Raw genomic sequence first — 60,948 nt, forward strand, 5'->3', positions numbered from 1 at the left:
ACTTGTTTTGTTTTTAACAAAGAAATCCCTTCATGATCATTTTAACATATTTTTCAATGAAAATGAGAATATTGATGCAAAAATGATAATTTCCTCAAATATCGTGAATCATATCGCATTTCAATATCAGTCAAAGTAATTGCAATTGGATATTTTTTCCAAATCGTTGAGCCCTAGTTGAAAGACATAAGGTAGAGTATGAGTGACGGAGTTTATACGACTAGTCTCACACCTCATCTCTTTAATCAGAGGGATATAAGTAAGTGACAATAACAACACACTCTTCTGTACACTGTTCTCTTGTGAACATCGAGGCAGACATTGTAGGAAACACACAATTCCCTTAAAAAAAAGATTTCCACATCTTTAAACTCCCTCATTGATCATTAAAAACCTTAAAATAGCAACACATGTGTGCTTCATCTCCTTCCAAATAAGCCATGCTGAAGTTGGCTCACGTGCATCTGTAGCAGTGATGAACGACATGCTGTGGTCGAGCAGGATCAGGCCTGTAGGTTTTCTTATTTATTTATTTTTATAAATCTAATAGTGGGGATAGCTGGTGTTCAAGACAAAAAAACAACACATCTTTGTGGATAGTAAAGTAAAAACTGAAAATGATCCATTTCTTCAAAGGCATAAACATGCGGTTACTTATTTTCTAGTTTGTGCAGTGCTGACATTATTGCTGTATGTAAACAAATCCTACTAAATGCAATTTTAATAATCACTTAGGGAAGCGAAACTCAAGGCAACCTGCAAAACAAAACGCCATGTTTCTTGCTTTATATAGTTGTATCTGGTTATTGCAGCTGGCTGTATGAGATAATACACTGCAGGTTGATGATCTGGGTTAAACCCACAGCAATGCAGGAAGTTAGTTGATATTTGGTATAAGGCTCTTTGTGTACATGAGGGGAATACAAATATTACAGTGAGACGCCTATATTTCTTTAGCTTTGTACAAATGCATTATACTATTCACTGATGGATCTGTTAACATGTCCTGCGAGGATTTTTGTTTCATATTCAGAAATACAGACAACATTCAAACCTTATAATATAAACAACATAGGCACACACACACACACGCAACGATTGTATTAATGTCACAAGAATTTTTAATTGATTTAGATTGTTTTACTTTTTTTTTGCCATGAGCTGTCACTAGATTTGTAAAATAAAGTCTGTTGGGGATCAAATACTGGTAACAAATTTTAGGATTTTTTGTTGTGTAATTGCTTCTGAGAGGTAAGTAGTCAATCATCATGGTTATATGATGTTATAAACTCCTAATTACTGATTTAACCTTCATTATAGAACACCCAGTCATATTTATTTTATTTATAGATTTGTTTTGTGTAGTACCGTCACTGTCTCTCAGTCTCATGTGCTCAGATTACCATGCACAGTCAAACCTGTTTCATTACTGTATAGGACATGCATTAATTTAGCAGGAAAAAAGCAAAGACGCCTCTATCTTCATCCTATTAAGAGTGAGCTTCTTTGAACACATCACTTAAATGTAATTTAGTGTTATATCTGAGAATTATTCAAAATCAACCATGATAAACAAAGCATACTTTCTCTATGAAATCCAATAAAAACGGAGTGCATGTCACAGGGTTCCTGACAGCCTTGACTTCAAAAGCATATGTTTGGAGATGAATGCAGGAATAAGGGGGTGGAGGGCATGATTAGCAGCCCACTTGGCTTCTCTCCCGGTCGTATGTGCTGTATATACATAGCATCAGTCACCTTCCCATCACCTAATTAACTCCTTCACCTTTACACAACAAAGTAGCATCTACTTCAAACTGCTCTGTCTGACTGATTTGACACAAATGCTTTATGAGTATTTTGAAATGAAAGGTGATTTTGAAGATGCAACACACAGTGCTAATAGCCATCAAATGCCTCAACGGCTATTTCTTTTTTAAGATGATTAAAGCTGCTGGTGGGTTTGGGAGGCTTACCTGACCCAAATGCTAGCAATTTTATTTTTGTGAAATGTACGCACACATGCACACACGGACAGGCACACGCACACACACGCACACACACACGCACACACACGCACACACAAAGCTTTGTCTTCACACTAGCATTCAGTCTCAGCCAGCAGCAGGTAAAACTTCTGCAAATTATAGCCCGAGGGCAGCCTTTGCTGCTCAGTGTCCGATGCTGTTTGATACTGTCTGCCTGGAGTTTGTGAAAATCCAAGTTTCTCTTATTGAAGGTTTTATTTTTTCATTATTTCATTTGTACTACCTGCTTTCCACAAGCATTAACATAAAACAATGATTCCTCCTGACAATTTACATGTGGTAGAATTTAACATTTGCTCAGCATTTTTGCAAACATTTAAATTTGTTTTGAAATACTTTATATTGCTACTGTAATATATATATACTATCATATATGAATTGACTACTTCAACTTGTATCAAGGCACAGGTAAATATAAAACAATATAACGTGGTATCTTCTGTTCAGCAGTGTCAACATAACACTTATATGGCCTCCCTGCAGAAGTACTCCAGGCACATCCAACTGGGAAGAGACCTCAGGGTGGACCCAGAACACACTGGAGGGATTATATATCCCATCTGGCTTCAGGATCACCCACGAGGAGATGGAGGATGCGGCTGGGCATCTGGGCTACCTTGCTTTAGCCTGCCACCACGCCGCAGACAAGTGAGCTAAATGGACGAATGAATATAAAGATGGATGGATACATAAAATATTAAGATAAATACATAAAATCAAAGTAACAACACATTTAAAACAAACATTTAATTGTTGCAATTAATCATTTAAGATGCTTAACCAATTGATGTGTGTTACTCAGCCGCAGACTGCTCTATCAGAGGTCACTGTCCAGCACAGCCTAAAGGAGTGCTGCTTCCAGAGGGGGCTCGCACCCACAGAGTGCAGCGCTAGGGTCAGATCGCTGGTTTCAGGTCAGTACATCAGAGCCCTGCGTTGACACTGAGCTGACAGAGGGTGTGAAAGTCTATATGTCTAGACTTTGCTTATGTTGAACAATTTAACAAAATAAACAATACATTTATCATATATCAAAGTTTTCAGCTAAACCTGGTCGTGGCTAAATACAAACTGCTACAGTGTCAAGTCTCTTTCATTTATATAGCCTAGAATCACACGTTTTTATCAAAGTTTGATGTAATGAGCACTGAATTAGGCATGATCCCACATGTTTATTCATGTAGCACAAATAATTAAGAGAGAGAGAGAGAGAGAGAAATGTATCAGTGGAGATAATAATACAGTAAGTAACAGACTTTCCTATGAGTTAGGAATTACTAATAAAAATAACTAAAATTAAATATATGCCTAGGGCCCCTGAAAAGGTCAGTGGTGGCCCTGAGCTACATACGTGATATCATGCTAACTCAGCACTGCAAAGATGCAAAAAAGACCGAGGCTAAAGCCTACAGGTCCCAGGCAAAAAAAGTTAGCATCCTCACTAGTTGATGAGTCGTATAAAAAGACAGGGAAGCAGCATTGCTATTGCAGTGTGGTGCTAACGGTTCAAGGGAGGGGAATCTGTACGACAGGATACAGACCCAACAATTGTTATCTATGCAAAAAGTGGTAGAAATAAGTGTTTTATTTACAATGCAAAGACAGTGCAGTTTGTGTGTGTGTGTGTACATACTGCATACATTACTTGTATTTGAACATGTCTGTGTGTTTTGTGTGTGCTGCTTGGGTAAGGGGTGGGGGGTCTGTGGGTTATGCTGGTGATCTAGAGCTGATTTCTTTCTCTAAGGTTGCAGGATCTGCTTGGCATGCTCTGCGTCTCCTTTCTCCCTGCTATAGGCTCTGCTGGCTATAGCTTGTGGCGCTCCCAGTGGAGTTAGCTCTTTCCACTAACAAAATGCAAAATACAAAATTAATAAAAACACCCTTTGAAACTGACAAATATGCCTCGGGCAAACTATCGGCCCGCCAGCTGCTTAAAATTTAATCAGTATTTTTTCTTTATTTATTTATTTTCCACGGCCATGCTCCTCTTTTTAATAACATGTTGCTGAGACTGTCTGTATACAAAGTTTTCGTCTGTCAAGAATTACATAGGGCCTGTCAGTTCATGGTCTCTCTCCCTCAGGGGGTTGCCAGAAAATAAACTAAGCAGATTTATTTTATCTTTTTACCATAGTCCTTGTTTTCTTCTAAACTGGGTTTCTCCTTGGACCTTGTGGCTCTCACGTTGACCTCCCCTCCTGCATGGGGCCATATGAGGACGTAGAGATCAACTCACGTGCACATTACTCAGATATGCTGGAATTCCCTTGCATTGTGTTTTAGCGGTGGACAAAGATGAACAGGGGTGACTAAAATGGTAAAATTGTTGATGTTGGAAAGCAACACTGAATTCCCTGATAGCTCTCCCATGCTGATATAATATTCATGCACTCATTTATAATTTAATTATATTAACACTGGGTTTCAGTGTGAGTGATGACAGACCGCCAAACCCTTATCTAAGTGTCAATCACGCTCTCCAGAATCCTACTGATGGCAGTAATAGAACAAAGAGATAATAGACAGAGAGCTAAAAGCTAGTAGCCACAATCTTATTGTCTCTTTCCAACGTTGCCAGTCATGAACCTGCTAGTCCTGTGCACTAGAGCTAATATAGAGTTGAGAGTGACACATTGACTTTTGTGAGCAGATTATTGTTTGTTTTTAAATTAGACGCATGTACGTGTACAAATTGGCGCAATCTACGTGTTGCTTGTGTGCATACTTTCGCCCCATTAATGCTCTCCGGTACTATCACTGGGAGTCTCCAAAATCAGAAATGTTCTAATTCTTCACGAAGGTGGCAGTGTTTTGTGGGTAGGAACAGAAGAGGAAACCAATCTCCATTTGTATTACTTATCAAACAAAACAAGCATGCTCCATTTGGCATGTTGTGTTGTATTGAGTGCTTTGTCTGAGGTTAGAAATAACTCATTTCTTTAAGGTTTTTTAAGGTTTTTAAAGGGAAACTCACTTATATTCATTTACTTTTGTGCGTCCCTGATTTGTTTTATAAACTAAACTAAGTGTGTGCCCTATAGGCCATATCCACATTCAGTCATTCACTTTACAGTATGTGTAGTAAGCACTGTGCCGCCAGACTCCATGTTTTAACCTTGCACTTTAAAGAATAATTAAAGTGTCATTATATTCTTTATACATTAATTCAGTCTGAGAAACGCTCGGGTGCCGCACGTTTTATTGACTATCCAATGATCTATACAATTGAACTTTCTTTTTTGCTTGAAAATAAAAAAATAAAGGAGACTTATATATTTCCATCAAAAGGATTAGGTTCTGATTACATTCAACATGTATTTAGCAAATACAATCTCTTTTCAAATCTATCATGAATTTCTAGATTTTTCTTCCAGTGTGCGTTCTTGAATTATACCCTGAAGGAGGCCAGTCTCTTGTTCTTACACATAAGTGAATCTGAATCTGAGATAAATTCCCCGTGGCAGGTTTTTCTCCTCTGTGTAAAAAAGCTTCCATTTTTGTGCTGCTTCCTCATTTTCTTACTTTCTTAGTTATTAATTGAGATCATGAGAGTCAACCCTTTCAGCAGAGGACTCGCTCAAGACAAGAAATGCTTGAACTTCTTTGCCATAAATATTAACAAGCAATATATTATGCATATTATTCTTTAAATACCATAGAAAATGTGTTTTTGTGACTAAATCTTAATTTTGCATATGCTTTTAAGTAATATACATTAAATAATAATTACCATTAAATTGATGGCAGAGGCAGCTTTGGTACTGTCAATCAAATTTGTGAAAACCCCCTCTGACACTTTCTGTCTCTCATCACTTCCAGCTGCCAAGCCATTATTGTTCACGCCAGCGTCTCAGAGTGCAGCAGAATCAGCACATACTGTACTCCAGCACTTTCCCATCTGTACACTTACTACAGGTCAAGCAGGTCATTAAGAGTACTGGATATATTTTTTAACCAAGAGGGATGAATTAATCTGAAGGCACTGCAATATTCACTATGTTGTCTCTGCATAGAAAGTGTACAAGGTGACAGGAAAAAGGTTGCAGAGCTTAGAATTTGAAACACTTCTTGAATGCTTGAATTTGAGCATTCAAGTGTAATCAACTTACGAAGTCTTCATTTGTACACACTAGTTACTGACATGACTAGGTTAAAGACGTCATTATGCATTAACTGAAGTGCTTGACGGATTGTGGAACAGCCTCTGAAAACACCTCTCTCCACACCTTTTCAACTTCCGAACTGAGGGTGATGCGTCCAACATTTTTTTGTAATTTTCCCAAACCGACAATCTAACAATCACACCCACTTCAAGCAATAATTGGCCAGCTGTGCAAAGGTGAGAGTATGCATGATTCTAACTTCTCTCTGCAGCTCGTTCTTCACACAGCTACCCCTGTAACCTTTTGTGTGCGCAATCAAGTGCAACGAATGCCTTCGAGGAGAGACTGTCCAACAGCGTCAACGCTTTTGCCTTACAACGCGGTCGGACGACACATTGTGCAAACTAGTTAATTTCTAGCATACTGCAGCCTTTATACTCTGGCAGTTTAACAACATATCTCCAGAAAATAGCATCAAAAAAAGAGACAGGCCCAGGGAAGATTACGGAATTGCCACCACACATCTCTCCCTGCTTAATTCTCCGATGCCCAGCAGAAACTCACCATGTCTCAATGGCAGGGGGGACCAGAGCTTCCCCTCCCCACTCCATTCTCCTTTACTTGAACAGAGGCATGGAAGTATTTCAAGGGACAGCGCCTTTGATGTGAGCAATTTATAAGGCTAATTATACAAATAGGATAATAACAATGGAGAATACAAGCTGCCTGTGTATTTACCCTCCCTGTGTTTACATCACAGACAGGTCCTTGAGCCATACACACACACACACACACACACACACACACACACACACACACACACACACACACACACACACACACACACACACACACACACACACACACACACACACACACACACTCAGACATCTGTAAAAACAGCTGGGGTAATTCTCAGTTGTTCATCATAATAACAACAAACAATGAAAAATGCCTGACATCAAAGAAGGATATGATTATGTATTTAATAATTCTATAAAGTTTTTAGAAAGAGGCAAAAGATTATTGATGCGCTGACTTCCTCCTGGAGTTAATTGATAGCACTACTGGATGAGTGTGCTACATAGCTGCAGGACAATACTTGTATTATCATGTGAGCCCCTCGCCCTTGGGTAACAGATCTTGTTGTTTGCATATTTATTGTATAATTGTGTATTCATGCCCTGCCTGTATCTTATCACCTAAATTGGCTCATGTGTCATTATTTCCTGTGTGGGTGGTTGATTGTGCTGTGGCAGTTCCAGGAACAGATCTCATGAAAAGTCTCTTGCTTTTTTAGAGAGGATTCAATTTTAAAAAAGGGCCTGAGATAACAAGCTTCTTTTCTCTGACATTTGTTTGAAATCGTGTACATGTCATAGAATACAAAACCTCAGATGTTCTTCAAAAAAGTCTGGACAACGGTTGTAAATTTTTCATTTGAAACACGGATTCTTTTTACCTGTTCAACTGAAAAAGAATGGGTATGGCTGAACGCATCTACCTTTCATCATGCAGCCTATGCAGCTATTAGGCGTGCCTTATCACCCCATGCATTAGAAGCACATTCAATTTGGAATCACTGCACTCTTCAGGTTCAAATAATGAGCATTTAATTATTGACAGGGGATGAATATTTAACAAAGACACTGGTGGTTCACTTGGTTGGCCTCATATGGAGTAGTATTAAGGAGGACATGAGGTCCCCATGACCCAGAAACCCACCCCCATTCTCAATGAATTCCCACCATTGCTTTTAGTGTCCCTAGCATGGCAGGGTACATGTGCAGGTCCACCCAAGCAGAAGTACTGCTGTAAGAATGCGCTTGGTGTGCAATGTAATCTGAAAGAGCATTATTTAAAACGTAATGATGAAAGAAATTAGCATTATTTAAGAACACCTCAAGATTAGCATGCATATATTTATCACTGTATACAACCTTATGCTAATCAGTAAAATGACGGCAGCTCATCAGTTAGGCTGGACAGGGAATGCACTCTGAGGTTAAGACCTCACGCAATGAAGGCAAGGTTGGCATTGGAGGAGCTCTACACTGCAGTGCAGTCTCCACTTGCACCCGTTTAAAGAAGTCAAACATTTGACAAAAGTAAATCAGTTAAATATAATTTCCCACTTTTAGTGAATTTGAGGGATTTCCTTCCTATTGCTTCATACTCAAAAAGTAAATATATGGATAGAAATGAGAACACTGAATATTCCACTACACAGATATACTGTATGGAGAAATATAGGAGCTACTTGCAAATCTATTATGAGCATAAGCACTCAGCTGACATTTGAGTTTATGTTAGAGGATGTTACTTCCTCTTTATTCTGAGGGGAAAATGCTGTTGATTTGCAAGAATGTGCCTTACCATAAGAACTATTTCCATCTAAATCAATGTGGTTTGAAGTTTGATGTTGGCTAGTCTGTTTTCCTTGGATACCACAAGATCTAATGGATGAGTCTTGTGAACTTGGCCTTTTAACTTAAATCCTGTCCGTCTATGGCAGACCGTTTTTTACTGGACATTGTGGGATCAGGTCCTCTGTACAATCAAACAGAAGACAGACTAACAGACAGACCGATAGAGAAAAGTGGCGGGAAATGGAAATAACAAGATCTACATCCACCCTCCAGGGAATGAAGCATTTAACTGTGTCAGTCACCCTTCCTTTTCTCAGCACACATCCCATCTACGTATCCTCCACTCTCTCTGCAGATGAGTGGCCCTTCAGATCGTATATGTTGTGAAATACAAAAGTGAACTCTAAGTGTCTCAGAAAACAGGATGACGACATAAAAAAAGCCAGACTACTTCTATGTTTTGTTTTTAAACTTTTCCTCTTTGTCTTCCCTCATCATCAGTTCATTTCATCTAACAAGACATTGTGGACTTAGGTCTTGTTTCAATAAGGTTTTGCATTATTTTAGTGTCAGAAAATGTTGATTCATTTATTTATACTTTATGTATTTATTCAACAGAGAATAAACCTCAGATACAGTGAAATAATGAAACTACATACAGAATATAAATAAAGTTCACTGTGAATAATTAATCACTAGGCTATATATATATATATATATATATATATATATATATATATATATATATATATATATATACGGTCCATAAATATTTGGACATTGACACAATGTTCATCATTTTGGCTCTGTACACGACCACAATGGACTTGGAATTACTTGGAACAATATGTGCTTTAAGTGCAGACTTTCAGCTTTAATTTGAGAGTATTTACATCCAAATCAGATGAATGGTGGAGGAACTACAACACATTTTATACGTGTATCCCTTTTAAGGGACCAAAAGTAATTGGACAAAGTAACATAATCATAAATTAAATTGTCACTTTTAATATTTGGTTGCAAATCCTTTGCAGTCAATGACAGCCTGAAGTGTGGAACCCATAGACATCACCAGACGCTGGGTTTGGTCCCTGGTGATGCTCTGTCTTCACTTCCTGCTTGTTCTTTGGGCAGTTTCCCTTCAGTTTTGTCTTCAGCAAGTGAAATGCTCAATTGGATTCAGGTCAGGTGACTGACTTGGCCATTGCAGAACATTCCACTTCTTTGCCTTAACAAACTCTTTGGTTGCTTTCGCAGTATGCTTTGGGTCATTGTCCATCCACACCGTGAAGCGCCGTCCAATGAGTTCTGAAGCATTTGGCTGAATATGAGCAGATAATATTGCCCGAAACACTTTAGAGTTCATCCTGCTGCTTTTGTCAGCAGTCACATCATCAATAAATACAAGGGAACCAGCTCCATTGGCAGCCATACATGCCCACGCCATAACACGACCACCACCATGCTTCACTGATGCGTTTTAGCAAACTCTAATCTGGTCTTCCTGTTTTTGAGGCTCACCAATGGTTTACATGGTGTGGAGAACCCTCTGTATTTACTCTGGTGAAGTCTTCTCTTGATTGTTGACTTTGACACAGATACACCCACTGTACCTCCTGGAGAGTTCTTGATCTGAACTGTTGTGAAGGGCTTTTTCTTCACCAGGAGAAGAATTCTTCTGTCATCCACCACAGTTGTCTTCCATGGTCTTCAAGATGTTTTGGTGTTGCTGAGCTCACCAGTGCATTCTTTCTTTTTAAGAATGTACCAAACAGTTGATTTGGCCACACCGAATGTTTTCGTTATTTCTCTGATGGGTTTGTTTTGATGGTTCAGCCTAATGATGGCTTGCTTCACTGATAGCGATAGCTCTTTAGACTTCATATTGAGAGTTGAGCTCAACAAATTCCGAAAGCAAATACCACACTTGAAATGAACTCTAGACCTTTTATCTGCTCCTTGTACATGAACTAACGAGGAAATAACACACACCTGGCCATGGAACAGCTGAACAGTTACTTTTGGTCTCTTAAAAAGGGGATACCACATATACAATGTGTTGTAATTCCTCCACCATTCATCTGATTTGGATGTGAATACTCTCAAATTAAAGCTGAAAGTCTGCACTTAAAGCACATATTGATTGTTTAATTCCAAGTCCATTGTGGTCGTGTACAGAGACAAAATGATGAACATTGTGTCAATGTCCAAATATTTATGGACCTAACTGTATATATATATATATTATATTTATATTTAAATTTAAAAACAGTATAAGCCAATTGTTTTAATGTGAAGAATAACATTATCTTGTTTTCTGTGCTCCACTGTATTGTACTAACATCTCATCCTATATCCCCAGACACCCTTACACATGTGAACATACTGCACGCATCAAGTGTCCTTATCTTAGCACATTCATATTATTAGACTTATGGCTGTTCAGCCCCTAATGACCATGTGATGAGCGGTGACTTTGGGGTTTTCACAATTCTTCCAGTCCAACATAGCTTTGCTAACTTTGTGCAAATGAGCTGGTATTTAAAATGACATTGCTTTTACAACAATGCTATGCATGTAAATCAGAGCCAGGCACATCCCTCTTCTCTATGCATGGCCTCACAGATCCAGCTGGGCTCGTTCTACTCCACTGTATATCTTCCACTCCAGATTCTGCACTGCAGCTGACCTACGCATACTGACATCTTAATTAAGTCTTTAGGATCCCGTTAAAGCCTTTTATTGGAGCAGAGACATATGGGTTTGCTCTGCAGTCAGGAAGGTCATCCTTTTGTTATAAGCAGCTAAATGGCAAAAAGCATATAGTATCCATTTTTGCAAGCTTTGGTGAACGTGTAGTAAACATGCAGTAAACATTCAGCTTCCTTCTCTGAATGATGAACTCTGAGCTTTTCTCCACCCCCTCCTTTATGGTTATGCTGTCTCTATGATGGTATAATGGTTAATTCATCCCAAACCTCACAAGCAAGCCCCCTGCAATGCTTCTGACAGCTGAGAAATGTCATTACAGGCCATAATGAAGAATGAAATCAGTTATACCATCGCCACACGCCCAAAATTTAATTAGCACCTCTGAAGGTCAGCTCAAATGGTTTCCTCGTGATGTTTTCATGTGAGCACAATGTTTTGTTGTAAATTTATTTCCACTTTGATTGTGCATGGGGAATATAGCACAACAAATACAAGTTGCCCCTGTGTAGAAACATATGGGAAATAAGTAATGTAATTTGTAACTGTATAACCTATGAATGCCCATCAACAACCAGCGACTGATAAGACATTGAGATTGAAATGAGGTGTGGAGAAAAAGGTAAATGCCATACCTTCACACAATGTACAATTAGAGCTCATACTCTGAGAGTCGTGAGACATAGCACTAAGTGTTGCATCAATTTGCAGATCATTTAGTCTTTTCACATGCAATTCGGCCTCTGATAAAACAGCAGGAATCAAAGCTGGTAAAGATGAAAATAGAGCATGACAGGAAAAAAAAGTCATGCAAATGACTTTTGTTATTGCACTGTGATTTTTATTTGAATTGTAAGTGATCATTCTGCCTTTTAGTTACAGCTGTCAGCCCTCATTAATGTGCATTATAAATTGCATCAAAGTGCATAAGGCTGTGTGTGATTAATTTATACAGCTCTTTACGTAGGAGGGAACTGTGCAGGTGGTGAGGAGCCTAATGACTTGGATTGGGTGGCACAGCTACAGCGAGTCCTCGCTCTCATACAGTATGTTGTGTGTCAGCTCTGGCATGTGTCTGTCACATCACCACTGCTTCAGAGGCCCTGAGGATGAAGATTACACGCTCATACCCATCGACTAACACAGTGTCCAAAACAACTCACAGAATCTCCTCTTTTCCATAATGGCAATCAGTTATGCCCTGATTAGATTCAATAAGTGATTTTAACCTCATGTCAATTCCAATCAACATATGTATCCACAATAAAGAGGATGTATTAAGCTGGAAAATGTTTTTTTATCATGTCATAATTACACATTTACATTGGCACTTTTTCACAGCTTTCCAATCATCAACACAACGTAGACATTGTTATTGTTATCAGTATTTAAATAAAGACTTTTGAACAAGGTGAAAAAATATTCACTCTACCACTATCGGTTTGTTAGGGGTATTGAAGTGCATTTCAATATACAGTAAAACAGTGAGCGGACTCCTGATCAAATGTATGGAATGTGAAGGATGCTGAGGTCCTTTCCATAAGGATACCCCTCTGGAGTCTGCTCACAAGTCAGCCCTTCTCTTCCTACTGAGACCGCACATGAAGCAGACAACACGTGTTAAAATGTCTGAAGTATTTATTTGTCACATTGTTTATCCCAATCTTCTGTTCTCAATCTAGCTGCTTTAAAGAAAACTTTTATTACTTTTATTTAATTCTCTCTCTCTGTCTCTCTGTCTCTCTCGCTCTGTCTCTCTCACACACAGACACTGACACACAGACACACACACACGCACGCCATTATTCTACCATTAAACTTGTGAATGTACTCTCAGAAGTTTTATGTGTTAAATATTTTCGTGGAGAGCATCAAGATGTTAATGACTCATACAGTACATCAGACATAAAACAAAATCAATGGGTAAGATTAATTAAAGGGCTTTTAAACACTCTCTGCCATACTCTCCCCTCTTATTCTCTCCTGCCAGCTTCGCCAGATGAGTGCCACGCTGTATTTAATACAGTTTTTGACATGTAGATGTGAAAGACAGGGAGGAAAGCAGGTCAAAAATAAAAAGGGACAATTTGAAACAGGTCTTTGTCAGAGGATTAGCTTTGAGATGCTTCTTTGAAGCCCTGGAAATTTGTAATAAAAAATGTAAGACACAAGCGAGCAGGATGAGAAGAGTTTTAAGGGGGTTAAGCACGGCGATTCATTTGACTCCGCATACATTAGGGGATGTTATTCAGAGGTTGTGCTGTGTGTTTTTGTAATTTTGGCTTTAATACATATTTTTGCTTTGATATACTGATTGTCCTGTGACAGGCTGGCACGATGGTAGAAGGGAGGGCGAGAGAGAAGGAACAGCCTCCTGGCTCTAATGAGAAGGTCAAAGCTCTCTAATCATCATAGGCAGCTCAGTAGCATCCTTCACAAGACCCCATGAACGCTCCAATTTCAGACAATACTCGGAAACAACTATCTTCAGTCACAAGCAAACATGGACATCGACAAACAAATTGACTCATTAACGAATGTATAAACCATTAAATATATATGCACATGTACTGTACACAGCTCAGTTCTCACACACAAATGTAAACACAAGGGTCACCCTGCAACAATCATTTCAAACACCTACTAACCAGCTATTAATGTTGTCGGTATCTGATAAGGCTTTGTCTACATGAGTAGTGCATGTAAAGCCAAAAGGCAAATAATTAGTAGGTATATGACCTACATCTATAAGACAAATTATGCATGAAAACTTAGTTTAAATGTATAGGATACAAAAAATAATTAGGCCTTTGAAACATTATTAAAGTAAAAAGAGAAGAATTGGTCAAAACATTTAGGTTTCATATATTTGTACTGTTTTTCTTTTGACTAAGCAGAACAGTTCATCATTTTGGTCTTTAAAAACGATTTAATTTAACGATTTTAAAATGATTTACTAGCGTAGTACTACAGTAGCGTGTTAGACTAGTGCCTGTACAAATGGGCAAATGTGATCTTAATTGTAGGTAGCATTAGATAAAGCTGATGTATGAAAGAATTCCAGGTCTTAAGGTACTAATACAATACAATATACAATACAATATAATAGTGTTAAAAAAGGATTATTTTCAAAGAGTTACTCTCCGTGTCACAACAAATCCAAACAATGGGAAGAAACATAATCATCTCACTCTCCAATGCATCTCTGTAAGAAAGCCATAACTTCCACAATTACCACTTTTAGACCAAACAGGGCAAATACCCTCTGTAGAGGAATAAACTATACTGCAAACCCAAAGGGCTGAAACAGTACCTATATATATGAAGCAAATATGAATCTTAAATGTAGGCATTATGTTGTATTATGTACAGTATTATGTGCCATAGTATTATATAAATAAAAAAGAATACAAAAAGGATCAACTTTATCTTTTCCAGTTATAGGTTTTTGTTTAAATATGAGGCATTGTACAGCCTTGCATGTTTTTGTGGCAGTGAAAGATACTTATTATCACACATAAATGACGGGAAACTTAGAATGCAAGATTGATTATTAATGACGTGTTTGACACAAAACTAAATGTACGTAATGTGCTCAGAGCTGAGAGGAGAAAACATGCTGTTGTTTTGACTGATTCGACAGAAAGATGGGTGGTCACAGGGTTGCTCATGCAAAAGGATAATAAATGAAAAAAATAAGCAGAAAATAAATAGCATATGGATTTGTGCTCAACTATCCAGTGGCTCCCCACTAAATTGCCTGTGAATTAATCTAATTAAGAAACCCACAGTATGACTCAGTGTGCTGTCACTGAAGCTAAAACATCTTCCACAGTTTGTAGCAAGAGTCTTGAGAAATAAGATTAGTAAAAAGTTTTGAAATTTTGGAAGACATAGGCAATGAATTAAAAAAGAATGTCAAAGAGTAAACAAGTTTAATGATGAACAGATTATCAGCCAATTCAGAGGAATCTATTTAAGAATAGTAGTATTTAGATATCCATTGGCGTAATAGTAACAAATAGTAAGTGTTGAAATACTTTCATTGGTGGGTTGCGAAGTAATATCAATCTCTGACCCTTTTTTTAGGACATTTTACCAAACTCAAACACAACCTTACATCTTGTATCGTTGTGGCCAGCAGGAGAGCTTCAATTTGACATGTTCTGGATTACATAAGAGACTATTTTCAAACCATTTCAGACTAAAAACTTACAACCCATGGCTCAGAAGTACAACAATAATGTAAGACATCTCCACCAATTTTCCACTCTACTTCAGCTTGCTTTAACAAGTCCTTAAGGAGAGTACAGGAGAGTCTGGAGATAAAAAGCTTCTTTTCTTCCCCTGCTTCTGCCTCACTTCTCCTCCACCCTTATCAATCGACCGCGCATCCTGTGTGCTTGCGACCTCTAATGGATTTCACATGACAACAGGCCTGGCCCAAAGAAGAGCAGAGGCCCTCACTAACTTGACAACCATTAGCCTACGAGGAGGGGGGAGGGAGGGTCTCTCGGTGTCCTGTAACTGATGTGTCGTGCACTGAGCCATCTCCCTCGGGTCAGGCACGGATGTATCCACTCTGACAAGCGTCTCGCTCCTTTCTCTGTGTCCCGACGAGCCTATTATCATGAGGTCCTGTGAATGTTGTGCATTCTGGGAAGTGGCACATAAAAGAATGATCAGGCAAAGCTTTCAGACAGAAGTCATTCGCACAGGCAGGCTCTTTGTTGAACAAAATGGAAATGCGGCAACGAGAGGTGCACCTGTTGAGCGTCCTTGTGGAGACACAAGCACTCACACTTGGCATTACGCGTCTTATTATTTATATGGGGTTGTCAGCTAATAATGCATGGGTCTCTCACTGGACCACTTTCTGCCATCTTTGAAAGTCATGGCATGAGGCACCCATGGTTTCTGAGACATCAGGGCTCATCTCACCAGGGTGTTGTCTGAAGAAGTCATGCCCACTTATACTGATATAATGCATCTGTGTTGCTGTGTCTTCTTTATCTCTGTTCACTTATTTACTTCTTCTCTGTCTTCTCTTCTATTTCGGCTAAGTGCATCAGCCTATATGTCACTGTTGAGCTGATGATTTTACGATTTGGGAAACAAAGTATATTCAATGTATGAGTATATTCTCTCACAGGTCACTTCAAGTTTTTAGATCAGGCATTCTCTTATAAGCCCTGGTCAGCAACCACATCACGTACGACAACAACAACAACAGCAACAACAACAACAACAACAACAACAACACAAGCTCATCTTATCCTAACTTTGCCAAATACAACATATAACAAAGTCTACCTGTACCAATTTTTCAGTATTCCCATGTTTAATAGCTGTAAGCACTGAGATTGGCTTGAAAGAGTTAAGGTTATTGTTCGCTTATCGTGTAATAGGGACATTTTTTTATGCAAGAGCGAGCCCTGATTAGAGGGTGAGTTTTAATGACAATTAATTAGCCAACCTCTTTAGTCTTGGCGTAATGATCAAACGAGCTGTCTTTTGGTACCTGATACAATGATCCTCTCACTCTTGATATGATATTTTATTCCCCTGCAATTATGCAGCCCCCACTGCACCACATGTGTTTATTGCCTCAAGCACACATGTCAAATTAAAGAGCAGCTTATGCACCTGATATTCAATTATTGCCTGCTGCACCACCATGCACAATGGGAAAATGTCAAAGCCAGCAATCTACAGTACTTCAAGCCGCAATCGGTACGCTGCGATCACCGAGCACTCATGCATATACACAGACACACGGATAGGAATTTAAATATTGAATATGAATGGGAACATTTTCCAGATTGTCTATGCTCAGTTGGCTTTTTATACCTCCCTTTGTCAGTGCAAAGGGAATTTGGCATATGACAGTATCGCTTGCCAAGATGAAGAGTTTAAAGCTAATGTTTGCTTACAATGGGAAGAAAAAAAATGACAACAACAAAATCTTTAAAAAGATCATCAATTACCTTATGAGATTTAGTAAATTCATTTATTTTACACAGCTGCTACATTTTTACTGACTTTTAGTCTGCTTTCAGAATATTTTTTCAACAAGCATTAGTGGCAGGTTCATAAAGCAACAAGAATCTAATTTTCCATATCAGGGAAATTAGATGTTGCAGGCATTATTGAAGGACTCCATTAAAAGGATCCACCAGTCAGAGGTTCTTCATATATCTGTATGAAAGTAGCTGAAACGTGCAGGAGCACTTCAGTTATCTATAGGAGTTGAACTGAGAGCAGAGACATAAACACATTTTGAAAAGAATGAGAATGACTTAGCATGACTCCATGTGTTTATAATTGATGTTGTTGTGGTTTTCTATGGATAATTCAATTATTTCAAAAACCATGAAAGTTTAATTTTTCTTGAACTCGTCTTTTGAGATAATTTCTAGGTCTTTGTCTTCTCTGCAGTCCCTTGACACATTTATAGCTGTATGAAATGTGATTCTGATTATTCTTCTGCAGCTAACCCAGTGTTTACCTCATCTTTTATGCACTGAAATAGCTCCTTTTTAATTGACTTATTCTTCCCATTTATTCAAACACGATGCTGTGGTCATGCTCTAAGTGTTTAATTTTTCCGTTTCCTTCCTCTTCATTGCCAAATTTGGTTCTATTGATGTTAAAAATGTGTTGGTCTCCTAATTACACACTTCTTGAAAACAGATTGTCATCTTGGCAGTGTTTCCCCTTCATACTTTCTGGCTTATTTAATTTTTGTTTTGTCTCTGCTTTGTGCGCATCCAGCATTATCTTGTGCATCTGAGAATCTACAGTGAATGGTCCACTGGCACTGTTAGAAAACAAGACGAGAATGTGAAGGAACCTTTGGAAATAGATAGGTAGTATACACAGTATTTCTGAATTCATCAAATCGTGGACTTCATTATGAAAATAAACTACAGTTTTGTCTATTTCACATTTGCTTACTTAGCTATTAAAATGTTAAATAATGGGAGCACTGTAATTGTATTTAGCTTCCCGATGACTGTCATTGACATATGTGAAAGGCAAAGCAGGATGTGGCTGTTTTATGGAGGCAGTTGTTGTATGAATTCAGTTGATTAAAATATTAATTGCATAAGCTCTGATGAATTAGTGGGGTGACATTGCTGGAATGATTGACTTAACCCCTCATGTGTTCATGTCATATGTAATAAATCATAGACTAACACTGAAAAATGAAATAGGTCCATGTTCAGGTCCTGCCTTGTAAAGTTTGTTTGATTTACTGTATCAGACACCACAACTTCCTTTCTATTCACTGTTGGCTACAGTTGAGGGAGGGTGTGGATGAAGAGAACAGCAGAGAGGAACCTTTGATTCGGTGAGAAAATCAAAGTGTTCTTTTTCTTCTTTCTTTTTCGTTAACACCTACACATCATTGAGCCCATCTGAAATAGATAGCTAGGTTCTGTGACAGTTGCCATTCTGCTGCACTGTAATGACATGTACAATGAGGGTCTGAGTGGTTGTATGACAGACCAGCACAGCCCTGTAGTGGGAGACATCACTTAGCACGGGAGCACACACCACCCTGACTTGGAGCCCGCTGGCTGCTCTCCCTGGTCCCCTGTGGACGGTGAGTTAACTTACCACCTGCTCCGCTGTATGGTTTGTGACAAATGTTGATAGATGTTACAAGTTTAAAGAGATAATTGATTGTTTAGGCCAGGGAATCCCCATATGTGGTTTCATTTACGAACGGCCTGTTTTTCATTTGCCAATTTGCTATCATTTATTGTGGCCTTCACTGGTGTGTGTGTGTGTGTGTGTGTGTGTGTGTGTGTGTGTGTGTGTGTGTGTGTGTGTGTGTGTGCGTGCGTGCGTGCGTGCGTGCGTGCGTGCGTGTGTGTGTGTTACACATATATCACGTACTATAAATTAACTATTCTAGATTGACATTTCAAGAGTACAGAGTTTTTGTTCAGTCAGAGTAAAAGTGTGAGCGGTTAGTTTTATAGAAAACCTTATAACAGAAAATATGGCTGAGCAATATATTGATATGATATCAATATTGTGATATGACACATATCCTCTTAGACTTTGGATACCGTAATTTGGCATGTTGTCTTTCCCTGGTTTTAAAGACTACATTACAGTAAAGTGTCATTTTCTGAATTTACCAGAGTGTTCTAGCTGTTCTATTATTTGCCTTTATCTTTTACTTAGTCTTTAAATCCACACCACTGTTGATTTTTTTATCAAAAGATCTCATTGTGTAAATATTTTGTGAAAGCGGCAATAATCACCCCTACGATATCGTCTCAATATTGGCAAGAGGCGTTTGTTCAAACATATTCAGATTTTTGATTTTTCTCCATATCGCCCAGCCCTACCACAAAGAGATGACTGTGCCGTTTCTGACATTACACTCTGCAAGTCAGTAATTACTCTTTTACAAACATGCCCTGTGTACATAAAAGCTTTAACAGGGAGGAACCATGTGGCCGGCCCAAAGCCCCTCTATAGGGGAGCAGTGTTGCAGTGAGCACCTGTTCGGTAGATGCAGGGAAGGAATGTAGACTGGGGACGTTTCTTTCAGGGTGCCCCGGTTGCCAATATAACACAGATGTTGTAGTGTTGCTCCAAAACCACAATCACAACATATGGTAATTGCTGCAGAATTATTTTCTGGCCAGCTCTCTAACCAGGGGCTGATAAAATGGAGAAGTCAGCTACCGATGCTCTGCGGAATGAACACCTGCCAAATCTAACTACATGAGATGTGAGTCCTGTGAATGAAGGGCCACCAGGTAAAGCCATTAGGGCGCGTGATGGCCACAGCCATCTGAGAAGCCATGGGTGAATGAATCCACAGATGTTTCTCTCAACATTCTTCACAAAGTTGATTGTTTGTGATCCTTCGTGCGCTTGACCCGAATATCCTCCTGAGTCGGTGCGGTGGGGATTTTTAATTCACTGATACACGAGATTACAAATTTACCTGTGAGACGGGATTACTTTAATCAAAAATGATTCTTTCAGAATGCAGTTGGACAGATTTTTCTACATGTCTTGCGGTGGGAGGAAAGACGTTATCTGTGATGGACTGCCAAATGTTACAGCCAGTCATATTTGAGTTTTAATTGTATTACTTCTTGCAAACTAAATCATTTGTACTGTTTAAGATTATGGATTATACAAAAGAGTACTGTGGTATGATTTAAACTTAAATTCCTTTCAATTTACACACACTTTACACTTTGATTCACTAGAAGAAGACTTTGCAGAGATATTGCTCTTGGTCCAGTCATTTGAATCGCATCCTCTGCTTCTCCGAGAGTTTTCATTTATAAAGTATGCTAATTTGTAGTTTTATCAAAGCAGCTGACTAATAATACATTAAACATAAAAATCCACATGGTACTGTACTTAAATTCTATTGCAGGATAGTGGCAGCCGATCTAAAAGGTATGATTAACTCAGGGGTTTTTCCCTCTCGACCTCTCAGTGAAAATTGTCAGGTGGGAGATTTAATGTAAAATATACGTATGTCTATTTTATGCCCGCTGGAAGCAGGATGAGCTTAAGAGGTTTTGCTCTCTAAGCATCTCAATATCGTAACATTTCTTGTGACTGCCTTATACACCAAACTTCTCCAGACCTAATATGAGAAGAATCTGGAAAATTTAGCAAAACCTCATTGAGGTCTGCTGAAATACAAGAGAATGAGAAGCACAATTATGAGACAAAGTATGCGCTGACTAAACAGCATTTATCATAACTGTTTAGACACATAAATAAGTGTAATTATCTTTTGTATGATTATATATTTACATGTATGTGAATATATATTTAAAAACATAAAAAATAAAGAATACACACCAATTCCTCATATATTTCTTGATCTATTTCTGTATACCGGGACTTCTTGTCTGCAAAAGTGGCTGAATTTTTAAACCAAGTGTTGCCATGATAGAAATGTTCTTTCTAGACATGCCAATGTCTATATTCACTATGCTCTCTCATCGCAAACAAAATGTTGCGTCCCTGTCAAATTGACTCATTTACCAGTGTTGTTGAGGCACATCTAAAACATAGTTAGGGTTTTGTGAAGCATTCAGCAATATCCAGGAGCAGCGTTTTATCTCACTCCAAGGCGTGACTTACCAGTCACCCGGATATTCAATCACTGAGCTTTCTTAATTGTAAATGTTCAAATGTGGTTGTTTTGCTCTGGCTATTAGCTTTGCAGAGTGTGTGGAATGTGTTTCTGTTTCAGCACAGCTGAATTCAGCCATTATTCATCCATAGCCCAGAAGCAGCCGATGGGGGTGGTTAGAAAATGAGCTCTGTTCTCTGTTTCTCAAGTGAGTGTTTTTAGTCTAGCGTAAACACACATGAACACATGCTTTTATACACACATGCACTCACACATACCTAAAACACACTTGCGTACACAAAGAGACACTACGAACTACAGAGCCATCCAAGAAACTTGAGGATCAGAACAAATTAGAAATCAGACTTATTCTCTTCTGGGTTTTTGGCTCCACCATCTGGTCTTCACTGATAGTCTCAGTCCAACACTTGTACTAGTCGTAAAAACATTACAGCCGATGCCATACACAGAACTCAAGCAAATAATATATTCTAAATATACAACTCTGCACCTTACATTTTAGTTCTGATTATATAAACTAAATAAGTAACTAATTCAGCTTTAATTTCAATAATTAATTAACTTTTAAATGACTAAAATATGGCCCTGAAACATGCAAAACAAGATCTTCTTTTGAGACCTTACATGTAATAACCTGAATGACAATTGCCATGAAAATGCTAATTGCTAAATTACATTTTGCAGCCAAATCAGAAATTATTCTGGAATATTGTTTAGACCAGCATCTAATGAGTGTGGCATACATATGAGTGTGATGTTTGTTTTGTAATTTGCAATGAGGAGAAGAAAAGGAGCAGGGCTATGGCTTTGCATGGTTGTCTTCAGAAGACTAAGTTTATTGATTGGTGGAAATGAGATTGGTGAAGAGAGGTTTTTTGCTCCACAGGGGGTAGACTTGTAAAGGAAGGAGGGTGTCTCACTTAAAAAGATCTCATGTTATGGCAGCCTTTATTAAGACTCTTCATTTGCTTTTGAAGACAGGCTGGGGGGATCGGTCCTGGCAGGTTACAAACGTGTGGTGTCTCCATTGCTTATTCTCCTACTGACAACATCCTTTGAAAAGAAAATCTGTGTGTGTGTGTGTGTGTGTGTGTGTGTGTGTGTGTGTGTGTGTGTGTGTGTGTGTGACTTACAGGTAGGTGTGTGTTTTTGTTTATGAAACTGCCTCCTGAAGAGTCACTTTTATTAATTAATCTTTTGTATTTGTTGCAAGCCAAAACCATATAAAGACATCAATTGCCCATTTAAGGGATAATGTTTTTCAAAAGGAAATAACCAAATTATGCTTTTTCATTGTGTTGTTGTAGCCTATCAATATATTAACTGAAAAAAGAACCCTATTGCTACTTAAGCATTAACACAGTGTCAATCACTTTGATAGCGATACCACTGCCTTGTTTAAACAGGTCGGTGCAATAACAGTAAATTCTGAGTTCCTTTTCATACAAAGCAGGGTGAGATCGAGTCCCCAGTTTAGTTAGAGGACACGATGTTTGCGTGCATTGTCGGGGACACGGGCAGCCACTTTCCTAGTATCCTCCGCAACAATTAGTTTAGCTGCAAGGTTGTCAGCTGTGTGTCTGCTTGGCATATCCTCTGTCTGGGTCTCTGCCAGTGTATTGCATGCCGGCGGCCCGCTGTTTGTGTGTGCGACGGTAACGTTACGAAGTTAGCAGTAACGTTGCTGTGCAGTGTGTGTACAGTTTATTTGTCGGTGAAGTAATGCTACAACTACTCAGGACCCAAGTCAAGCCCCTGTGTCTTGCTTGCCACCTGATTAAAGTGAAGGGGGTTAGCCCCGAAGTTAGCAACAATAATAATAATAATAATAATAATAAATTGTATTTATAAAGCACTTTTCAAAGCTAAAAGCAATCTCAAGGCGTTAAAATGCAGGACAACAACAAGAACAACAGACATAAGATTTTACGGAAAGGCTTTTGTGAAAAAGGTTTTTAGGCTCTTCTTGAAGGAGTCGGTGGCTTGTGGAGCCCTCAGGTGTTCTGGGAGGGTATTCCACAGGTGAGGAGCGGCTGAGCAGAAGGCCCGATCGCCCATGGTGCGGAGCTTGGTCCTGGGGGGGTGGAGCAAAGCGGAGGTTGCGTGTGGAGGTTTGTTGCGTGTGGAGTTCCTTGAGGTACGGAGGAGCATTTCCATGTATGCACTGATGGGTGAGTAGGGAGATTTTGTATTCGATCCTGAATGCGACAGGAAGCCAGCGGAGTGAGTGGAGAATGAGTGTGATGTGGTTATATTTTCGCACCCTCATCAGGATCTTAGTGGCGCTGTTCTGGATATATTGGAGCTTTTTGAAGGCTCCCGCTTGGAATCCCGATGAGGAGAGCGTTGCAGTAGTCCAACCTTGAGGAGACAAAGGCGTGGACGAGTTGTTCGGCATCTGACAGGGAGAGTGTGGGGCGGAGCTTTGCAATGTTCCTGAGGTGGTAGAAGGAGGTCTTGCACAGATGTTTGATGTGTATGTCAAAGGTCAGATGAGGGTCAAATCTTACACCTAGGTTGGTGACTGATGGTGATAGGGGTATGTTTTGACCAGAGAAGGTGATGTGGGTTATGGGGGAAGACTGTACCTGGTGTGGAGTGCCAACTAAAATAGCCTCTGTTTTTGAGCTATTTAATTGAAGGAAATTTTCTTTCATCGAAGGCTTTATCTCCTCAAGGCAGGTGTTCAATGTTGATGATGATGATGATGATGATGATGATGATGATGAAGATGATGAAGATGTCGACAGTGGGGCTGCATGTGGCATCGGGTCGGTTTTTATATATAGCTGTGTGTCATCAGCGTAGCAATGGAATTGTATTCCATGCTGGCTGATGACACGGCCAAGTGGCAGAGTGTAGAGGGTGAACAGAGTGGGGCCAAGAACCGACCCTTGGGTGTAACCTGGGTGTAACAACAACTACGGATCAGGCTCATTTAAGGTGGACTGGACCAGATATTCTCATTTTCTATTTTGTATACTTTTTTTTTACCGTTTAATTGATAGCATTAAAAATCGGTCAAAATTGTTATTGTCGGATAACGGTTAAGCGATTAATATAAGCATCCCTACATTACATCGTATAAATGGGATTTTGAAGTGAAATTCAGCAAATTTCATTAGTTGATTCATAGAGATTACTCCGTTGAGATTTCAGAAAACAGGTCAAATTGAAAAGTTGGTTTGATGGCTCAGTTATTAGCGCCGTCTCCACATTCTCTGCCTTTCCGCTGGTACAAGTTGAGTGGTAGCTAGTCGATAGGTCTTAAAAATATATGTCTTCATCTATCGCTATGCTAAAAGGTTACAAAATCATATTGTGTAAGGCCAAGTCGGCACCTTTTCCCCCACATTTTGGCTTTCCATCTGCACTTGGACAACATTTAAAATGAAATGTGAAAATGCCTGCACTAGATGATGGTGCAACTTTGGCGTGGTGGCCATCGTCGGAACTGCAGGTCAAATGTTCACTTACATACCAACTTTCAAAGGATATGTCTGTAAAAACATTAATATGTTTTTATGAGCCTCACAGACATGCCATTGTGACTTTCATGAAAAGTATAGCTATAAAGTCCAATAAAAATCAAAGTCTGTAAAAGAATAAAGTAAATCTTAATCAAAGGAACATTTTTGCCAGATCCGTTGATCTCAATCTTTCCTGTTTTGACCCATAATGATCATATGAGCAGTCAAAATATACAGCATGCTATTAATAACCTTGTTTAATGCAACACCCTACTGTGGCATTTCTGTTCTTACATCGTATTTCACAAGCTTGTGCTGAACATGTGCCAAATTAAAATCACTTAAATGTCGTTACTCTAATTTTGATTTCAGCGTTTAATGAATCAAAACTAGTCATTCAGAATATTCAGTAATCATTTCAGTACATTGTTGAATAGAGCTGGACTGCGCGTGGATCTGTGCATGAGACGTGTCCGATAAAGCGTAAAAATAGACACAGACTTAAAAGGTGGGTTTATCTCGTAACCGCTAATGATGGGATGGTAACCATGTATTTGCTCGGCTGAAAGTCAGGCTTGTATGTTTTGAGGAGCATTCAAGCACTTCTTCCACAACACATTCTTCCTCTCACCACACCATGCTGCCGAGAAGTGGCAGAGAAGGTTGCCTTCCATTAGAGCAGCGTTGGGGAACTAACCATGCAGAAAGCAGCAGGTTTAAGGAAAACTTGTTTCTCTTTTTAAATGGATAGGCAGTAAACACTCTCCCTAGTGAATGCTTCCTCCTGAAAAAAAAGGATATTTGACATTATAGCAACTGACTAAGCCCAAATGAAGCCCTCAATGGCTGGGTCTCTGCCAGATACAGAGTTAAGTTTGTTCTTTTTGCAAAGATAAATAAACATGGAGAATCTTTTACATAGAAAATAACAGTTCAACTGCCCTCAACTCCTTGAAAACAAATAGAAAGAAGCCTTTCGTATGCAATGACCCATTTGATTTGGTTCATTTTAAATTATGTGGAAATTATTTAAATTGTATGTGCAGACACCATCGCATAACAGTACAATATGTGTGTCCTCATTCTTTAACTTCCTATGTGACTGGCACTCTACAAAACCACATCATTTTTTTAGAAAGATTTCACAGGATGGCCAGGGAACGCTTTTTTTTGTTTTTAGGATGTTGAGGTAAAAAGTGCACCATCTTCAGTATGCCTCTTACGGATGGCTGAGTTTATGTATTTCTGCCTGCCATGAGTAAGCTCACCACCCCAGTGCACGGTGGAAGGAGACTGCAAATGCACTTTATCTACTCAAAGGAAAAATTAGTCTCCACGCAAAAACAAAAATGTTGAAACTGTTGGACACTTATTCTAACATCATGCTTTAAAAGCATGTAGAAGTATACATCTTATGTACTGACGAAGGCATTTGGAGTTTTAACAAATGGATCAATTTGCTTAAATTGGCACAATGTAATTCGGCTTTCGATTTTCTGAGGCTGCAAATTACATTAAAAAGGTCACTTAATGCAAACAATTTCAACACAAAAACAAATGCGAGTAGCTTCCTGTGTTAGGCAATAGTGGCTGGTAAGCCGTGTAGCATGACACAGCAATACAAAGTACAATGTAGACCTTGTTTGCCGAGGTGTGTTCAAACTAAACACTAAATAAATTTTAGAACAGATGCAAAAGTCAAATTCAAAATGTTTTAAGAGGTGACGCCAAAGACAACAGCCTTCCCATTCTTTATATGGAGGTTTGAAATCTTCATATAATATCTTCTATTCTGTTTCGAGATATGGTGTGACATTGTGTGAGAAATGTGTTTGAACATGCTTTTCAAGTAGTTTCAGGAGACATTTCTTTAATGGCATCCATTGTACCAACTTTAGTGGTTTAAACATACAAGTAATAGGCAATTTGTTAAGCACATAATCTATCATTTCCCCCATTAACTGCACAGTTAAAAGGCTCTTTTGTCCAATTACACTGAAACAAGAGGATTATAATCAGTGCTAAGCTTTGTTGTTGATCTCCCTGATGGTAATGCCACGCCTTTGTAAAATACAAGTGCTTGAATTTAGATGTAAATCTAACCCTTTTTACAACACTTGTTTACCATTTGAAAAATGGTAATACAGCAGGGAGACACGTATTCAGAATGGTACAATAGTCAAGTAAAAATAAGTAGTTGACTTGCCTTTTATAATGCACATTATCCCAGGAGATTCTTCCCCAAATGAGTAAATAAATACCATTGTAATGCAGAACAAACCCACAACCCTGCCCCCGATTTGTGGCAAATCCCCTATTAGGAGTATAAATCTGCAAGGCTTTGTGGGTAATTAGCGAACATGCTCGGGAATGTTAGCAGGGCTTGGCAGGTGCGTTTGATCAGTGGCAAGAGGCAAAATCACTGTTGACAGAGAGAGATGGCAGGAGGATGGAGATAGGAGGGCAAGTGGGTGGGGGAGAGAGAAGCGAGAGGGCTGGGGGGCAGGTTTTACTAAACCACACTTTTTTTAATTTCACCACAGACACGCTCTACAAAGACAAGGCAGTGCCTTTATATGAGATTATTTACTGAACAAAAAGAAAATGAGTTTCTCAATTAGCTATTGACAAACGAAGCTGTCTGTGTTGTAATGTTCAGTTTGTGCAACACCACAAAGAAATGTTATATAAATAAATGGGTCAAATGAGTCTGATCTAAACCGAGCCAGGCGTCAGAACACAAAGCAGTAGTCTTTTTTCATAATGAGAACTTCTGGAAAGCCCTGTGAAAGCTATAAAAATACTTTTTAATATTAATGATCACCTCATCATTGAATTTTGTTCTGACCTAAGATTATAGTTTTACTAAATTGTAAAGGTGTATCAGATTAATACAATGCAAATAAAATGCCCTCTAATGACTACTCTTAAATACATCTTATGCTGCTGAATTATTAATATAATTGTGTGTGGGTTACCATGGATTCAATGAGGCCTAATTAGAGGAGAAACACTAAAGCTAATTTGCAGATGCCAGAAGCATAGTTTATATATAAGAGCTAATATTTGAAAGTCAAATTTCAGTTGAAAAAGCCTGTAATAACTGTTAATTAACTCTGGTTTTGTTTTTTTCTTTTTGACAAACTTGAATTGAGTACAATATTCACAGGGCTTCGCACTTCTGACCACAAAGATACATTTCAAAGCTTTTAATTATTCGTTTGATGTGGGTATTCTCTGTAGATTAGATATTATTTTAAGATCCCTTTGTTCAAAAATTCATTTTTATTATCGCTGCATGAAATGCATAGCAATTCCCCACATAACTAACCATTGGTGCAATTTACATCTTCGATCGAGTTCATATTCCTGATAATTTATACAGACTATGCACCTCCCCTGTGATCGCTTGCAGGGTTTGACTCTTCCGCAGCTCCCTTGCATTTACAGAATCAGCTTCATACTGATGAAAATGGAAAGTGAAACTTTAATGAACAGGATTTTTAATGAACAGGACTTGACTGTCACAATAATAAAGACTTTGAAACAACACCGAGGCCAGTTCAACAAGCAAGCCGACAGCAGCACCAGTGTAGTGACATCAAACCAATTAAGACTGACGATAAATATTAACAGGAGTGGGTATTAACAGAACATGACTGGGAAGCCGAGCTGTAAACAAGTGCCGGATGGCTGATCATTAAAACTGTGTCACACAGTGCTGCACAGCAATGGAGAGAAAGAGATTTTACCACTAGAAGTGAGCTTTCTTCAGAGCCGAATGACGCATCAAGTATTACCTCGTAAACAGAATAGAAACCTGGTTCATACGGTCGCTAGCTTACACCTAAGTCATGGCAATCTATAGGTAGGTAAGCATTTAGTAGTCTAGATAAATGAGTCTTTTGGGGGATTTTCACAATAGGAAGAAAGTATTTGTACTCGCTTTAATGTCCACAAGAAAACAAGGGTAAAATGGTTACAAAAAACACAAGTGTCAAAACTATAATGAGGATTTGTCCAAATGATCATGAAATTGTGGCAACTTCCCTAACATCACATTTATATATTTATATTAAGCTAACAATATATATATATATATATATATATATATATATATATATATATATATATATATATATATATATATATATATAACAAATGCATAGTGTGAATTTTGCAAAATGTAAGCAGGCCTAACAAAAGGCTTTATCAAGTTGCACTATGGGAGATAGGATGTGAAATTGAAGCATACTTGAGAGATAGTGAAGCTTTTTCAGGATCATATTAGTTTTATAGAATGAAACATACAAAAGTTTTATGAAAAAAAGATCTGAAATAGTAAAAATACTTTTTACTATCAAATGGCATGTTGGCCTATCATCCAATATTACATTACAGTTCATTTAACTGACGCTTTTATCTCCAATATCTCTATAACGCCAACATTACACTGACATTAAAGTGATGAGCACTGTCCCAATTCTTAACTGTGGACCATGGCAGTAGTATAAGTAAGGAATTCACGTTGTCCTGTAGGTATGTCTGACTCACTGGGTTGCAACTGATTAATTTGCATCTCATAGTCTTTAAAAACAGTAAAAGGCCATGTCAGACTCTCACCTCGTCCCAGGTACAATAGTGTGTGTTTTTCATTTGATTTGGCTTCAAAGAACAGTTAAAATAGCTGGACTGCCTATATAACAGACTAGAGTCACAATAACATAATATTCCTGCATTTGAACCAAAGTTAAGCTCACTTCCTTCAACTATACAAAGGCTGAAAATGGGAAACTTTGGAGTACTGGGTGAATGTCACAGTTGCTAATAAATAGGCAGGATTAACGCATACCTTTTAATATTTGCGCTGCTTAATGGGCTGACAGTGTTGAATTATCTATAGGTCTCAGTGATTCAAAAAGGACCATCAAACCCAAACTTGAGAGCAGTGTCTTGTAATTGAATAATACATTACATGTGGCAATTATTTCTGTTAGAAGCAGACTGAGAAATCAATAACCAAGGGATCAAATCAAGGACTGTGAAGCTCTTGTTTCTATTCCCCTTGTGACCAATTACATCACCACAGTTTAAACACCTGCAGTGTCACATCTCACTGTGACACTTTCTTGCACACTCTCGCACTCTCTCTGTGTCTCTCTCTCACACACAGACACACACACAGACAGACACACACACACACACACACACACACACACTGTTAGACAGATGCTGAAGACTTTAAGAAGAGAAAGATGCTTATATTAAGATCTCACTTAAATGCGTACTGATGGACTAACAACCGATTTCAACATTCTTGAAATCCCATCTAGAGGATTATTGCACTATTGTGTGCACATCAAGACATAATTGTAAATATGGAATGATTGGGGAGTAATGCATCTTTGTTGAGATAATATGCACTCATTGCACAGCCTGACCTGGAGTTATAAATTATGCACTAGTTTTTAGCTCCAGGCAGTATCCTCCCATGACATATGTGGTGCTGATTAAGAGAGAGTGAAATGGGTCCGTTTTAATGAACATATCCCATAACACAAAGGCATCGCTCCAGTATATCACATAGAACACACAGGTGACAATGAACTGACCACCTCATGGTCTATTGGTGAATACAATTTGCTTTTATCTGAAATATTCACAGCTCCTAAAAAGACTGATATCAGGTCTCATTAAATGTTGATGCTCTGGGTGAGTAAAGAGAATACTGGCTACATCAAAGGCCTTGTTATGTCCAGTGAATACTAACTAATCCTGAGCTTCTCTTCGGGAGCATCTAAAGCCTGTAAGACCAGCAGTGTCTCGTTCACTGCCGGGACCCTGCCTGGTCCTTGCACTTCTATATATATTACAAGGAAAATGAGGGAGAAAATTTGGTGAAGATGATGTTTTCCCTGTAATTATCTGCTCTAGCATGTGCAGCCTTGTGTTTCATCTGCCCTTTGTGATGCTCGGTGCACTGACATGCTTCCTCTCATCTGAGAATGGATCATCAAACCTGAAACGGTCAATACGGCACAATACACATGGGCTCACTCAAGCAATAATAGCCTGGAGTCAAAGGATACGTGTGCCACGGTTGATTGATGATTAGTCCCATTTGTATTATTGTTGTTAGTTTGAGAGAGCGAGAGAGTGTATGCATGCAAAAGAGAAACAGAAAAGAAATCCCAGACAAAGCAAGTCACTGCTTTTTAACTGGGATACCTTTTAGATTTACTTATTTCATTGCAACATTACTTGTCCAAAATTGTCTTTTATTATCATCAATAAAAAGGCAGTGAACTTTCAACATAAAACACAATTGAGACCATCAAAACATTTTTGGGGCAAAGATAATAATAGCACTCATTACAGAAAGTTGGTGCCCACTGTCACAACGGGGTAGGGAAAGCTACGGCGGGCACTCATGAACCTTGGCAAAGACAAACACAGCGTTCATGAAGTGCAGAGACACGTTACTCTGGTGCAGAGAAGCAGAGTGCAGTGCAAGTTTTACAGAAGGTTATAACATCCACAGGCTAGTTGAATGAAGACATGCACAACCAAAGGACTTAACATCAAAAGAACCTGTGTTTTCAGCTATTCTCTGTGGTGGGCTTGCTTTGCATATTTCATGGCAGTGGATTTCATATCTATGCCCACCTTTCTATTGATATGTGAAAAGCCTTTTCTGTCTTTCAATTAAAATGCCTTTTCTTGATAAATGTAATCGGACGTTTTGATTTGGAGTTCAATTTCAATTTTTTTTGTTCTTTTACTGTGGCAGGGGAGCCACGCTAACAAGTGGAAGCCTTCGCCCCTGTGCAGTTCTTCCCCTATAGTGAAGAGCAAGAATAAGAACACAACGTTTGTTTTTCTCAACATAAAAGCCTCCAAATGACCTATGGTTCCAGCCAGACCTTTTAAAAAAAAGAAATGCAGGACAATCAAAAGGACAAATGTGACGGGCCTCCTGTGTGAGGTACAAGATGAATGCGAAACAGCGCGTCGGTTCTGTGATGTCTTTGACCTGATAGTTCAAAGCTGCTTCTGGACTCTAGACCCCCGTTCAGTCTGTGAGCACCTCAGACAAAGGCTTTGTTCATAATAAAGTAAACCAACCACATTGTTCCTTTGAGCTGAACACAGGGAGGACATTTTCATCAATGTGCCTAAAAACAAAAAAAACATCACACATACAGACATCATTTTTAATATCTTGAAGAAATTCTCATTTTCAGTGATTTTAGGCCATGTGCCTGATGCTTTTCTTCCAATATTATACAATTCTACCCTTTCAAAAATCTTTTTCTGACACGTAAACTATTTTCCTTTAATACGTATTTCTTAATAATTATATATGATATTATTCTCACTAAGCCAACCTGGTCAATCACACTGTGGTACACAGGTTACCTATGCATTTTATTATACATACACTGTTCTCAACAAGTGCAGCCTTGTAACGCAGTGCATAATGCACCTCTGTTTCGCAGGGGCAGGTTATGTGGTGGCAAGGCACAAGGCCGTGGCTGTGGAGCTACAGGACGCCAACCCCCCCCCCCCCCACACACACACACACACACACACACACACCCTCCACCACTCTTGCTCTGGTGTCAGGAGGCATGGGGAAGTGCTCCAGCCTGCGGTCATAGTTAACCATTGCAAAGCAGCGAAGACCGGCTGCTATGGTGCCTCCATTCCTCCTGAGACACAAGGGTGAGCAGGGCTTTGAAGTTAAAAGTGTAGCTGGGAGACAATATGAGCAGCGTGTGAGCATCTATGTGTGGTGTGTGTGTGTGCTCGGTGATATGAGGGCAAAGGTGGAATGTGTGATGGTCTCCTAACTGTACAATAGTTTGTAAAAGAAATAATTCTCTGTGTAGGGTGACCACCATCAGGTTACCGTGAACAGCTACATGACAGGAATTTAACTGCAAAGGCTGCTTTATTACAGCTGCAACAATTAGTCGAAAAGTCAATTGACAGCAAAATGATCATCTGATAATCGAAAAGTCATTTTTCATGCAAAACTGGCAGAAAATGCTGTTTTCAGTCTTTTTTATATCATATTAAACTGAATATCTTTGGGGGGGTTTTGGACTAACAATGTCACTATTTTCTGACAACTATAGACCAAACAATTAATGGAGAAAATAAGTTGCAGATAAATTGATTATGTACAGAATTTTGGATAAAAGGTTATGTTTTAGTATTCTAAGAGGACCACTTAAGAATACAAGCCAGTAATTGCAAATGTTGTAATATATAAATTGTTGGATCATACATACATACAACAGCACTGCATATTGATTCACTCTTTGTGTTTATGTGTTTCAGAGTTAAACAGATTAATGGGAGGTCTGTACGCGTTATATGTTGAGGTATCATGATGATAATAGATGTCAATTTAGTAGAAACGTTTTCCAAAGGAGAGGAATGAGAAGAGAGGTAAGTGCACACTAAAAGTGTCCATTGCTACCATAATTTCATTTTTTTTTATCTCGGTTTATATTTCTTTACGTTATAGTAGCCACCAACAAAACGCTGCCTCATGTTCATGATTCAAACTGTTAACAGCATAATAATTCATCGAGCTATTTACAAGTCTGCAAATGATTTGCGATGACACAATTGTTTCTATGTTTCTTTAGTCTTGATTCTTCCAAATGTTCGAATGAAACTCTTCAAACAATTCAGTGTATAAAAGAGGTCAATACATTAAGATCAACTGTTAGCAGTTGTGCTGTAAGATTTACACAGCTTCTATGTGTGTGTGTATTATCAGAAGAAGCAAGACAAGAAGAATACCACGGCATTACAGCTATGGTCCCATGACACTGCCCTAATGAGAAGTGCAACAATTAGGACTGCATCTCGTGTGCGTCTCCTTCAGAGAATATCAGACAGGATATCTTTATCAAACATATATTTTATAAATCCCTCTGTCATTTACAATTAAACAGATCATCAACATGCATTCATACTGTATCTGAATAGGCCTGCTTTACATTTCAGAGTACACAGAGGGCATTCCTGTGCCTACAAAGGTGGCCTTCAGAGAGAACGAGAGAGAGAGAGAGAGAGAGAGAGAGAGAGAGAGAGAGAGAGAGAGAGAGAGAATCTTTGACAGAGCACAACGCAGGCCTTGCAAAGTCTGTTTAATGTTGTCTTAAGAAATATCTATTTCACACGGTAAATAAGCCCCAGTGACGACTGAAGTTTTGAAAAGTGACCAAAAAGGGCTGTGATGGCTTGCGTTTGATAACCAGGGTGTCGGGAAGGCTGCAGTGTGAAAGTGTCTTACTTATGATAGCATTTATAGATGTGATGATTTTCTTAAACTCAATAATTAATAGCACAGCTACAATTTGTTAATTCAATATTTAAAAAAGGACTTCTTGACATTATTCAGATTAATCTGTCAAAATCGCTCAAATAATTAGTGTAATAAAACTAAGGTGAGCGGTTAACACAATCGACAACCTGACTGCAAATAAGCGTTTTTGGGACATAGCACATGAAGATATTGAAGTATTGACAGACATAGACCAGCTCTAGAGTTATAGAAAAACCTGATCATTACAGACGCTATTTAGTGTTCAATATGTTCATCGTGGACACCGAGATATCATCAATTATCCTCGTCTCATACACAAATTAATTTAGTTATTGCCACACTTTAAACCGTACCATGAATTTTTCTCTTGCTGGCATAATTAGTTTGATAAGACGGTTTTACAACCAGAGAGGAAAGGCCTCTGCATAAATTATGTGCTGTATAAATCTGGCACAGAAGAAAAGAAAACAGCGAAACAGTTTTTTAATATACTTCATAAATATAAAAATGGATTAATTGAGAAGCAGAGATGTGTGGCTCTTTGCTGCCACCCTCAGGATCTGAAAAGACATTACACATTTTAGATTTAAAAAGGTAACTACTTTTTATAAATCAATAGAGCAATATGTTTTTAATGAAGTTAGTTTTCTTGGCATTTACAAATAATTTCCTTGGAAAGGTGTTTTATCAGTAGGATACATAATAAGCAGTTATTATTGGAGTAACATTTACTCTGGAAAAGTAGAAACCAGCTAGACTAGGAAAGGTTATTATAGAAAGCTATTATAAATCTTGAAGATCTTAGAAATCTCCATTAATGATATTAAAATCCTAATTTTTCCATTTCACAATTAAAAGCCATGCGGAAGGCTGTACAAGTGTGAGTGCGTGTCGTATGTGCTAGTGAAAGTTAGTGTGTATAAAGTAATTGCTCAGCCAAATATTGTTCATGAGTTAAAAGAAGCATCACTCTGCAACACCTCTGCACAATCACGGACGGAGTGTTTTTGTAGTTCCAACAACTCTAAAAAAGGAGTGATACATCTCATCAGCTGACGACGTCAATTCAGGGAGTAAAAAAAACTCTCAGTTAAAATGTTATTCATATCATATCAATAAACTAAGCAGATCAACTTTTGGTTCTGAATTAGGAAAGTCTAGTACGGAAACGTCATAAATAAAACATTTGTTGCAAGGGAGACGGTGTGCAGGAGCTTATTTGCAACTTTTGAGCTGCTCGTCCCTCTCCTACACACCTGTCTCATGAAATAGATGTGCGAAGTGTTTTGCTGCTCTGAATTCGGAATTAGGATCTTCAGTATTTTTGAGCAAGTACAACTTTTGGAAAATAAGGTGTGCTAAAGTCAGTAGGATGTGTTAATATATATTTATCAAAATTAGATATCTTCTGCTGCTATGTATATATTCATTTTTACCAATTGAGCATTTTTGTCATAAAAGCGTTTTTTGAGGATGAATTAAGTTCTACCTGACATCGGTTTCTGTCTCCTAAACCTACAGATGTATACAGTTATTTAAAATGTTAGTCACTTTCAAAAGTTGAAGACGAAACATGCAAAGGTTACCCAAGAGCTTTGAAGAGATTCAGAATAAAGAAGTAGATTTTGTCCTGGATTCAGACTGGATAAAATGCTAAAAAACACCCAACGCTAATGTCAAAGCCCAATAAAAATAATTAGTATTACTATTCTGTTTGAAAAGGGAGACATTCATGAAGCACAATACATCTCTGTCCCAAGTAGCCAACATCTTATGTTTCAAGATGCTTAAGTGATCTCCTAGTTTAGTCCTTTATCTCTATGATTAATGTTTTTAAAATAACTGTACCTCATCATTTCCAAAATTAAAATAAATGTAGGGTCACCAGTGCCCCTAAAAATAAACGTGAGGGCAGAGCCCTGATGGGGGTTATTTTTTTTCTCTTTGAATTTAATGCTATTCACAAAGTTCATCTTGAAATCTTGGAAATCCAAATGGAGGGTATCTAGATCAAATACAAAAGTTTCATTGCCACTGACATGTAAGAAGCCAAATTAAGCCTTGAAATTACATTAGATGAAACCCAGCAGACTCGGCCGCAGTGTTCACCGTAGCGCATTATGAATATAATATGAAAGTGTTGTATTATTAAAAAGGCTCTTCAAGCCGGCAGAATGTGTTTTTGGGAACTGAGAGCACTTATTGGTGAGTGTTCTGCAAACGTCGAGACCCTATTAGCATACAGCCTCGCTGACACAATTAACGCTTTAATTCAGCACAACATGTCATTGATGTGCTGTACGGCCAGATGAACTAGTGTTCCACAACAAAAAAGGATTATGTGAAAATGTTGAACAAAATTCAAATCAAATTTGTATTGGAGTAGATTAAGGCCGATGGATTTATATATTCTTTTGTCATATATTTTGTTTCTCACTAGACACCAGCCTTTATAAAACCCTTATGTGTGCAGTTCTCTAAGTTATAACTTGCAGTAAATTAGTCCGGACACACGATACAAAGTGTTTAATATGTTGAAAGGATCCTGATATCCAAAATGTTAGTGTGTATTTATATTTCAAATCAGATATGAGAACACTGAATACCTTGATTGTGGATTGAGTTTTTGAGAAACTATTTCACAGGAAATCTGCCTCTGAGCCAATGCATTAAAGTATATTAACCTCCACTGTGCTGGCAGCTCAACCTCCGTAACATTTTGTTTCATGTCGATAAGTATTTATGCAAATTACCATTCGCTATCTCTTAAGAATTCCTCATGCACAGATTTAGCCACATGGTGGCATTGCAGCGCAAAGAGAAGGAGATAGTGGCTTTTCATGCACTTACACCTTATTCTACAACATGTATGTATTCGGGCCACATAATGCCCCGGGGTTTAAAAATGCACTTCGATTCAGTTTTAAATGTAGAAATACTAAATATACAAGAAATGACATGGAAACATTTAAAAAGGCCACGTTCAGCCATTTCAAAATGTGTAGTGATAACACAGTTAACAGATTGCAGTGACTATCAGATATCAGTCATTTCAGTGTGTAGCTTTCAGGAGTAAATGTTGGTAACAGAGTGTCATACAGGACATATACATCTTAGATTTTCATAACTAGAGGAACATTAATGAGATGTGTTGTTTGGACATTTTGAAGATGTGTGAATCAAAAATAAAAGTGCATAAGCAAAGGTCAGCATCTGATACAAACATGTATTATACTGCTGCTTTTTCACCATAATCAACTTCCATCATCTTGCCGATGTTAAGTCAGGGATTCATGCAACTAAAAATATGGTCCCATATGTATATAAAAGATTTGTATAAAACAACCAGCCAGCAAGCACAAAAAAAGTCTGTGTTTCTGTGCGAAACAAGTAAAAAGTAAGACATTGCCACTCCGACTGATTCAGTTTGTCATCCAGATGGTGATGAGTCGAAAGTGACAGATGCTCATCCCCAGACGCTCAAGAGATCTGGCATCTCGAACAGCTCTTCGGAGGCTTTGAACTAACTCGAACACCCGCCCTCATCTCCTTCATTAGCTCTGTTTGAGAGTTTGCACATGGCTACTCACATCCAAGCGTAGCCCCATTCTCATCTGTCTAATCAACTGAGATATGTGTTGTCTGGTGACACTCAGGGGAGAGAGTTTAACATTTTAGACACACCCTTCTTTTGAACACGTTTCAACCTCCACAGACACTATCGGAGTTTGTTTTTCAAGATTTACAACTTGTTTTAGATTGCATTTTAAAAAGTATGGAATGGAGCATCTGGACAAGCCGGTACGACACGGCAAAGCACAAGGATGCTGTAATTTATGGATACAATGTAACGTCCTGCCAAAGCAGTAGATAATATTAGAAATGACCGCGAATCATCTAATCATTTCTAATTTGTGAACATATATATTTAATGAGACATTATTCAAAGGTTTTCTGAATCAGCTCTTTTGACTTTACTTGGCGAATATTTTCAGAAGAATTAAATGTTCAGACTAAGGCTGTGTAAATATTAAAGTAATTCATCAAATGTAGCACGTTATGTTTTCACATTATGTGAAATTGGAAAGAATATAATTTAATTATCATTATAATATAATTTATAGTAAAAAACAAATCTTGTTTTTTTTATTTTCTTGGGGGAGGACCCCCAAACAAAAAGGAAACAGGGGAAACCCTGAGTACAGTGGACAAGTGCACAGACAATCATTGCCAAAGGCTTACACTATTGAGAACGTTTATTTCTTTTAAACATGTTATTATGAGTTCCAACAAAAGGAAAACATCGATACTGCCGAGTGTACATAACTTCTGTAGCCTACACCACTCCTAACAAGTGACATTGTATTTAGGTGCCCCAACGCACCTTAAGGCCCTGTCACACATATCCGTATTGAACGCTGATGTTTTTTACCGGACGTACCCAACGTGTGCTTCATAAATTATGCAGACGTTACACATAAGTTATGTTACGTTAGACATACGTGAATACGGAATATGTACGTGAATACTTACCTACGTAAATATAGTACGTAAATACCTACGTGAATACTTACCTACGTAAATATAGTACGTAAATACAGTACGTGAATACTTACTTACGTAAATACCTATGTGAATACTTACCTACGTAAATATAGTACGTAAATACCTAGGTGAATACTTACCTACGTAAATATAGTACGTAAATACAGTACGTGAATACTTACCTACGTAAATATAGTATGTGAATACCTACGTGAATACTTACCTACGTAAATATAGTACGTAAATACCTACGTGAATACTTACCTACGTAAATACAGTACCTGAATACTTACCTACGTAAATATAGTACGTAAATACCTACGTGAATACTTACCTACGTAAATACAGTACCTGAATACTTACCTACGTAAATATAGTACGTAAATACCTACGTGAATACTTACCTACGTAAATACAGTACCTGAATACTTACCTACGTAAATATAGTACGTGAATACCTACGTGAATACCTACGTGAATACGGTAGAGGTACGTTAGATATAGGCTACGTCGGCTGACGGTGAACCCTACAGCCAACTTACGAGTGGATACCCTATTCCTACCCTATGTTAACATTATGCCTGACGACGGAGTTACTTATTAAAACGTGTTTCTACAGTACAGCTAGAGTTCAGCTAGCGTTTTGGGAGCGTATTGGGGTTTGAATATAGTAATTAGGGTCCCTGTGAGTAGCTCATCCTCACTTCTTCACAGCACGTCTTGATGCATACATCAACCCATCATCAGAGAGCATGGAGGATGCTGAGAGGCTGCGACAAGAGTACATTTTAGCCGTTCTCCAGCATCAGCATGACATGAACCAGATGGCACTTTTCCAGCTCCGTTGGCCAGACGCTCTGATACGTTTTGTATAAGTGATACGCTATCAATATGTTTGACATACATATAATAATGTGTTATGTATTCGTTATGTATACGTCAGCTACAACACCGCTGTGGAAATGTTGGACGTATTTGGACTCTGACAAGTTTTGAGCTACTTTTCATATACGCCGGCATGTTTCTGCCATACGGAACTGTGTGACAGGGCCTTTACCATTTTGCAGTATTTTGGTTGTATTTTCTCCAATTCATTCAATATCTAACAAAGACTAATGGCCACTTTGTACATTGCTTATAATTAAACAACTGTGTATTTGTGTTATGTTGTATTAATCCCTTGTTGCTGATATTAGAAGTTTAGAAAAAAGCATATTCTCCCTAAAGAGATACTAGAATGAAGGAGTCAAACAAGCATGTCAATTAGAGAAGACGAGCAGCCGTGAAGCTAGGGGTCTGTTACACAGGAACTCTAGAGAAATAGTGACAACACTCAAGGGGACTGTTAAGCCTATAAATATAAATATATAAATGATCCTGGGGATATCCTTTGATTTGCAGGAAAAGGTCAGACTAACTGTTGCTATAACAGAACATTTGCAAAAGGGGAGGACCCAATATCAGAGAGATTTTCCTGCTTTCTCAAAATAAATGCATTTTTAGTGCCCTGGGTGACACCGTAAACTGATATTATATTGAATAAAAAGTTGTTCTAACTTCCAGTTTGTCAAACATTAGAAACAGAAGTAACAGTGGCTTGCAGTTTAGGCCTACATATATATGAATGCTGTTTTGGCCAATTAAGAAAGACACCATCCCCTGAATGCAATAGCTGTATAAATAGCTGTGTATAGGCTACTAACACAACATTAACTAGGAAACTCAAGGAGTGAAAAAAAATGGTTAATGAAATGAATGCATGGATTAAACATGTTAAAAAAACAACAACAGCAGCCTACTTTCCTATTAGGTAGTCACACACTGGCTCAGGGAAAATGAGAATGCAAGATTTTTCAACCATAATTAACTTGAACTTAAATAAACAACTTTTTATGGAAATCATCACCAACATCAGCAAAGACAGCAATGCAAAGGTGTGTGAGGTACGTGTTGTGAAACAGAAAGCATATGGGAGGCCCAAAGATGAGCTGATGATCCTCCACAGCCAGCCATTGGCCAATAGAGCTCAACATCAAAATCCACACCTATAATGTTCATCCATCTACAACAAAAAAAAAATTACTTACGTGTCGTTGTAGAGTGCGCCATCCATTCATCTGATAGTAGCAATCTGTGTGACTTCATTATTAAGAACATTATACCCATCAAGGTTAAGCAAACTTTGGATCCATAGTTGCCACTCTTGGAAACCACGGCACACTTTTTATTTCCTTGTCCAAGGACGTTATGTTTCTCTGCAACAAAGTAGCTGTCCAGATGATAGCCGCATCCCATGCTAACGTTTTCTATCCACGTCGATTTGGGGGATAGCCTACTTATCACCACCATAAAAAAAAATACTTTTAAGCAACACCACTGTATTTTCAATGACATTGTTTTCTTCGGTACTAACTCTACCTGAGTGACAGCAGGGATTGGTTTTCGTTAATTGGTGTAACAGAGAGCCGATGTCCCGCCCTCTATAGTATGTAGCCTCGGTAACTGTTAAAGTGGACCTCCGCCAGTTTTCACATTTCACCTCTTTACAGGTCTTTCGATGCACTAAGGTTACTGCGTATATGGGAACAATTAATAAAAAGTTGTATGAGTACTTTTGTGGCTTTAGTGTCAGTTGACGCTGAAGCTAAAGTATTTAGCTATTTTTTTATTTAGCTATTTTTTTCTCTTCTCTTCCCATACACACACAATCATACACATTAAAACGTATGTCATAATCAACAAAACACTCGGCTATTACACTAATTTTAATGACAGTAACAGCAAGATGTTAAAGTAATATTTTAATTATTATGAATGGAATAAAATGGACTTTATCTCTGCTTCTCCTGCATTGATTTGTCATCTTCGTTTTTGTTTTTCCAACTGTCCTTTGTGAATCCCAAACGTTACAGGAGTGAAATGCTAAATTGATGGAGTACTAGTTTAACTCAGACTTTACATAAACAGTCATTTCATGAGGCTTTTTAAAATGCTGTAATGTTTCCCTGGGATAGTCTGTCCTATATTCTAAGCTTAATTGGTAATAAATGTATTATAAATTATTTTTATTAGATTTAATGTGATGTAATGTTATGTAATTAGCATTTAACAGCTATATCACAAAATGTGTGAACATAGGTAACAGGGTTGTGTGATAGTGAGGAGGCCTACTTTATGGCTATAATAAGATTGTTATACCTTTCATAGAAATGTGTACAAATGGATTTACTCAGCATTTACTTTGGTGAATTTGCCAAAAACAAACCTCTTGATCTGGATAGTTTATCCATTAACAGATTCTCAATAGAGTTCCTATAGAAATGACTATATCACAACATTTATATCAATGTCATAGTACAACATTGCATTTACCTTGTTAGAGAATTGTATATGTACTATTCACACCTAGTAAGGAACAAAGCTAAGTTCCTGCCAAAATGCCCAATAGTATGGTTATGGTTTGGTAAATATTGGTCATGACAATAAATATAAATATAAATATTGATAGTTAAGACATGGTATATATTTTAGGCAACTAAAACCACCTTTGTTTCTCACAAAGGTGTCCAAGTATCACCTTTGTTGTCTAAGCTGCTAATAGATTCACTATGGAACTTTTGTAAAATAATGCCCAAAACAGCCTTTCTACTTCTAAGTTCTAGGTAGCCTACATTGAAACATTTTAAATGGATTTTTACTGAAACAACATAAAAACGTTACAAGAAAACATGTAGGCCTATGTGATGCTGCAGGAGAAGTTTAACATCCCCCTCGTCTACAATAAGACAATAGTTTGTTTTAGCAGAGGCACCATATCCAATGAAAACGCAGTAACTTATTTAAACCACTGGAGGGCAAAATGAGCCAGGTATTGAAAGATAAATCATAAATGTATTCAAAGGTCAGTGACATGTTTACCATTGGATCTCATAACAAAAGAATATCAAATAAAGGTTTACAGCACACATTTTCTTTATTAAAGAAATATTCTTTAATCAAGTTTGGAGATGGTCCAATTATTTATGTGCAGTGAATGCATTTCCTCTATGTCATAAATAGCATGTTTTTGTTTTTCCTAGTTTTTCCTCACACATTAAGGTGAACTTTTTTGAAGTGAACAGATAGTGCTGCTGGAAAGCTTAGCATATTTTACAGCTTTTTATCACTCAAGAAAACAAAATCACAGTAAGACATGAAAACCTAATGTAGCTAAAATACAATTTATTCCTGCTTTCAATTCACAATTATTACAATATTTAGACTCATGAGTACATCTTTCATATTTGCATTGCGCACTATAATGAAATCTAATAGAGTGATTTACATCGAGGCACAAGACAGCCACAATTGTCGAAAGGTTTGTTTGAAGACTTCCAGTTTGACACATCGTACTGCAGATACAGGTCAGAAGAGCAATCGAGCCACAAGCCAAGACAGAGAAGAAATCCATTGTCATCCCTCTTAGCAAAATAAAATATCTTCTCAGTTACATTTCAGTGATGACAATGACACCAATGCTAGTTATTTCTCTGTTTTTAAGCACAGACTAACAATGAATCTATTACTGATAACTTTCTGGTGGTATTCTGAAAGCAAGAGATCAGTCCATGTTTGTGAAAAATACTGTATATTTTCTCGTTTCCAAGTGTTTGCAGGATGATGATGATGAGCAGTTGTGTCGCTCCACGGAGGCAAGTGGTCCTAGAGAGCCAAAGAGAGGATAGAAAACAACAAAAATGTTCAGCTTCTGAATAGATTCGCTTTAAAAATATATATTTTTGTGGGGCATTCGGCATTATTTCACAAATTGTCCGTAAGGGGAGAACAGAACATATGGGTAGTAAGAGACATGGGGCTCAAAGTTCTTCACCTTAGTTGTAGAAGACCTCTTGGGCCACCAGGATGGCTCGCAATAAACCATTTTTTATATAATTAACACTGAGACTACATGTCTCAAAAAAGGACAGTAGAGACAATAACTTTTAAACACTTTAGGCAAATCAGGTTGTCAGCATGTGGTAAATATATGAACACATTGCAGTCAGCGATATTTGTGATCATCCATACTTTATAAAAATTACATAATTAATCATTATATCTCATTTCTGGAAAATGTTTATGTAGGTTCCCATTACAGGAATTCCATAATGCAAATTGTTGTATAAATAATGAAACATCTTACACAAATCTGTAAAGTTGAAACGCTTGGAAAATATATAAATATATTATACAATGTAAATGGTGCTTGAGTTGATACTAAGTTGACAGTTCCCATGGTACAGAGAACGCAGCAATTTCCACATGTGGCCGGATCTTTGTTAAAATAATTGACAGTAATATATTGAGAGATTTCCCTTGATGGATGAATACAAATGTAAAATACTGCCTTGCACATATAAAATATCAAGAAGCCTTTTTACTGACTGTGATTCTAAGTTGGGTTTCAAAACACAATGCTTTTGTTCAAATCTCTCACTTTTGTCCACAGTACAAGCTTCAATGAGTCCAGCAATAGTATGATGTGAAAGTACAGAGTGCGAACATACCGTGTGTCTGCTCCTGTTCTCACACAGGGCCGCGCCGCTTCCGTCTGCCAAACGCTTGGGCACCTACGTTGGTGGCAACGAAGTTGCTGTGTCCCAGTCCTCCTGACCGACTCAGGAAGTCAGCCAAGCGGTGGGTTACACAGGTGGATGTGTTGCATCCCCGCTTCTGTGCTGTTGTATTACTTGTAAGAATGAAACAGATGGTGAACACAGTTTATCATCTGACATCTGCATGACACACGTTAAACAGTATTGTTTAGCATCATCAACAACAAATCAAACACAATAGTATAGAAGTACGCAGAGCAAAATATTCCAATAATTGTGTGTATGCATTATAGGCGGTCATGCTTACCCTTTTCCACTTCATTTTTTTTATTCAATGAGTAATGTATTCAATCTTGAATAAATTAAAAAGAGCTTCCATGTAAATTATGAATTTATTAAAGGGGAAACACAGTTACAATGAAGAGAAAGATTATTTAACATTGGAAAGATTGTTTTAGCTGTTTCTAGATTGTATTGTATTGTAGAGAACCGCCTAAGTAACACGATTTGTGTAGCTAATTCTATGATTTCAAGTCTGTCAAAATCTAATGTCTGCCAGTGGAAAATTAAAGCAAAGACATTTCTTTGAAGTTAGGTCTACATGCATCAGCAGTTGTGTGAATGGATGGAGCTAGATGAACAAGCAAACGTTAAGTCAGACTGACAGAAGAATACATGGCTTAAAAAGGGAGAGTTTCAATTGTATGAGTTGCCGTAGTTTTCATATTGCTCAGATAAACTTCGCTTCTTGCCAGGCGTCCCTGCTCCCACGTCGGTGCGGGGATACGTTTGTAGTTTGTGAATATCCTGGGAGAGTTTGCCCAGCACACAAGTGCTTAAGCCGGTGCAGCGCTTATACATGGGTCTATCCAAGCTGTTAGAGACAGAGACAAACATGCAGAAACAGGCTTACAGTAACTGTGGCATGCAGATAAATATTAATAAGTACATGCATGATGTTTTTCTAAAATGGCGTGCGTTAAATTAATGTAATGTTTCAAATGCATGCTAACAGATCCAGCAGGCATCTGAAGATATCTTGTTAACCAAAATATTGTACTTTTCATGCTATTGTTCAGTCTAATCTTTATAATATCTATCATGCATGTGTTCTCGTGTTTTTTGATTTCATGCTCTGTTCTGTTTTTTGACCAAGGACATTGTCTTTCAGGCAAATTGTTTACTGTAATACTGAATGGAAGGATGAATGAATGACTAACTGCAGCCCATGCATTAAGGGGTTATGACAGAGAGTAGATTTACATGAATGTTACTGTATACCTTGATAATTAATAAACACCGAGAAGTTGGAGCTGCTGGACTTATAAACAAAAGTGTTATATTTAGCTTAGATAGATAGATAGATAGATAGATAGATAGATAGATAGATAGATAGATAGATAGATAGATAGATAGATAGATAGATAGATAGATAGATAGATAGATAGATAGATAGATAGATAGATAGATAGATAGATAGATAGATAGATAGATAGATAGATAGATAGATAGATAGATAGATAGATAGATAGATAGATAGATAGATAGATAGATAGATAGATGGATTGATAGATAGATAGATACCACACCCGATACAGGACTTAAACTTTATCATAATCAGGGTTAAATATACTACAATAATACCTAAAAATATTAAGAGCCACACCTGTTTCCATCAGCTGTTTGGTGGTCTTGCTCATCTGAAGTTATCTGCAAGAACTCCTTGATCGCTCTGAGTAACCTTTGGGTATCATCATTCGATAGTGTGATTCCATCTGACATGGACTCCTTACTAGTTCTGAAAATTCACATTTGATTAGATTTATCTCTCCAGTTCTGGTTCTGCCTCAACAGTGGTTATAAAACTGTAACTACAGTAACAGTTCACTTGTAATATGACATACAGTAATTCTTCCTTTTAGAAATGTAAAAAGGTTTTTCCTTTTGCAGAAATAATGTTAAACACATGAAACACAATGTCAGACACAATGTTTTTTTAAAAGGTAAATATATTTTATACTTTTAGGAATATTGCCACGACTCTCACCTGGATGGAGCTGCCTGTGAGACGTACATCTGACAAATGATCAGCGCATAGGCAAGAAGAAGAGTCCAGAGTTTCGTCATTGTCATGATTCCCTGTTGAAAACAAATACAGTACAAAGACAAGGTAATGGAAATTGTTGCATGGGAAAGTTTTTTTTTTAAAGGCTTTTGTTTGAACTGTATCCACAACATTTTATACCATTAAACAGGTTTAATCTACTGTGTGCATTCACAGCTGAATGAATCCTCGCTCTCTGTCTCGCTCTCTTACACTCCCTCTCTGTTAGAGCAGAGGCAGATAGAAGAGTTATTAGTGATATGCTGACACTGAGCCAGCGACTATAACAGCAACTCTGTCCATTAGGAGAATTAACTGCAGCCTACCATAGATAGTATAACATCATCAAACCAGCAAAGCTGCATTCCCCCTCAGTTAGCAACCAGTATCATCCAGTAAAGGTGACTATCCAGACTACTTAGTCTTCACCTTCTCCAAAAAAACACATCATCTGATCTTTAACATTGACAGCATAATTTTCACAATCAACTAAAAAAAGCAGTATTTTATCTATACTCACTGTAGGAAAAATCTGTAGATCTTCTGGTAATGAAGAATTCAATATTAGTCTCACTTGTAAATCTGGTGAACGCTCCCCACAGTGCAGGGTTTTATATATGTTCCCCATGGGATTCTTTATTAAGTAAATGAGCACTTGATCATAGTCTATTGGCCAGTAAAATGTTTTACCTCAAACTGCTAGCCAATCAGACGTCCCACGTCACTTTACAGCAAGCCAATAAAAGAGCATGTATGCAAATGACATCAATGTGTTTAATTCATAAAAAAAAGAAGCTGTGAGGTAATTGAATCAGTTGGTAGCATCATTTGTAGTTAAGTCATTCTTCAAGCAAGGTAAGTGGGAAAAGGATGAGAAAGAAAAACAAAAAAAACTAATATGGTATGTGCATGTGGACCCGCCTACTGTAAATCCCCTGATATTACAAGGTTAATTATTATATTGGTAAGAGAATTTCATCATAAATCACCACAGCCTAAAATATGCCAATATGATTTTTAATGTGATGCCATTTCTTAAGTGGTTGAGATGAACACGGCAAGGGCCAATGAGAGGCATGGCCTCCAAAGGTGTGCAGTTCGTACTTTTAATCATATACAGAGTGGGCAAACAAATTGGAAAATACCACAAGATTTCATAGTGAATGTTCACAGGTGAGTCATATTTCATTACATATTAACAATTAGGAATGTTTAAAAATATATATATACATAACAGCTTTTATTGCAGTCACTTACTCAAGTTGCATTTTAAGTCTGGCAAGGGGAACAGGGTCAAAGGCCAAGTGCAGACACAGTTCGACATGAAACAGCTGTTCCACCAAGAACAAAATCAAATCCAGAATGGAATCAACAACCCTATGACAAAAAGTTCATATGTTCATCAATATGCCATCTAACAGCCACAGTTACAGGTTACCCTGCTGTTCCCTCACATGGTTCAATATTGCCCCATTAGACAATTAAGAAGTGTGTCGGAAAATACAAAAATAAACTCATTTGTCTTCAACTAGTCGTTAGATCTGAACATCATTGAACCTCAGTGTCAATTTCTGAACCACAGAGTACAAAGTAGATGGTAACTTCCTTTGTTTCCTTTGTTACAAATGAAATTTAATTTGAATTGTACATTGTATAGCTCGAAATGACAATAAAGTTTTTTGATTGATTGATTCAGCAACACATTCTATTCTTGAGTTAACCTAGAGAACAGTTTTGATCCTGCTCATTTTCATAATTTGTATACGGTTGGATAAAATAATGTCTTTCTTGTGATGAAACAGAGGCTCAGTGAACTCTCCTCGGGTAAACGAAACCTTCCCACAGAATTCAGTAGTGTGCATCCGGTTTCTCTGGGCTAATTACAGGGCTGTTGGTCTGTAGCCATCTTGTTATTCCCCTTATGTAACAATATTGAATGATGTGTCATTAAGCTCCCTGCCTCCCAGTTAGTTTTTGAGTCACAAGGAAACTCATTAGTTTGGATCAACCTTTTAGTACAATTGAGCAAACCTGCAGGCTTTATACCAGAAGCACTAAATGAGTCTCCATATGATGTCAGAAACTGCTCATGGAGGACTACAGACTTTAGTGATACCAACTCTAAACACACAATCATTATTGTCTTGATCTCATTTGAGTACTTTGCCAAAAAATGTGCCATCTGTAACAAGTCAAGTCTCTGTAAAAGTAAATACTCTCCACATTGTTTTACACTCAAGCTGCTCCCAGGCCTTGATGCGCCATTGCCTGCTATGTCCCGGGACAAGAGTTGAAGCAGAGAAATTACATTCCAATGGGAAAACTATTGACAAGAATGCAATTATCTTACACAGTTCACGTTCCCTAATGTTTGGCATCAATTGGTCTGGAAAATTAATTGCAACACAGGAGAGCATTCATGACAGAGAGGGCAACGTTATGCTCCGTGCAGTGCTCATCAGTGTCTCAGCTGAGTCAGGGTGAATCTGTGCAGCACTGTTCTTGGCTGGGAATAAAAAGCCCCAAAGACCTCTCTCATATCGACACCTTGCATTATTCGAACAGGCAGCAATATTTGACAATCAGCTTGAATGATCCCGCAGTTATATTTTAAATATTAAAGTTAGCACATGAGGATTGTGTTCATTTTTTAGCGTATAAATGGATTATCAGTATTCTGCAAAGTGTTTTCCCCTTCTGAGCATTCAGGTTTGTGTTGAATCTCAAAAGAAGGCCATTAGCTCCTGCAGAGGGGACCTTGAATACATCTTGAATCTCAGCTAGAAATAAAATAAAGATGTTCAGATCCCTAATAAGAGAGGAAGAGGAACCTCATATAGTTTGTATTAGAAGATAAATAGCTCTTTTTTGTGAAAGCATTTATAGTTGTGTTGTGAAGGGAGCTAAACAGTCTAAACAGGCTGAATTCACACAAGAACGTGTACTAAGTTAGCACTGTGCTACCTGATGTGATGAATACCTTAGCATGACCACTCAACTCAGCTCAGCGCAACACAACAGAGGCTTTTTCCAAAATCGTCCGAACCTAAAAGAGGTTGTGGTTAATAGACACTAATGCTGTAGTAGAATGGCAGATTTGGGGATGAGTAATTTGGTTCAGTCCTAAAAGAGCAAACTTTTTATTGTGAAAACAAAGCAATTGTCGTAGGGTAGTGTTGTTGGCTGGTGTCTTAACTTACACTTTAATTGGTCAAAAAATGAAGAAAGCTCAGAACTGACAGGTTAGTTAGTTAGTTAATGAGGAACTTTATTGTCGGAGTTGTGGAAAATTATCTTTATCACCAGATAGCGTTAACACAATACAGTGAGATTGACAACACAGAGCAATGATGAGAAACCGTGTGGAAAAACCTGTAATGGAAATGAAGTGCCTGAAATTCGTTTACAGAGCGGTTTCTGCACCTTCAAAAGGAACATTAAAAAAAACGTTGAGGCTCATGGAACTATAAACATCAGGTGAAGTATCCATTAGCAAAGGGACTTACACCTGCTGCTCTCCATTAGAAAGCTGACCAAACCTAACCTAACATTTAAACACCTGGCCAGTAGTTGCAGAGGGATTACAAGACCTCTTGATCTTCCTGCCACTGTCATGATGTTGTTGGAAGAAAAAGAAAAGAGGTTCTGGACAGCATTAGTGGAACAAGGGAAGGTCAGTAATTAGATTTTCCCCATGCACTTGATAATTCCAGTCATCCGGATGGTAAATAATTTACTGCCGAACCACAGTCGTCGAGGGACCCACCCAAACGAACATGCCACACATGCCCTGCAGTATAACAAAAGAGAAAGATCACTCCTCAAATGACCTTATGGGGATGTTCTACCACACATACGGTAACTGCATTACATCCCATACATTGATCAGGTCAATGTTTTTTGCATCAATGTGATGAAATACTTACGTTTTCCGGTATTTAATTTGCTTCGGAGCGACATTAAGAAAAGAATGGTGAAATATTGATGCAGTAGAGGCCGAGATATACTGAATTTTAGTCCCTGGAATAGACCAAGCTCCGAAATCTCAAGGTCCATTTTTGATTTATTTTATGTCACTTATAGACTAACTAACTCCATGATTACTTCCTGTCAGCTGATGTCATTCATATACACAGTTTAAGGGTGAGCCCAGCCGCCCTACAGAGGAAAGTAGGAAAGGGTTTGGAAAATAGATAAACTTGTATATTAAAAGCTCTGCCTCAGGTTTAGCTCCCCCTTCACCACACTAGTCCGGTACAACAGTCACAATACTGCTGATGCCGCAAGACCCCGAAATACTGCAATGCCTGCTGCGGAGCTGACGGTGCACGTGACTCCGATGCCTATCCTTGATGGGGGTGGGCCCACAGAGCGGCGCCTACATTTGTTCTTTTGGGTTCGTGGTTCTTGGCGTCAAAAAGTAAAAATGAATCAATATCATAATAAGTCTGTTTCAACTGAGGGCAATGTTCTGATTAATACCACTTCTGTTTACTGCCGTGTCCCTACTCACATTACTCCTGTACATCCTTGACATCTCTTCCACCACTCTCTGTTGATTTCAGATCAAATGTTAAACATTTTGTAAACTTTAAATTGCCCAGTAATAGGAGTCGTGATTATGTCAAATATTGTTTTAATAACTCTGGTTCTGTTTTTTCACCACGTTAACCACCTGGACACTCGTGTCGCTGGTGTTTTGATTAATTCAACCACTGACTAGATAATGCAACAGTGAGAACATGTTTATGTGATTACATTTGACAGATGTGTTTAAAGCTTCCAGAATAGCTTTTGAGTCAGTGGAGCTGGCAGGAAGCAAAGAAGTAATTTGCAAGAATGTCCTCATTAGGTATCTGAATGATTGGGAGAGGTCTGTAGAGGCCATTTGAGGCATCTAAGAAAAAAAGCTTACCAGCTGTCTCAGCAGGAAGGAACGGCTGGATAAACAACTTCATGTCTAATGAGAAGCCAGTCATGATGAACTGATCACACAGCAAAGTGGAGAGCATGGTTTTACAAAAGTGCAAATTGTTTATAGTTTAAAACCCCATTAATGAGATAATGTTTACCTGGGTTAACCGTTGCACGCTCTAGCCCTTCTCCACTTAGATTTACAGACCATAAAGGAAAAATATGCAGGCAAAAAAATAAGGGACTAATTAAATAATTGTATAGTGAGTAAAAGGGATAAAGGCAAATATATTCGCAAATATTTTTGGTCGTAAACAACCGCTATCCTACACTCTTATGTACGCATTAAAAATCGATACACATTTTTTAGAACATCCATGTAAAGTCCTACAAATTGTCTGGATGAGTTCAGGTTTTAGCCGACAAGCTTGATAAATCTCATACAACTATTTTTGGAATGCGGTGCCTGCCTTAACCTTTAACCTCGTCCTAACCTTTTACGATTTTAGGTGACGGAAACTGCAGCAGCTTACTGGGGCAAAGTTTATTTGGCTAAAAACAAAACAGGGTTACTCAAAAACACGCTTACGCTTCATTTACCTGAATGATTTAAATTTTGACACACAAAATATGTTTTGAGCACAATTTATTGACATTTAAAAAGTTACATATTGCATTTGATGCAACTCTTTTAAAGATGGCCATCTAAAAATGTCGTTAAAGTCTGTGAGTGCATTTTCTAAAAATGTGTTTGTTTTACTCAGTTTCCTTCAGTTTTCTAAAAAATAAAGTTTGTTTGTATGAATTGAAGCTGGGTTCCCAAGTAATAATAGAAATTAGTGGGCAGCACACCATAAAATTCACGCTTACAGTTCAAATCATACCCACTGTTGAAGTTGTAAAAGTGCTGAGTCATTAAAGTTGTAAAATGCTTTTAAAATGTGGTTTGGCTCAAACAAAACATGCACACAGGATAATTGACATCAGACAATTTTTGCAAGTATGAATTTTTATAATGAAACTGGTGTCAAGTAATAATAGAATGTTTAATAAAGAAAGGAAAGTACGTGAACGCTTTATAGAAAATTTAGCAATATAATAATATTTTATACAGAGAGAATCATACAGAAAACATAAATAGTATTTGAATTTGTTGTATCGGTACAGGTTAGGTGTTTTAGTCACTAACAAATTATTCCACGTCTTTTTTTTTACTTCTGTGTTGAGAAAAATCCTCTTCTAATTAATTAATTCAACACATGTGAATGTATTGATTTTTAAAAATGCTATTTAAATGACTGTTTCATTGTGTCTTGTACAGTTTGCTCGTGTTGTCAGATCACTTAGAAATTGTCAAAGCGATTGATTAAAAAATTAAATCATTTTTCTGTTAAACTTCTTGTTTTCAAAATATTTTTTTTGTACGTGTACATTATGTAGCCTACATACAATATAATGGGGCAACTCTCGGGACAGGCTTGTCTAGCCTCTCCTTGCAGGAGCATGGTGGGTGGAGTCGGGTTATCAGGGAGGCTCAGTTCACCTGGGCAGTGACCCCAGATAACACTGCCCATGACACTCCCTCTCTCTGTCTGGCTTCCACCCTTGGTTCGTTTGCTGATTCGGTTTATCTTCAGCTCAGCAGTTTACATTTTTTAAATTTGTCTAAAAAGAGGAGCGACCTGAGTTGCTAAGCTCACCATAGCAAAATACTATTGAAACCTTACTTAATGTTAGTGAGTTAATAATACAATTCTAAGATTGATCAACAGGATTGGGGTTCAGTTCCTTCCTTTCATGTCAGTATTAGCTAGCATGCTGATTTTTCTCAGTAGTCATAATAGCTTGTTACTAAGTTATTTAGCTGTCCAAGAAGTCATTCCCTTGTTTCTTTTCCCCATTTTTGTATATATTTCAATCGGTGCTCTGTTCCCTTCATTCCAAGCTCTTACTTACATAATTGTTTGATCTCAATTACTGCTTGTGCAAGTGTTATTTGTGTATCAAAGAGTTGGTCTGCACGTTTCACAACTTTCATGCCTCTGCGTTTTTACAACTTTAATAATGTTTTTTATTAAGTGCAGTGTTACTTTGACACTTTTATGGTGTGTTGCCCCCTCTGTAGGTTCATTAAAAAACTAAAACTCAATTCACAGATGATCCGGGTTATTGATCAAGAGGAGAACAAAGTTCACCCACAGTTGACTCTGACTTTTCTGGCCAATCTTAGCCTTAGAGGCGGGGGATAGAAAATGTGCAAGATGATACATATGTGCTTCAGTTGCTCTGAGGAGAAGCCGAAGTCAGCAGAGGTAGTCTAGCAGAGGAACACTTTTTGGGGAAGATGGTTTCAATTCAATCGCCGTCTCTGGTGCCGGTGTCCTGCGCACAGGCTCTCCTCGGTGTGGGCTGTTTGGCTGTCGTCCTCCTCGCTTTCCTGCTGGTTCGCCAGCTCTTCAAACAGAGAAGACCCCCGGGCTTTCCTCCTGGTCCTTCTCCCATCCCTGTGATAGGGAACATTATGTCTCTGGCCACCGAGCCGCACGTTTTCCTCAAGAAGCAGAGTGAAGTTCATGGACAGGTAATGACTCGGACTGTGCCGACAGCGCATTTTATGACTGCAGTGCTTTTTTTAACTGGGTGATCTGCAAACTGTGCAGTGCATGACCTTATCCAAAATGTTTTATGACACGCACATGCACATGCAAACACATTGTGAAGTAGTAGTTGAAACGAACAAAAGAGACTCGCCCTAACTTTTGGCGGTCTGTAGTATTTGGAGGCGAATGACATGGGAAACCAGGGGCTCCCAAAAATTCCCCTCACAAACAAAAATGCATATAAGTACACAGTCTTTCTTTTGATGGCACGTTGTGCTTTTTAAAGGTAAACATAATTTAGAGCTGGATATCTTTGTGGATGGAGAGATAACCTTAAAAAAGGGTCAGAGTATGTTTCATTCACTCATTGTCCTGTGAGATAGTTTAAGTCATCCTCAGTTCTCTGGTTTATGAAAACCCAGTTTGGAGACTAGTGCCAATAAGTAGACACAAGCAAATATGTTACAACTTGCCTACAATTATAAAGATATAAATCTAACATTCCTTGAAAGAAGTATTACTTTGTATAGAAAAGTGTGAAAAGAACATAAGGAATAAAGTGCTCATGTTGCAACGTGTACCTTCCAGATTTTCAGTCTTGACCTGGGAGGCATCTTGACAGTGGTATTAACTGGATATGACTGTGTCAAAGAATGCCTTTACCATCAGAGTGAGGTGTTTGCTGATCGGCCATCGCTGCCTTTATTTATGAAAATGACCAAAATGGGCGGTAAGATGATGTTATAAGATTGCAATGCATACAATTTCTCATGCAACAGTATCTAAATAATTACAGTTGACATGATTAATGATCAAACTCTTATTTTTCACTTTTTTCTCCACCTTCCAAAGGGCTTCTCAATTGTAAATATGGCAAAGGCTGGATAGAACACCGTAAACTGGCTTGCAACTCTTTCCGTTACTTCGGCAGCGGACAGAGACAGTTTGAAAGGAAGATCTCAGAGGAGTGCATGTTCTTTGTCGATGCCATTGACGAACACAAGGGAAAGCCCTTCAATCCCAAACACCTGGTGACCAACGCTGTGTCCAACATCACCAACCTGATCATTTTTGGACAGCGTTTTACTTACGACGACCGCAACTTCCAGCACATGATCGAGTTATTCAGTGAGAACGTGGAGCTAGCAGTGAGTGGCTGGGCACTCCTCTACAATGCCTTCCCTTGGCTTGAGTATGTGCCCTTTGGGAAACACCAGAAGCTGTTCCGCAATGCTGCTGAGGTGTATGACTTCTTGCAGCAGACTATAAAGAGTTTTTCAGAGGGTAGGGTGCCACAGGCACCTCGCCACTATGTTGATGCCTATTTGGATGAATTGGAGCAGAACACAGGAAAACCCAGCTCTTATTTTTCCTATGAGAACCTCATCTATTCAGTGGGTGAGCTTATTATTGCTGGCACAGAGACCACAACTAACACCCTGCGCTGGGCCATGCTGTACATGGCTCTCTACCCCAACATACAAGGTCAGTTATAGCAGAAACACATTTTACACATTTTACTGTTAATGTGACCCCCGAGAGATTTGATGCACATCTGTTTGTAGGCTGCTCTAAATATAATGGTTATGTAATGTTACGCATGAATAGATATCTGATGGTGTCTGTTTTCCCCTACAAAGAGAGGGTGCACAGGGAAATCGACAGCGTGCTTGCCAACGGGAGGTCACCCACTTTGGAGGACAAACAGAAGATGCCCTATGTGGAAGCTGTTCTGCACGAAATCCTTCGCTTCTGTAACATCGTCCCACTTGGTATTTTCCGTGCCACCTCCCAGGACGCAAAAGTCAACGGGTACACAATTCCCAAAGGCACCATGGTGATCACCAACCTCTACTCAGTGCACTTTGATGAGAAGTACTGGAATGATCCAGGTGTTTTCTCACCACAGAGGTTTCTGGACAGCAATGGCAACTTTGTGAAGCGTGAGGCCTTCCTGCCATTCTCTTTGGGTTAGTCTCTTTATGTTTCTATTCCAACACTCCTGATAAAAGAAAATATTGTGGCTTTAGTCATATATGACATTTAGAAATCTACATATTTTCCTCTCTTAGATCAGTGGAACTTGCAGGGAATCACAGTTTGTCCCCAGTCAGCAGTGACCCCCAGATCAGATGCTGACAAGCCATTACCAAAAAGATAAAACTCAAACAACACACATGAATGTGCATCATGGGGTCTTATATACACAGAATTCTATCTTTAGCTTAATTATTCTCATCTAATTCCCCCTTTACATTAATCATGAATGTATCATGTATACATACTGACATGACATTAACAAAAAATCCAAACCCACCTTTGCATGATAAGAACATTTTTTGATTAATGGCTATATCGGTGATAGCGTCCATAAAATCCCCATATTCAAAACAAAACAGAGAGGTTCCAGGACGGTCGATGATCAAGCACAGAGAAGCCTCAGTTAAAAGAAAAAGAGGGAGAGAGAGAGAGAGAGAGAGAGAGAGAGAGAGAGAGAGAGAGAGAGAGAGAGAGAGAGAGAGAGAGAGCAGTGCTTGCGGGACACAAACATCAGAGTGCTATTGAGAAGCACCGGCTTTCAGAAAGTTATTATTCTCATCGACAGGACTACTACGCTTAAATTATACATTGAGGATGTTAATGAAAGAATAAGCAACAAATTGAAAGTTATGGCAAAAAGATGAGTTTTAAGTTTGGATTTTAAGGCCTCAACAAAAACACACTGTCTGATGTCCATGATAGGGAAAGGCCCTGTGGCCTGCTGACTTCAGTCAAGTCAAAGTCAATTTTAGTGTCAAACAGGGAGATTGAAATGCCGTATATATATATATATATATATATATATATATATATATATATATATATATATATATACACACATACATACTCATACACACATATATACATATACATACATAAAAGAGAAAGAAAGACTTCTAAAGTCTAAAATACCTTTTTGCTCTGGGGACAGACAGGAGCCCGGTCGTCTGAGAGCAAAGAGTCCTGATTGGAGGATAAGGTTTAGAAGATCAGACAGGTTGAAAGGAGCGTGCCCATTGACAATTTTGTAAGTATATTACACCAAACTGGTGCAATATGCTGAATATGTTTCTAGGTTTAGTTTAGATTTTTGCTGCAGCGTTCTGACCATTTGAAGACTTCTAGTAGTAGGAAGTATACAATGATCAATACTGTCCAACGCTGCAGTTGTAGAAGCAACAAGGTGTTATCTGAATCTATATTGAGGAAAAATCATTCACGACTTTAGTAAGTGTTGTTTCAGGGGATTGGCAGGTCCTAAACACAGAAGGAAATGGTACAAAAGTATTAGTATTACCTATATGGTCTAACAGTTGTTGAGACCCCACTCTTTCCAGAACATTTGAAGACTTTAGAGACCCTGGATAACATATATTCCGTGTGATAGGACCAAAGAAGGTTGTTACCACTGGAGAGAGTGGGTTCAAGAACAAACTGAGTGAAACCAAAAGTATCTGGGAGGGCCAGAAAGGCCATAACCCTTCATCAGGTGAATATTGAAATCACCAATAATCTCGTCAAAAAATGTAGAATAAGGGCGGTCTGTAGAGTACCACATGTTGGAGCCAGTTGTCCTAGACAAAGCCATTTATAGTTAATGGAAAATATGTTAACACAAGAACCTCAAATTAGTTGAATTAAATATCACCATTCAATAAAAAATAGATTTATAGATTACCTACAACTTGTTGAGCAATCCAAACAACATGTGCATAAGTGACCTCAGGACAGGAAGCTTCAGTTAACCCTAATAAAGAAACATTTGGTTTCAGCCATGTTTCACATAAGCCAATCATATCCAGGCCATGTTGACGAGTCACATCATTTATCAGTAAGGCTTTGGTAGATGATGATCTGATATTTAGAAAAACACATTTGAGCACATGTTTAGAGCTCCATATTAAAAGGAAGGCTTCATGCAAACCCCTAGGTCGAATGTACTGATGGTGTACTCTTGTCCAGCTTGGCTGCATTATTGAATGGTCTACAAGTTGTCTATGGGAGCATTGCTCATGGTATAATACCTAACTGTGGTTAGGCATTTTGGATAATGGCCAGTACCAGACATCCAGCCTAACAAACCAAACCAGGGATGTGCTGATCTTCAGAGTTGATTTTACGAACTATGTCCCAAATGAGATCATTATCTGATTTTGCGTGGCTGTAGGTGGATGAGTTATTTGAATTGGATGACACCAAGTTAGCTGGTTCAAATCAATTCCGCTTGTAGTAAGTTGGTAAAAATAAAAATGTTATTGGTCTATTCTTAACAAAAAGACTTGTATTTAATTTTTTTCTTGTAATGCAAAGGTGGGTTTAGATTTTATGTAATCGTGATGTCGAAAAGCATAAAGAGTAGACAGCAGCATACGACCTCACGGAAGTTTTGGAAGTGCGTCACAGGAAGTAGCCTCGTCTCACTAATCCAAATGTGTGTATAAATGAATCGCTTTAGCTGTAGCAAACATTAATGATTTTCAAGTTCCTGTTCCCATATAGTCTTTATCACAAGGACATTTCCACAGCATTTCTCTTCTGTAGTGTGTTCCCCAACGTCTTTCTTGTATTTCTCAATACTTGAATGAATTGGCCAGATGTTGTGCCTGTGTGAGTATGAGAGAGTCTAAATGAAAGAATTCTCTTTTTTTTCAGGGAAGCGTTGCTGCCTCGGCGAACAGCTGGCCAGGATGGAGATGTTCCTCTTTTTCACCACTTTGCTGCAGAGGTTTCATCTTCAGTTCCCTCCTGGAACCGTCCCCACTGTCACTCCCAAACTGGGCATGACCTTACAGCCCAAACCTTACTCCATTTGTGCTGTCCGCAGGCAGCAGAAAGGTCCTTGCTCTGGAGACACTCCATATCACAAGTAGGCAAGCAGGAATCTATTACAACTTGATCAACTGTTCAAGCCAGAAATTTATTTTGCACAGAAATGCAACCACCTGATGAAGGTACACACAACTGTATCGCTCTGGATTGTAGCGTCAAGTTCCGGTGCGTCACAGTTTTTGCAAAAGGACTTTCAGTGATAAAAGTAGCTCTATACATATAGACACGTGATCCAGTTTATTCAATTCTTTTACTGAGCAATATGCATGTTTGCACAATACTTTTAAGCAGCAGGGGAGGTGACAAGACCCAGTGCCAAAAGGACATTCTGGGAACACTTGTGTGCTATTGATTTAGTTCTCTGCAGCTCAAAATTGCTCTGAGCCCAGAAAATGAAATGTCTATGAACCTTGGTGCGGTAGTGACGGGTTAGGATATATGTTAATGATTGATAGTAAGTACACCTATGATGGTTCATAGCCCTGCTTCCTCAGGACAGCTCCGGGTCAGACAAATGACACCACGTATTTGTACGTGTGGGGTCGAAATGGCACTTTCCAAGAAAATTTTGAACACTGTGTGTTGGAGCTGGACATGGGCCAAGATTTATATCACCCAGACTGACTCTGGCCCCACCTCCAGGGATAGCGCTCTCTGGAAATTGGGTCTCTTAGAAGGCAAATGCAACCCTGGTGGATTTCTGGAAAATGACTATGCAATACTGGTTTCTGCTAAATGGTGCTTATCTGTGCTAACGAAGTACTGCATTTAGATTTGAGTTGGACGTTTGTTTGTCGTTTTATTTGCAATACTGGTGGTATGAGTGTGTTTTGTGTATTCATAAAGTCTTTCTTAAAAAATTTAAAACTTGCCCTGTCATCTTTTAGCCGTTGCTAAATTCCAGTCCCCAGATTATCTCATACAATACTTAAATATATAATTTCAATACAATATAGCCTAATGATTCTGTGTGCCAAGTCCCAGGACACCCAACATTATCATTAGTCAGTTCACGCAAAATATGTGGACACAGAAGTATCTTCATACAAAGGTTTAAATTATTTATATTTTTTCAATAATATTCTTTTTCTTTTTGCTGCCAGCAGATAAATGCATTGAACATTCAATACTTGTATGTGCTTTCTCTTCTTTTTTTGTCCACTTGGAGGCAAAGCAACCTTGATATGGCTTATTCACAAATTGAGCAGACACAGAAAACCTTTGGAGTTGTGTTTCAGGCAAATGTAAGATTTGATATTTACTTTTTCTCTTTAACTTCTGAGGGGAAATAGTCGTCTCTTTAGCTAACTGTGTCTGTCTGCCGTTTGGTGCTGGAGAGGTAGTGTTTTAGAACGTTTCCAGATAAGATAACTTTAGATTGTCTGTGGGTTGATCATCACGAGTGACTGCTTTCACACTCAGTGATTTAATCCTTTGTTAATGTAAAAACATATTTATAACAGCAGCTTTAAAGTCTCTGCACACCCACACAGGTGTTTTCTATTAGTATGGCTGATTAGACCTCTGCTCAGGTTGAAGTTGGGTGGAGTTATACAGGCCAGCATGCCCTATAATATAAATGGTTTGTTCTCCCAATCTATCAAGTGCAACCAGAGTGAGGCAGATGTCAATCAAGCAGTTTGTACACACCCTCTGTCCTGAGAGCTCATCTAATCAGGCTTAAGTAACAGCTGTGTGGGTGTACAATATGTGTGTTTAGGGTCTTTAAGGATTCTCACCTGTTTATTTTTTGGTGGCATGGACACAAAAAGAAGCTGTGTTATATATAGTATATTGTGAGTTCACACAGACACAGACACAGACACAGACACACACACACACACCAATAAAAATCAATGAGAACTTCAGATACTTTAGGGATGGTGTTTTATGACAGCTATAAATAACAACAAAAATCAGTTGCCCCCACAATGTAGATAAGGGTGAATGGTTACATTAGACAAACGCACGTATATTGATGCTACATAAGGGTAACAACCATTCATAGATGTATTTATGGCACAATCATCAGAGGACACTGCCGTTTGAAAGACTGCACAGTGAGAAGCCAACAAACCTTTACAACTTAATGAGCTGGAATATATCGGGTCGGGAGCTACC

The 60,948-nt window shown here is 38.3% G+C and overlaps 2 protein-coding genes across 3 annotated transcripts; one reads left to right on the top strand and one right to left on the bottom strand.

The window, feature by feature from the left end:
* Positions 1–42,780: 42,780 nt before the first annotated feature.
* On the bottom strand, positions 42,781–47,012 carry LOC115004077 (calcitonin-1-like). 2 transcript variants are annotated; one of them, XM_029426069.1, is made up of 5 exons: positions 46,965–47,012; positions 46,388–46,479; positions 46,007–46,138; positions 44,293–44,474; positions 42,781–43,447 (listed from the first exon to the last, which is right to left on the bottom strand). In XM_029426069.1, exons 2-4 carry the CDS (start codon positions 46,471–46,473, stop codon positions 44,312–44,314), a joined length of 381 nt encoding a protein of 126 aa, XP_029281929.1. In that variant the 5' UTR covers positions 46,474–46,479; positions 46,965–47,012; the 3' UTR covers positions 42,781–43,447; positions 44,293–44,311. The 2 variants fall into 2 exon arrangements, with proteins under 2 accessions (XP_029281929.1, XP_029281928.1); XM_029426068.1 differs by lacking the exon at positions 42,781–43,447 and having other exon boundaries at positions 44,353–45,214.
* Positions 47,013–53,702: 6,690 nt separating this feature from the next.
* cyp2r1 (cytochrome P450, family 2, subfamily R, polypeptide 1) lies at positions 53,703–58,868 on the top strand. The gene is made up of 5 exons (XM_029426424.1): positions 53,703–53,939; positions 54,547–54,688; positions 54,811–55,443; positions 55,599–55,928; positions 58,651–58,868. Exons 1-5 carry the CDS (start codon positions 53,703–53,705, stop codon positions 58,866–58,868), a joined length of 1,560 nt encoding a protein of 519 aa, XP_029282284.1.
* Positions 58,869–60,948: the final 2,080 nt, after the last annotated feature.

The sequence above is a fragment of the Cottoperca gobio genome, chromosome 3 (assembly GCF_900634415.1).
Source record: "Cottoperca gobio chromosome 3, fCotGob3.1, whole genome shotgun sequence".
In the NCBI taxonomy this organism is placed as follows: domain Eukaryota; kingdom Metazoa; phylum Chordata; class Actinopteri; order Perciformes; family Bovichtidae; genus Cottoperca; species Cottoperca gobio.

Bases quoted from the DNA above. Each gene is read 5' to 3' on its own strand.
- LOC115004077 (XM_029426068.1), bottom strand. From the start codon at position 46,473: ATGACAATGACGAAACTCTGGACTCTTCTTCTTGCCTATGCGCTGATC. The intron at 46,139-46,387 runs GTGAGAGTCGTG...GTGAATTTTCAG, and splicing joins TCACAGGCAGCTCCATCCAG to AACTAGTAAGGAGTCCATGT. The intron at 45,215-46,006 runs GTGTGGCTCTTA...TGTCTCTAACAG, and splicing joins CAAACAGCTGATGGAAACAG to CTTGGATAGACCCATGTATA.
- cyp2r1 (XM_029426424.1), top strand. From the start codon at position 53,703: ATGGTTTCAATTCAATCGCCGTCTCTGGTGCCGGTGTCCTGCGCACAG. The intron at 53,940-54,546 runs GTAATGACTCGG...TGTACCTTCCAG, and splicing joins AGAGTGAAGTTCATGGACAG to ATTTTCAGTCTTGACCTGGG. The intron at 55,444-55,598 runs GTCAGTTATAGC...TCCCCTACAAAG, and splicing joins TCTCTACCCCAACATACAAG to AGAGGGTGCACAGGGAAATC.